The sequence below is a fragment of the Rhinoderma darwinii genome, chromosome 7, assembly GCF_050947455.1.
Source record: "Rhinoderma darwinii isolate aRhiDar2 chromosome 7, aRhiDar2.hap1, whole genome shotgun sequence".
NCBI lineage: Eukaryota > Metazoa > Chordata > Amphibia > Anura > Rhinodermatidae > Rhinoderma > Rhinoderma darwinii.
The window spans coordinates 33937204-34009292 of record NC_134693.1 but is presented as its reverse complement, the minus strand read 5'-3'; the positions used below and the strand labels follow the sequence as shown (position 1 = coordinate 34009292).

The window sequence follows — 72089 nt, the reverse complement described above, 5'->3', positions numbered from 1 at the left end:
GAAGACAGGAGGATGAAGAGTGGCAGTTTAACAGGCTTGCTGGCGGCACAATTTTACTTAAGTCTTCCACATAAAATGGCGGTTACATTCTTCCATATGATATGGAGGCACATTTCTTACTATAGACTCAATCCTTATAATCGGATGAAGCGCCAGATGCAGGAGCGGGGGACCCTCTCTTTCTCTGCTCTCCTTGTGGCTTCCTACCCTTGTCAATTCAGTGGGACGATAAGATATCTGTCCATGAATGCAGCTTTCTGCTCCTCTGTAATGGCTCTCAGCCTATCAGTAAGGGTAGTAAACATGTGATAAGGTGACACTGCTCACTGTCCACAGAATGGATTCCTGTTACTCTCAATAGATGTCAGAAGATTTCCTTCTCTTAAGGCTGTTTCTTTCTTCCTGCGAGCTTTACTATGGCCTGATGATGAAGGCAGCCTGTCTCTGGATCCAAGATGGATGTACCCAGGTACCACTCTGCTCCTCTCCAACCGACTCTAACTACTAACACTTTCTAACTCTGACTGAAACTGCCACTAACTGCCACTGGACCCCCTCTATGTCCTGAGCTCCTCCCACCTTCTGGAAACTTCCCAGTTTAAGCCACTCCTGCATAGGCTGTAACACAGTGCATTGTAGCTTCACATTTGTTATTTTAAAGTGACAGTGCCTAAAAGTGCAAAAATGTCATAAAATACATTTACAAGTAATGTCTTGGGGGACATTACAATACATCATTACATTTGTATAATGTATTGCACAATTCTTTTTCAAAGGTGGACAACCCCTTTAACCCCTTAAGGACATGGCCAATTTTGGCCTTGAGGACAGAACAATTTTTTCCTATTTCCCTCTTTGCATCCTGACGCTCATAAGTTTTTAATTTTTTGTACGACGTAGTTGTGTGAGACTTTGTTTTTTTGCGGGACAAGTTGTACTTTATGTAGGTACCATTTTTAGGTACAAATACATTATCGTTTAATTTATATAAAATTTAAATTTGGCAAAAATGTAGAAAAAAAGCAGTTCCGCTGATGTTTTAATATTTTTTTTTTATACCATACACCGATCATCATAAATAATGTTATAAATTTGTTGTACAGCTTGTTACGGTCGTGGCGATACCAAATATGTCTATATTATTTCATGTTCAGACAGCCCTGGGGTCCTTCAATGGACCCTGGGCTGTCTGGCCATACAAGTTATGGGCTTTGATCGCGTCACAGTTATTTTCTGTGATGCGTTCAAAGTGCAGTCCCCTCTCCTTGAACGCCGCGATCAGTTTTCATCGCGGCATTCAAAGGGTTAACGGCGGAGAGAGGATGTTTCTCTTCTCTCTGCTGTCAGAGCGGGGCCGTGGCTGTGTATTACAGCCGTTGCCCCGCTGTCGATCGCGCGCACAGACGGCTGTCACACAGGACGAGAATGCGCGAAGTACCTGCCGCTCAGGATGAGCATTCTCGTCTTTTGCGTCGGCAACAGGTTAAGCAAGTTGAAGCAATCACACTGATACACAATTTTATTAAGGAGAAGAAGAAAAAAACTATGTCAAAGATGTACATAGCCTTTAACCAGACCGCATGCTCACTGCCTATCTCAAGATGTAATAGGAGACCAAAATATAAATTCTTTCTTATAAATATAAATATATAAATACAGCACCAGAACATAACTCAGTACATATATACAGTGCCATAACCAAGATCAGTACATATATACAGAACCAGAACCAAGCTCATTACATACAGTACCAGAACCAAGCTCAGTACATAAATACAGTTTCAGAACCAAGCTCAGTACGTAAATAAACCAGCAGAACCAAGCACATTACATAAATATAGCACCAGAACAACGCTTAGTACATATATACAGCACCAGAACAAAGCTCAGTACATAAATACAACACCAGAACAAAGCTCTTTACATAAATAAAGTACCAGAACCAAGCTCAGTACATATATATAGCACCAGAACCAAGCCCAATACATATATACATTACCAGAACCAAGCTCAGTACATAAATACAGCACCAGAACAAAGCTCAATTCATTAATACAGTACCAGAACAAAGCTCAGCACATAAATACAGCATCAGTACCAAGCACAATACATAAATACAGCACCAGAACTAAGCTCAGTACATATATACATCACCAGAACAAAGCTCATTACATAAATACAACACCAGCACAAATACAGCTCAATTTAGTGCAACCCCTGCCGCATAGGTATACAATAACTTGTATACAGCTGACATCATGACCCGAACAATGGTAAGGATATGCTGGGAGATACGTTTTCACAAAGAAAATCATACCACCCATCATGTCATGGCAGATCATACAGTGACTACAGTGCTGATTAGAGGCAGAATAAACATTTACATTAAGTGACTCAGGTGATGTCAGAATCTAGTTGTTCTTTTTCTCTTTTCTACTCCATCCGGTCAAGACCTCTATGACTAGTTCTCCCGGCCATAGTCCATTTCTGCAGTTTGCAACTCAGATGTCTTCAGCTTCTCACTTTTCAAATATTTCTGCACCTATAAACAAAGATAAAGTTCTCATGACGCCAGACACTGTGCCCCTAACTATAATAGCACCATACACTGCACCTCTAATTATAATAGCACCATACACTATTTCCCCCCCCCCCACACACACACACACACACACACACACACACTGTGCCCCCTGTAGATAGTGCCCCCTACTTAGATCCCCCTGTAGATAGTGACCCCCATAAAGCCCCTGTAGATAGTGCCCCACATACACCCCCTGTAGATAGTGTCCCATATATAACCACCCCTGTAGATAGTGCCCACATATAGCCACCCCTGTAGATATTGCACTACATATAGCCCCCCTGTATATAGTGCCCCAAATATAGCCCCCTCTGAAAACAGTGCCCCACATGTAGCCCCCCTGTAGATAGTGCCCCACATATAGCCCCCTGTAGATAGTGCTCCACATATAGACCACCCCTATATATAGTGTCCAACATATAGCCACCCCTGTAGATAGTGCCCACATATAGCCACCCCTGTAGATATTGCCCTACATATAGCCCCCCTGTATATAGTGCCCCACATATAGCCCCCTCTGAAAATAGTGCCCCACATGTAGCCCCCTTGTAGATAGTGCCCCATATATAGCCCCCCTGTAGATAGTGCTCCACATATTGCCCACCCCTGTATATAGTTTCCAACATATAGCCCACCCCTGTAGATAGTGCCCTGCATATATCTCCCCCTATAGTGTCCGCATATAGCCCGCCCCTGTATATAGTGTTCACGTATAGCCCACCCCTGTATATAGTGCCTCACATATAGCTCCCCCTATAATGCTCCACATATAGCCCACCCCTGTATATAGCCCCCTGTAGATAGATCCCCCCTGTAGACATTGTCACTCATTTTTATTAGAATTTAAAAAAGAAATTAAAAAAAACTTTACATTCTTACCTTAATTCCGTTCCCGCGCCGTCCAGTGGCAATGCAGGATTGCTTTCTTCTGACCAGGCGTGCTGCGGTTGAATGATGTTAGTGGCGCGATGACGTCATCGCGCCGCTTGCGTCTATAAAAGGCACTGATTGGCAGGGCACTATGACTTGCCCTGTCCATCAGCGCGTTTCAACGACGCAAGCGGTGCAAAGAACTAATTGCGCTGCTTGAGTCGTTGAAAGGTGCTGAATGGCCATGCACGGAATCTACCCGGCCATTCATCGCCTATAGTGCGGAAGGGGGTAGCGGCGAATGGTTTCAACACATGCCCTGCCTGCCCCACCTAGCTACGCCCCTGCCCCTGTAGGTAATTGTACGTTCAGAACAAATTGGAAAGTCAGAATAAAATTCCATGAACATGGTGGAAATCAGAGGACAAATGGAAAGGAGTATGACTGCAGGGTTAGGCTACAGGGTTTGTTTATTCTCCGGCATGAAGACACATAGATAGCTAAAACCTAGCATCTATAGGCACAAAATAATAGGATATTGTTAACCCCTTAGCGCTCCATGATGTACATGTCTGTCAGGGGTTTAAACGAGGCACTAAATCTGTATTCACGTAATCAACAGCAGGGGTCTGACAGTGGCTGACAACCCTGTTCCCAGGTTCAGAGAAACTTCTGATGCCGGCTGCTTATCACCTTAGAAGCTGCGGTCAATAGCAAGCCACTCCACTGTTCGTGTACAAGATGATCCACTCGGCTACTGGCACTGGACACATTAGTCGAAATCCAAAGAACACCAGAATCCAAGTATGTAACAGCAATATGTAGACACAGGAGCATTTTTTATTTTCAAATGATTCCAATTAAAAACTTACGTTTTGCCTGTGTCAAGCCTGACCACTGAGTGTGATGGACACTTGACTCTGTAGCTCCTCACACATGTAGCGCTTATCCACAATGATATAATGGCATTCTGTAACCAGATGGTGAAGATCGGCTACAGTAAGTCTAGGGAGCCCCCGAGTACTTTGACAAGTCAAAAAGGACAAGCGGACCTTGATAAATTCCTGAGAAGCAAAACGACTAACAGCCCAGCGCTGCCTATTAAAATTGCGCAGCATCATGCGTCTGACTCTGGACAGGAAGACGTTTCGGAGAATGACAATGAGACCAGAGCAGTTTTAGCAACTTCAAGTTACTGAGAGTGCACCAATATCGTGTTCCTTTCTTTAAAAAACTATTTTACAGGCACTAAAGTCCAATTGGGAATCAAAAACATATGTCCGACATAAAGGATACCACGTGGGAACATCTGGAGTTGGTGGTTACCGACTCCATTAATTTTCATTAATTAATGATACACTAAGCAACAAGCTCCAACATTAGGAAACCCATTTAAATAGGGGCTTCAGACTCTTGGAAGACCAAGAGAACAGAAGCAGGAGGAAAAATATCTGATTCAAGGGCCTACCTGAATCCTATGCAGTAGACACGCAGCACTCAGTGCGCTATTAGTGGCATAGCTATATTGATCGCAGCGGTTGCAATTGCGACCGGGCCCGAGGCAAGGTGGCCCATGGCCCCCGCAACACATCTATTCACAGTTACTATAGTAACTGGGGTCTATGAAATAAACTACACGGGCCACTGATACTATAGTAACAGCATACTTGACCTACTCTTGTACGAGCGCACCGCTGGTCCGGACGTCTTTCAGCATATATGGACAGTGATGTCAAGAGCTCCCCGGGGTAAACGTTTAACACTCCCATGCCTAATTAACATCTGCGTTGGAGGCTTTGTTAGTGGCATCCATCACAGATTCCACTGAAAATACCAGACACAATAGCGCAGCATGCTGCTCTATTGTTTCCGATAAAACCACCCACACCCTGATAGAACCCATTAAAGTCAATGGGTTCCGTCAGGCTCCAGTTGACTCCGTTGTTCAACGGAGCCTGCAGTTATGTCATTTTCGATGTTCTGCTTCTCTGATGGAGCAGAATAACAGAATGCCGAACACAGACGTGAACAGGGCCTTACCTGGTTTCTAGCGATCATTCACCTACTTTTAAAAGTAGGTGAATGACCGCTAATGAGTCCTAGCACAGGGATTCCTTTGTATCTGAAGTAGTCCCCGCACTGGGTATTTTTAGTGGCGCACGCACTGGAGATGCTGCAAAATTCTGCACATCTCAGGTGATCCTGCGCCCCTTACAAGTGTTATTTAACTTAGCGGTGATGGCTCTAAGCTGTCATTGGTTAGTTTACATCACATAGTGCACAGGGGGGTTTGTGTTTTTTTTTTACAGGTTCTGGAGATTTCACCTTTTAAATTCACTTAATGTGAAGGCCAATGTTTTGTATGTTTTCTCGGATTTCGACATACCCTTTCCTAACAAGGTAAGTCTTTCAGGACCGAATGGTCCTTCTCACGTTTGTCATCATCAGGTTCACTGATATTGATGATTTTTTTCTGTGTAAACCTTGGGTGCTTGTTTCATACAGTAGCCTTTACTGACCATAGGCTAACCTCTAGCTATTTCTTTGCAGCTAGCTACTAAACCCATTTAAGTACCGTGGTGGGATATGTAAACTTAGTAGTTGTGTGACCTTGCAATTTATGTTTGTTGCATAGGGTGTAGTACTATTTACAGCTCTTGCCATTTTATTATTTGATTTGGCCTATCCCTCTTGCTCCAATGGCTTTCACAGACTAACTTCTTTGCTATGCCATTGTTAATTATGCTTTTTTTTAGCTTGGCTCTGCGCCATGTACTGGCTAAGGAGTTGTCGCAGTTTCTGCCCCTCCCATTCTTGCTGTACATTAGCCTTTCTCTGGCCCACTTGGAGGTAACTTGATGAAAGGAGTATACCTCCAAATTCTACATCTCACAAGAGGAAAAGTTTGCTTTGTATTTATGTTATGTTGTATGTGATTTTTCCTTGCCCTCCTTTCCCTTTCCCCATCTTTTCCTTCTCCTTTCATCTAGAGAGTCTGCATTGACCAGTCAGGCACCCCCAGAAGGTAAGTTTCATTGCCAATTCATTTATTATGGCCTCAGTTAAATTTGTGTCATATAATGTAAAGGGTGTAAACTCCCCTCAGAAGTGCAATCAACGTTTAACTTTGTTAAAAAAAAAAAAGGATAAATTTGCCATTATATTCCTACAAGAAACACATTTAAGTTCCAAAACTGTCGGTTCATACCTTTTCTCAATGTTTTCATTCTTGCTCTGCCTCTCGAGGAGCAAGAATAGTATTTCATAAGGACATCACATTTAACCCCTTAGCCCAACATTATTCTAGTGATGGCAGAGCTCTCTATTTCAAAGGTAAGATTGGTGCTGCAGTATATACATTGGCTAATCTTTACGCTCCCAACTCCTTTCAGCAGGGCCGGCAACAGCACCCGGCGAATCCGGGTAAGTGCCGGTGCCCACTACCATTGGGGGGCCCACTCGGCCGCCGGTTGCTTATGCTGCCATCATCACGGCATCACTGTCCATATATGGACAGTGATGTCAAGAGGAGAGAATGCGTTCCAGGCAGGGTGCTAGTAGCGCTCTACCTGGGACTTTGGCTCTGGGGTTGCCCCTTACATCACTAGCCATATCTAGACAGTGTTGTCAGCGGCTTCCCTAGAGCCGGAGTACAGGAGCAGAGCCTTTACTAGTGCTCTGCCCGGGACTTCAGCTCTGCTCCGGACATCACTATCCATATATGGACAGTGATGTCAGGAGCAGAGTAGGAGTCCCAGGCAGAGTGCTAGTAGTGCTCTGCCCGGGACAATGGCTCTGGGGTTGCCCCTGACAGCACTGTCCATATATGGACAGTGACGTCAGGGGCTTCTCCTGAAGCGGAATACCCAGCCAGGGCATTGGCAATGCTCTGGCTGGGTATTCTACTCCTAGAGGGAACCCCAAAGGCGCTACGTACAGGGAGGGGGTGGTGTGCACTACCAGGGAGGGTGGCTGTGTGGCACTACCAGGGAGGGTGGCTGTGCGGCACTACCAGGGAGGGGCACTGTGTGGCACTACCAGGGCGGAGCGGGCTGTGTGGCACTACCTGGGAGGAGAGGGCAGTGTGGCACTATCTGGGGGGGCTGTGTGGCGCTACATGGGAGGTGGGGGCTGTGCAGCACTACCTGGGAGGGGGGCTGTGTGGCACTACCTGGGAGGGGTGGTTGTGGCACTACCAGGTAGGGGCCTGTGTGGCCCTACCAGGGAGTGGTGCTGTGTGGCACCTTTGCGTTCCCCGCAAAGGTGCCCACTAAGTCTGTGTCGCCTAAGGGCCCACATAAACCTGAAGCCGGCCCTGCCTGTCAGTCTGTTTGGTTAGTCTGAATGCTAGATAAATGTAAAACATTTGCAGAGGGCCCACTTATTTTAGGGGAAGACTTTAATGCCACTCTGAACCCCCTTGTGGTTTCATATAAGAAACTCTCTTCCCTTCCAGCATTAAGTAAGATTAAAAAAAGCACCTAGAAGAATTACGTTTAGATGATTCATTGCAGGCATTCCACCCATCTCAGTAAGATTTTACGTTTTACACCGTAGATCACAGGTCGCACCAGAGACTGGACTACCTTTTTTTTCATGATAGCTTACCCACAGTAGTAAAATGGTCTTCGATAGCTCTTATCACGATCTCCGATCACTCGCCTGTTTAGTGCTGAATTGTCAACCTCTTAGATAATGCGGCCCATGTACTGTAGGTGCCTTATCGTGACAGCTGTAGATGTATTTAGTTAAAATGTCTCCTGAGAGGTGCCATCTACAACTGTTTGGGAAGCTCATAAAGTTTTCATATGGTGCTAGTTTACCACTCTAGGCTCCAAAAAGATAGGAACAAAGAAATTATTTCTTTATTGACCAAAATCTCTTCTCTAGAGAAACTTCAAAAACATTCCTCTGCACAAGCAGCGTTCAATGACTTGATAGCCCTGAGGGACAAACTGAAAAATATTTTGAACCAAAAGTTAGATAGGAACCTTTTATATTAGAAATAAAAGATTTATGCACATGGTGATAAAGGTGGGAAACTCATATCTGCAATTCTAAAAAAGAGGTGTGACAAAACCTTTATTCTACAGATTAATGGACCTCGAGGCTCCTTGCATTCTGTAACAACAGATATAGCTAAGGCATTTACTGCTTATTATTTTTCCCTTTACAATCTTACGGATCCTACATCCCACAAGCCTTCCCTGCAAAGAGACGCGAAAATCATAAAATTTCTTAACTCTATTTAAGTACCTTTACTTACTACAGATGAGTCAGAGAATCTCCTGCAAACATCTAAGAAGGTACCTTTGACATTCACGCAAGGGAAGAGCCCAGGTCCTGACGGTTTCATGATTGCTCACTACAGAATATTTCAGGACATTCTACTGCCTTATCTTACTCACACCTGCAACACTTTGATGCAGGAAACTCCTTTTCCTAAGCAGTCCTTAGAAGCACATATAACAATCTTCCCAAAAGAAGGCAAGGATGTGACTTTGTGTTCGAGATCGATTTACTTACTAAACAATTATCTACAAATTTAGGTTGAACTCCTATCCTAACACAATAGCACGTACTTACCTAAATTGATCCACCCTGATCAAGTGGGGTTTGTGGGAAGAAGGGAAGGGAGACACAATGGTATGAGATTGTTGAACGCCATCCATTTTGTTTCATCTAATACCCCACTGGTTCTTCTCGGCAAGATGCCAAGAAGGCCTTTGAGAGAGTAGTTTGGGATTATATGTGATGCTCTCTTTTCAAGTTTAACTTCCCAAAACAATTTGTAGATGCAATATTCTCTTTATATGGTAACCTTTAACCTATGATTTTAACTTTTCAATTGTTTTTTTTTTTTACTTTTTGAAATAAAGATTTTCTTTATTCTGGAAACAGAGAAGCAGTATCTCCAAAAGTATATATATTTTTTTCAAATGAAAACCAATGAAACAGTTGTTTAAGATCCTATAGTAAGTTGTTTTATTATAAAAAAAAAAATGTGTTCAAATGTTTACATAGCCTTTAAGGTTAATGGAACTTTGTCCCCCTACCTTTTCCCCTTTTCCATCACCAATGGAACACGACAGGGGTGAGCCCTTTCACCTCATCTCCATATTTTGATCTTGGACATGCTTCTACAGAAACTGAGGACTTATACTGTTATACAAGGCCTAGACGTAGAGTCCCATACCCACCTTGCAGCCACTTTTGCAGACGATCTGCTATTAATGCTCACAAAGCCACATCAGGCTGTGCCAAGGGTGTTGGACATTGTATCAGAATATAGAGAACTTCAAGATCAACTATAATATATATGAAATATTGAATATTTCCTTACCAACTAGTGAAGCATCTTAACTCGAACTGAACTCACCCTTCTCATGGCCCAAATATTCTATACGATAAGTGGGTATACAACTTCTCAGACATTTAGATGTTCTCTACAAATCATTCAACCTTTGTCACAAAAAAACACAAGTAGCGGGTAACCGGCTCCATTATCTCTCCTGGATGGAGTGAAGAATTTACTACAGACATACATGTTGCCTGTGTTTTTATATATATTATGATTATGATTCCAATCCAGTTTTGTTGGGGTAAACCAACTACTTTCCTGCTTTCTTTGTAGGCAAAGGAGACCAAGATTGTCTTATAAATTACTTTTGCAAAAGAAAGTTAGGGGAGGTTTTGGACTTCCAAGTGTCAAACTTTATTATAGAGCAATCCATCTGCAAAGATGGTTAGATTCGGCTTCCCCAGACAAGATGACCTGGTGTGTGGACTTGCAAACTTTTCATTTGGGTAAAGCCGTACTGTGAACATTGAGGCTACCTCATCTGAGAGAGATAGTGATGACAGCAAATCCCCTAGTTAAGGGCACATTATCAGCATGGTATTCCTACAAAACATCGGCACAAGCCACCCAACTATATTCCTCTCTGTTGCCTGCTTCTTTGCTACTCCATTTTGTGTCAATTTGTCCTAATCCACAAAATGATATATGGGCTTTATTAGCCTGCAAAGCCATAGCTGACCTATTACTTGACAACTCTGCCCCCACACAGTCCATGGTCCAGTCTCTGATGTTTCCTTATAATCTTAAGGCCTCATTCACACGGCAGGGTTTCCCGGCCGGGTGCCGGCCGTTCATAAATCGGCCGGCACCCGGTTGCATTAGGAATGATAGACCCCTAATGGGGCTATTCACACGACCGATTTTTTGACGGCCGGAAAATCCGGGCGTCAAAAAATAGGACATGCTCTATCTTTGCCCGGGCACCCGGCCGCCCGGCTCCCATACAAGTCTATGGGGCCGGGTATTACACGGCCATCACCGGAATGTGTTCCGAGTGATGGCCGGGTTTCCCGGCGCTTGCGCTCTATCTCCTCCTCCTCACAGCGCAGAGTGCATGTGAGGAGGAGGAGTTGATGCCATTCTGACCCCGGTTTTGTTAAAAGCACCCTGGCTCGGCGACACCTTCGATGGCGCCGCTAGTAGTAGTAGCAGCAGCTGCTGCTGCTGCTGCGGCTGCTACTACTGCAGCGACGCCACTATAGCAGAGCAGGGAGGTATCTCCCCGCTCTGCTATGTGCTAGCCGCACTTTAGCTCCTTGAAGGAGCGGAATCCCCGTGTTTTCGGGGATTCCGCTCCTGGACAGAGCGCTTGATGTCTCTGTCCATATCTGGGCAGTGACATCAGGGGAAACTCCTGAAGCGGAATCCCTGAACACATGGGGATTCCCCTTCAGGAGCTGCCGCTGATGTCACTGTCCGGATCTGCCCGGCCCGGAACGGATGCATAACTTTATGCAAACCGGCCGGGCAAAATGGCCGATTTTACCGGCCGACACTCGGGCTCGGGAACGACCCGGTCGTGTGAATCCCGCCTAATTTTCTTTAACAGTCTCATGCAAAACATTTTTGCACTGGCTTTGTAAAATATTACAAAGCTGTAAGTGTACTTGACTGGTTGTAAAACTATTTGTGACTAACTGAAGTATTAGGTACAAACTGTTGTATATCTATTCCCACTTAGTACTCAGTAGAGAAGCTTCTGTGTCCTCCTATTTTCTCTCTTGGGAGGCAGAGCAGGCCAGCGATTTACAGAACAGGAGAGATCATGGATTCTGCCATGCTCTCCTGGTTTTTCACGTTGCATTAAACTTCAGTAAAATTATTATAAACTGCTCACAAGAAGGTACAAAACCATATGGGTTGTTCATCTAAATTGTGTGTTGATAGCTTATCTCATATATGGTGGCAATGCCCACTTATTTAACCATACTGGAATAATATATAAACCTGTATTACAGGAGGGCCATGGAACAATGTAGAATCTCTAAGAAATAAGATATGTTGCACTAAGATGGTTTTGACGCTTGAGCTGATAGCACTGGCTTTACCCACTTTGGATTTCAGGCCTCTAAAATCTAATTTCGCCACACACTTAATAGCAGCAGCGAAATGTTTAATCCCACTTTTCTGGTTACAACACTCTCCACCTACTATTAGGCAATGAATAGGAAAGGTTCATAAAACCAGTAGATTAGACGAAGTGACAAGCTGGCAGGAGTAACGTCATCGCAAATTATTACACACCTGGCAACCTTGGCCGGATTATAAAGACCTAAATGTTTATCTTGTATAAACCATCCACCTAGATGAGGTTATATGGTGGTCCCTCTATACGTTATAATATTGAACTCTCAACTATGTTCTGCTCTTGTTTCTATTTCCTTTCTATCCTACCTCTTTCCCCTCTATGTATTCCCCCAATTGCACATTTACAATGCTCGCTGTTTACAGAGTCTATATCATTGATACATGCACCAAAACCATCTATTTTTGACATGTAACTTTATATGCAATTCTTAATTAATGGCTCTCTGTATACATTGATAATGCAATATTTTGGAATCTGTGTATTTTCTAATTTATTATGCAGCTACTCTATATTGTATATATAAAAAGGGCATCAATAATCATTATCAAAATCAAAATAATCATCATTTGATGTAAAAAAAAACTCGAAAAACTTTGGGACTGGCTCTTTAGATTGGAAGGTGCTTTTGAGAGGTTTCTAAAGAGGATAAACAGTAAACTGATCAAAAAAGAGAATGGAGAATGGTATTTCTTCCATGAATAAGAACACCCTCAGTGTTCGAAACGCGTAGGTTTGGGCATCTGCCCGCTCTATAACCACCTTGAGACTGCGTCTCCTTTCAATTTTAATACTATTTTGCATCAATAAAAGTGGGAACGGAGCTTCCCTTTTACCTTCATACAGCGCTGGATCATTCCTCTTTTTTCTTCTAGTAAACTGATGACTAGAGTTTGCATTTCTGTCTCTCTCTCTCTCTCTCTCTGATCCCTTTAGGTAGAGCAGAGGTACCAGGCGTGCTCTTTGTCCCCTCTTTTACCTTTTATTTTATATGGCCATTGAAGCACTGTCATTAACTATATAAAGTAAACCAAAAATTGAGGTAATTGGAATAGGGAGTCAGGAAGTTGAATTGTCCCATTTGCTGATGATTTGTTGATGTATCTAAACAATATTTAAGATAGTAGTAAAAACATAATGACCACTCTAACTCAATAGTAAAATATCTGGATATAAAAATCAACAAATCAAAGTCAGAGGTACTGGTGTTGGCTAAAGATGCTAATTTAGATAGGAATACAAACTTACACATATATATATAGCACCTAGTGAGAGCAACTATTTAGAAATAAAAATAGAGAACCATGAAAAAATATATAGTTACAACCATAACGCAATTATTAATAGATAGGCATTAAAAAAGTGTATTGAGCTACCTTCGACAATTTTTGGTAAAATTCACCTACTAAAAATGATATGTTTTGGCTGCATAATGTATCCAATGCAGTTCTCGCCCTTTCTGGTTCAGATTTTTCCAGTTTCCCACTACATTATATTGTACAATAAATGGTGCCGTAAAAATGTACTACTCATCCTGCAAAAAACAAGCCCTCATATGAGTATATCGACGGAAAAATAAAAAAGTTATGGGTTTTGGAATGTGGGGAGGAAAAAACAAAAGTGAAAATATGAAAAATGGCCGCGGTGGGAAGGGGTTCATTTAAACAAATATAAAGATCTATGCCTAACCAGTTCTGAATCTAATAAAATATATAAAAATGCAAGAAACCTGATAATAGTGGTATATGGACACCAAAAGATATGATAGACAATAGGAGAAATCTTATGCATTTTACTGATATGCAAAGTAAGTATGGACAACCATCCTCACACTTCCTACACTACACCAGAGTGAGAAGTTTTCTAAAGGCTATATATATATATATATATATATATATATATAGATAAATAGATAGATAGATAGATAGATATATCTATATATACATATATATATAGATAGATAGATATATAGATAGATATATCTATATATATATATATAGATAGATGGATATATCTATATATATATATATATATATATATATATATATATATATATATATAGAATGTCCACCATCCAGCAGCACCAGTCAGGAATACAGGTGGGTGCACGTCCCAGGAGCCCGATCACTGCTCCCAAATCCTCAATATTCGTCCAATAAGAGACAGCACTCCAATTTGTGATAGAAAAAACGGCTTTTTATTTTCCCCTGTGCGACGTTTCGGCTCTTTACATGGAGCCTTTCTCAAGCATTGAGAAAGGCTCCATGTAAAGAGCCGAAACGTCGCACAGGGGCTAATAAAAAGCCGTTTTTTCTATCACAAATTGGAGTGCTGTCTCTTATTGGACGAATATATATATATATATAATGAGAAAAAGAATAAAGCAGCACAGCGACAGCAGTGGGTGCAGGCCTCCTAGGTTGAGGCTAGGAACCCTTGTTAGTGAAATCCCCCAAAAAATTAAGAGGCAGCACAAAAAGTGGTGTGTTTATTCACCCCAGGCAGGCAACGTTTCGATCCGTCTCTATGGGATCTTTGTCAAGCCTATATATTTTTTTGTCAAGCAAATATTTTTGGCCTGATGAAGACGCAGGTTCTGCATTGAAACGCGTTGCCCTTCTTTGCAAAATAAATCCACCTATTATTACTCCTTTGTGTAGCACTTTCCTATATCCATTTTTAATATATATTTTTTTCTAAAAAAGATATACTCTTTTAAATGGCTTTTTTCGCGGCACAATACAATTGATGCCGGTTTCTGGATATTGAAAGCTGCAACCTATTTTTACTACTGCCTACATCCCTAGGTTGTACCTGCCAGTACAAACTTCTTTAGGTGAGTGCTATAACTTACCACCACTAGTAATTAACCTACCTATCAGGTTTATCTTGCACCATGTGGCGCTATATACGTTATTTTCTTCCCAGACACAACTAAAATTGCGGCAGACCTTGTGTGCCTGCGTGGTCCCCCAGACTGCTCAGGCTACTGATCGGGAGAGGCCTTTAGGTTGTACCACTATGTACGACATGGGAACTGTGTTAGGTGAGTATTTTTCGTTTTTACTTATTTTTCTGCGCAGGGTTAGGCCCTGTTCTTGGGGCACTTTGCGAAAACACATGTGGGCACTATTAATGTTGAGGGCACTATGGAAGCACTATAGTTGGCTACTTGGCACAGTTATTTTGGCGGACAATATTGGCAATCTCACTGCTGAGGCACTCTGTTTGGAACTATGGGGGCACTCTCGTTGGCACAATTAGTTTGTTGGACACTATGTGGGTATTTACTGCTGGGGAAAAACATCTAGGCACTACGGGGCCTTCTGATTTGTGCAATATCTGCTGAGCACAATAATTTTTGGTTGGCACTGTGTGGCAATATTACTGTTGGGGCACTATCAACTTAGCAGGATTATTGTTGGGAGCACTAATACTGTCGTACACTATCTGTACACAATTATTTTCTGAGGTGCCATTTGTTGTAGTAACTACTGTCAGGGGCCCTATCTGTTCACAGATATTTTGGGGACCACTATGTATGTGGCAGTATTATTTTTGGGGACTATCTGTATGGCAGTATTATTTTTGAGGGGACTAGAGTTATGTCACTTTTCTCTGCGGTACTGCATTTGGGGGGCTCTGGGCAGCATACCAGGCACAGTTTTACAGGTAACAGTAGGATGACACTGTTAGAGCACCAAGATGAGGAGTTTGCTTTGAGAAGGTGTGAAAGATGATGGAAGAGGGCAAAACCTAAGAAGTCTGGACAGCAAACTTGGCATAGACAAGTCTGGCAGGGAGAAGCGGTCATGGCGGTCTTGGCCAAATGTAGAAGATGAGGGAAGAGAACATCTACAATCAGTAAAAGACATCTGTGAGTCACTGAATGTAATCGTTGCTTATTTTGCCTGTGACTGTCTGATCATCCAGGGACAGTGACTTTTAAGACTCTAACAACGTCCCTGATTACTTTCACACCATGCCTCTTATGGTCCGGTCATAACTCAGTACTAAGTAAATCTCAAGACCATCCCAAATTTCAACAATATATCCCCACCTCGCTAAGGTTGCCTACCCCTGATTTCTAAGTAACTTATTTAACCTTACGTAGGATTTATTCTGTATGTGCAATGAAAACAAGAACGATTATAATGCAAATACAAGAGGCTATAGACATATTCTGCATAGATGGAGGGTGGATTATCAGAATCATTCCTCTCGTGGCACCAAGGAACCTCAGTCCGACACTGTCAGTACAGATTTATAAAACAACACATGTATTACTAGATTTCAAAATGATTTATTGATTTTATAAAACATAACAGTTATTAGAAACAGTTTTGTTGATCATCAAGAAAATCAAAAAGTTATTGTATTTTTTTATTTTTTTATTTTTTTATTTCATGCTTTCTTCTATTCTACTACTTGTGTTGAATGCCCCTAGAAAAAATAGATAAGTAAAGTATAAATTAAATATGTAGATTTGACATAATACACACATGCTTGAAGTACCGTATAAACTATTAAGAAAGAGAAGTTCCATTATTTTATTTTCTTTACTCCTTATAATAACATTGCCTGGTATGTCTTGAAAATTAAAATAAGGAGTAAGTGGGGGAAAAACCTATAATATTTCTATGTATATGACAGGAGCGACCTTCAATGAACACAACAAATACACATGAACAGTCAACTGAGTGTGCGTGTGTTTTCAATGGGGAGAAGAGAATAAGCCATGGCCAGTCAACTCTGGTTGTGGCTTATTTCCTGTGGGAACAAAGGATCGGGCATGTTGAAATACAACATTTATGGTCTTTCTCTCCCTCGAAATCTGCAATTGAGGGAAAGTCTGATGACCTCTGTACACATTGGATAAGCGGCCGATCTTGCCGAAATCGGCAGTTTTGGCTCACATTTACCTAATGCGTATAGGCAATTTAACATCTGTGTTATCTGCAAGATTTAACCGACTAAAGTTTTTTTTCGTTTAGAAGCTGTGAAAAATTCTGCAGACTGACAAACACTGCAAGCATGTTTCCCTTTTTTTTTTTTCTTTCATTATTCATAGTTGAACATATTGGAAGAGATACAACAATTGTGCTGTTCATTGTGAATAACATAATTACTACTTTCATTTTGCTAATGCAGGTTGGAAAATGGGACAGCCCGATAAATTTCTGCAACAAATCTGTGAATATGCTCTAAGTAAGTACAAATCAGAATAGTTTGAGCTTTATATTAAAAGTATTATGTATTATGTATATAAAGTATTATGGAAGACACTGCCAAAAGATTTACTACTACTGTACTGTATAATAATGCTACCTTCTAATAAATGTGAGTTATGGTGTAGGAAACTACAATCAATGAGGTAAAACGTTTCTTCTGACAGATTGTGGATTATTTTAATGTTAAATCACATGTTTTATCACAATTTACCATGTTTCTTTGATAGCTAGGATTAGTTCTTGAGTTAGCCCAGGGCACCACCAAGATTAATGACAGGAACTTTTCCTTTAAGAATACTGATCTGAATTAAAATAAGACAAATTGTTGACATGAAAAACTGCCTGGACTAAATGTTTGTTTAAAACAAATCAAAGATAATAAAATAGTTAATACTAGTCATTTCACACAGCGGAACTTTTTACATTATGCATTTAAATTATTGGCTTTTTTGGTAAATATTTGTATTCCCCATGAAAAAACAGTTCCAGAGAATCTTTTCTTAGAACTCTGCATTGTATTCTTCATCTGTTATTCCTTCTAAAGATTTATGAATACATTTACAATTAGGTGTTACCATTGAACTTGTGAAAGCGATGTATTCCTACACAGTCCCACACTGTCAGCGCTGACTGGATGGTGCCAGTCTGTGTAGGGACACATCCCCTAACTCGTATTACTCAGTTGTCAATTTATTCATAAGGAAGTTGCACAAGATTGTGATACATTCACTCACTCCATTTACTGATAATGCTGCTACTGCTCCATTTAAAGATGAATTACATATAGGATACAATAAAAATGCTTCATCGCACCATTTGTTACACTACATCTTTAAGTATTTTTCATATTTAGCATACTCTACTTCCCCCTGGTGTGTATACTATATGCAATATCATGTAAGGGCCTGTTCACATCTTCGTTGGAGGCTCCGTTAGGGGCCCTCATCACAGATCCAGCAGAGAGTACTAGAAACAATAGCGTAGCATGCTGCGCTATTGTTTCCGGTAAAACCCCTTCCACCACGGCGAAAAGTCAATGGAACCCATTAAAGCCAATTCGTCACATCGGCCGCCGGTTGTGACCAGGGTGCAACGGAACTGCAACGGTATTCCCTTGTTTTGCTCCTCTGATGGAGTAGAACAATGGAATGGCCCGACGCAGATGTGAACAGGGCCTTATCTTCAATGGGTCAGTTAAAGTGATGGTAAGGGATAACAAATAAATAAATCTAGCAGAAAATAGCTTTGAAATGGTGGCAAACTCTATATCTTAACACTTACCAAATCACATCCAAGTTTAGTCAAAAGTGATGAATTTGCAATAAGATTCTGTAATTAAATCATATGGTTACATGGTATCTTGTTTAGTACAGTTTATTATTCAATAAAGAATATGTAGAGAAATAATTCTTTTTATTGTTTTAATGTATGCACAGTTAACAATAATGTTAAATCTAATTACTCTACCAAATAATTCTGAACAAGTTATTGAACACAGAAGTATCCCAGCTGCATGAGTGAGGAGAAACCTCTTGATGTTGGCTGAAAATGAATATGTTCCTCCGGTAAGTAGTTAAATGGAAAGGTTAAATAAAGACTTGATAAGACACATTGGTTGAGATCTGACTGCCAGGACCCTCTCAGTTCTGATCATCTGTGGAGAACTGGTCATTCATGAGAGTGGCGGAAACCTCTAAGCGCTTTCTCTTTTACTACTACTCCATTCGTGGTCAGTATCTGTATCTGTCTGTTCTAGGAATCAATGGTGGACAAGAAAAAGGGCCAATATGTGAACTAGGAAGCCCAACTCCTGTCAGTCGCTTCCCGCCCCTCACTTACCACCAGGTAATCTTCCTACCTCCCAATGCTGCTTAACACTATAGAAGCCCCATCCACTACACTGCCACACACAGACATTTGTAGATCCACTGCAGGGTGAAATACGAACAGCGGATATGTCCCCGTGCATTATTGGCCTACTTCTAAGGACCTGTGTAAACACCCCTGCTCAGATGTCTTTATAAGCGACTGATAATGTAATATTTTTCCATTATCACTTTAGAATATAATGTAAAGTTTGACGGTACTAAACCACTTTCCTCTTTACATCATTAAAGAACGCGCTCATTTCTCTCAGTGACATCAATTTAGATGCAATACACTTCAGAATTGCTAATGGTAAATTAAATATTTTTGTTTTATACCTTATTAAAAGTTATGTTTTAGTAAATGTATTTCTTTTTTCCTATGCTGCAAATTTTCCCTTACCCCACTCCAAAAACCAAATGACCTGCACCCTCCTTCACGCCTCTAAATGCTACACAAGGAAAACAGCGGAAAATAGGACATACCGCCTCTTCCCACCAAATTATACAAATCATTTTACCCATAAGAAGAAAAATAGGTAATTAACAAACAGAAAAACAAATACAAGTTTATTCTGAAGATCTTTGCACGTAGAAAAATGTGAGAAATATTTACCTGCAGCGCGTCAAGGACATGATCCAGTAAATCCCTAAGATCTGTGGCAGTATCTTCAAGTAGATTTTCCTGTAACACGTGTCATGTTAGTTGAATGGCTTCTATCTTTCCCCTATGTCTTTCTAACATACATCGCATTTGGTAGATTAACAGGAAGCAGAGGGCAAATAGAAGGGAGTATGACGGCAGGATTAGGGTACGGGGTTTATTTATTGTCTGTCATGGACACACCGATAGCTAAATCATAGCAGCTATAGACACAAATAGTAGGATATTTTTAACCTCTAAGCGCTCAATGACATACATGTATATCAGGGGATCACACAGGCACAGAAGCTGTACTCACGCAACCAATAGCAGGAGCCTGACAGCTATGCTCTCGTTATAATGGCTGGTATCTGAGAAACTTCTTATGTCGGCTGTTTGACCCCTTAGAAACTGCAGTCAAAAGCAACCATGGCATCTAAAAAGCTTTACAGATGAAGCGGGCTAACAAAAGCCCCCAGATCTGCCAGAGGCATGGCCTAATAGGCTGCCTGTCAGCGATACACTAACAGAGAATAATGCTATGGAATACTAAGAGTTCTATGTACAAAATACTAAGTGATGAACTGATCGCAATTTCAAGTCCCCTAGAGGGATTAAGAATTAAATTAAGGTTAATTAAAAAATAATAATTAAAAAAAATTAAATAAAATATATATATATATACAAAAAAAAGAATATCAAGAGCAGCACCATGTAAAAAGAATAAATGTGGGTGCCAGCCTTCGGATAAAGGCTATATCCTTCGTAATAGAATATAAATAAATAGGCAACACTCCAGGATCTCAAGGGGAAAAAAATCAAGTGGTGAACTTTATTCCATAAGCTATATATATATTTAACCCCCAAAACATAAACCCTTATTTTATAAAAATATATATATTTTTAGAAAAGTGAAAAAACAAAACAAACCTATTGTACTACCAGCCTTGTGACGACTTATATAATAAAGTTAACATATTATTTATACTGCACAGTACATGGAATAATTAAAAAAAAACAGTGGTGGATTTGTTTTTTTATATCCTAAACCCCACAAAAATGTCTAAAAATTAATCTAACTGTACTAACCCTAAAATGGCAGTATATCATCATGACAGCTGATATAAACCATGCACATGCCTTTTTTCCCCCTTTATTTTATTATATTTTCATTGGTTTCTAAGGGAGTGGATGTCATACAGTATATCTTCACTACTCTACATCCCATGTTACCAATCTGCAGGGAAAGTAAGAAGAGGTTATATTGTCACCTGCCAGAGGGGGAAAGAGACTGATTCTGCTCAGGGCCCCAACCCCAGCAGCACAGATTAACGGCAACACCAAGGGTGACACAAGGAAGCAAAAATCAAAAAGATGAGAAATGTGTAGATTTTTTTAGGCTAAAAACAATGCAAATTACTTAAGAACAGCTATTAATAGTATTCCTGGACTTATGAAATGATTCAAATTATAGCTTAAATTGACAGAAATAAAGAGAATGTATTCTCAGAAAAAGACTTATTTTTTAAATCAAAATTTTATGTTAAAGGCTATGTAAAACTTTAAAGGCACTTTTTTTAAAATAAATTAATATTTTGTTTTTAACAACTTTTAAATTGGTTTTATTAAAAAAAATAAAAAATTACTTTTTGATAAACAGCTTCTATGTATCCTGGATACACAGAAACTGTATCTTGCAGGATCCAGCTATTATCGATCACATCTAAATTCATGAACAGGCCTCATGCAAATGACCATGCATTTGCCACCATTTTCCATCCGCAATTGCGGAGTAGCAATTATGGATAGTAAAGAACACATTCTATCCTATGAGCCAATGCACACGACTGTGGTTTTCATAGTCCATGTATTGCTCGGAGCCTGAACCGCAAAAAAAAATAGGAAATGCCATTTTACGGAACGCAATTGCGCTCCAAGCTCATTGAAGTCAATGCACCTCTTGCGTGTCCATGGTCAGTGACAAGCGTTGTACTGTACTTTTCTGCAGTTTCTTGGCGTGGAATCCACACTAAAAATTAGCAATCTAATTGTCTGAACACGGCCAAAAGCATAAAAAAAAAGTCTAAATGAATTGTATTTAGTTATCCTAAAATCTTGATATAGTGTATAAAACATTACTTGGAGACATTTTAAGATTAAAGTGAAGGCATGTTTTCTTACCAAGGCATCATCAGTGTGAAGAAGATCATCTCCGAAACAACCAGCTGCTTTCTAATATGAAATAAAATATATATATATGTATAACACTTTTGTATATATTTCGCACTATTCATGCATTAGTAATAGTAGCTATTTTATTGTAAAAAAAAAAAAAACAACAACATGATGCACTGCTGAATATTTCAAACGATGGAAACCATTGGTGGTTGGTGAATAGCCAGTAATATTTACCCTTGTATTTTATTTAGGATATGTGCCGCTTACATTTGTTATGATTCATAACTTTTTTTTATATGCAGTAACTTTTCCAGAAGATAGTGATAAAGTAAGTACATTTTATCTGTTTCTAGTCCATTTTGTATTGACTGATCAATCCATCTGCAGCTGTAACAATCTGTTATGTGATCTGTTTCAGTGTAGTACTCACTATAGAGGCAAATTATGCCACAACTATGGGGCCCATCTGAACGTCTTCCCGACATAGAGCCATAGCATTTTCCTGCAGCCACCACTAGGGGGAGCTCAGTACAAAGAAATGCTTTCATTGAGTTCAATAGTAACTGTATAAAGGCACTGAGCTCCCCCTAGTGGTGGTTGCAGGCAGCGCCTCTTATTTAAGCCAGCCGCGTCTACGCAAGCGCTATTTCGCAGGAACCAGCATACTACAGTGCCTGAGGAAGGTCAAGGATATGACCAAAACGTTGCACTGATACTGGCAAAATAATAATAAATATCTACCTTGAAAATAACTCCCATTGGTGTGCATTGTACCTTCTTCATAAAAAAGGCAGCCAGTTATATTACATTATGTGTCAGATGGAGTATACGGAAGATTTATATAATTATGTAGACTGAGCGCCATATTTTTGTAGCACCTGTTGAACTTTTTCCGATGTATGAGTTGGATATAGTTGGTGAGTCATTAGGAGCTTGTCTTGTTTTTTGTCTTTTTTTAAATCCTCAACTTTTCTAATTAGAAAAGTGTTAAAAAATATCTGACCTAGTGTTTTTGGCCTAAGCCAGTTTCCACAATAAGTCATGTACCCTGTTCATAAATCAGTTACACGCGGCACAGGGGACAGATACTGGCACACCGCTCTCATGGTGCATCAGCATTAACAGAGCTCCCCCTATAAAGATATGGTCGAAAGTTACGGTGGTTATAAACGTACAAATAAATTTGTCGGAGCTCTTAATGGGAGATTGGGCCCATACTACGTTCTGCTAAGGGGCCCTATGATTTCTGTTTATACCATTGATCTTTTTTTTTTCCATATCGCTCACAATCAGAAACAGCAAGTGGACAAGTGGGAAACCGTGTCGGAAACCACGCAAAAAAATGCCCGAAAATGGCTCCCATTGATTTCAATGATAGGCAGAGGCGTTTTTTACCGCGAGCGGAAAAACTATCTCGCGGTAAAGAGAAGCGTCATGCCCTAAATTCGGGCGTTCAATGGGACGCAGAGGAAGCATATTTCGCTGAGTTTTTTTGCACGTACCACTCCATTGGCGCGAGCGAAAAACGCAGCAAAAATCACGGCAAACGGCGTGCATGTAGGTCAAAATCTGCCTCAAAATCCCAAACGGAATTTTGAGGCAGAATTTTCCTCCTGCAAAAAACTCAGTGTGAACTCAGCTTAAAGGTATATTCTCCTGTAGTAATACACTGGATAAGGGTTGTGATGATCTACAGGGTTTAGTCTTGTAATAATACAACACCTATCTTCTCAGCTTAAGTAACTGCTCGTTCACATGTTACCTTATCACTGAATAATCAGTTATGAAATAATCACATTTTGTAACTCTGAAAGAAGAAGGCTACTTATTAAACATGAATTATCTTTAAACTTACCAGGAGCACAATGAGGTCATGGGAAGATAACGCATCTCTATTTTTCTAGAAATGATAAACAAAAAGTTACAAGGAAATTTACAGTGAGTTCTGTTAGCTAATAACACCTCAAAGTATGAAAGGTAATGTCACCGGGTTTATGCTGCTCTTTCTAAAGGCCGAGTAAAGCAGTGACAGAGACCCTGATTCCGGCGCTGGGTCACTTACTTGACAATAATCTGTATTTTTATAATGTCACTATTTATCTCCTGCAGTCCTTATCCATGAACTGTGGCTAGCCCCGCCCACCTGCAGCAGATTTACATCTCGCTCCCATACTGTTCATATGGAGAAAAGCTGCCAATCAACATGTTGTGGGCGGGGCTAGCCACAGTTCATGGATAAGGACTGGAAGAGATAAGAAGTGATTTTATAAAAACTACAGATTATTGTCAAGTAAGTGACCCAGCGCTGGAATCAGGGTCTCTGTCACTACTTTATGCTGCCCTCAGATAGAGCAGAAGAAAACTGGTGTCAGACTCAATTTAATTCCCTTCTAGTTTTACTATAGAGGCATGTATTGTTACTGGGACATGTTTCACCGAAATGCAGAAAAGTGTACAGTCCACTGAGGAATCTTTCCTCTTTGGTTTCAGCGCCAGCAGATCAGTAACGTTACTCCCTTATTTCTACCATTTATCATTATAACTTATAATTGGGTATTCAACTGTTTGATTTGTCTTAGTGCATTCAATGTTAGAGCAGCGCAACTGAGCTCAGATCCTCCATTTACTATGAAATAAGAGAAATTATAGATTTTTACATGTACCATATTGATCCCACCTGATTCTAAGAGGATATATATATATATATATATATATATATATATATATATATATATATATATATATATATACAGTCCAGCAATGGATAAACACAGCACTCCAAAATAACAGGAAATCAGGCCATGTGCTCGTCACCAGGGGATGAATCAATTCCCCTATTTTATGGATAGAAGACAGCGTAGGAAGCAGTGACGGCACCAGGACTTCAAGGCAGATGCAAGCAAAGTGGATTTATTCACCTCCGAAAAACACAGCAACGTTTCGGTTCAACAGGAACCTTTCTCAAGCCATCTTGATGGCTTGAGAAAGGTTCCTGTTGAACCGAAACGTTGCTGTGTTTTTCGGAGGTGAATAAATCCACTTTGCTTGCATCTGCCTTGAAGTCCTGGTGCCGTCACTGCTTCCTACGCTGTCTTCTATATATATATATATATATAAATTACGCCATTAAAGCTGTTTCTTTTAATCATTTTTTATTCACCATTTACATATTTACCTCACAGACTAGGGCATTAACCTTCTCAATCAAATCTGGGGTTAGATTCTTAAATAAAGAAAGCAAAAATTAAAATAATAATAATGAAATTAATCATTTGCATTTTCAGTTTGAAATATAATTAGAGGACATGCAGAATATTAAACTTCAGTTTTAAACAGTATTTTTGTGTAAAAGGGTAATTCATTATTGCAAACACATGCATTCAGTTTACAAACATTTAAGAATTTCATTGATTTATTCTAATTTGATATGTAGGAGAAATGTAGCCCTATTATGAAGGAATTGGCATCTGCCTCAGGGGGGAATGTTTTATGTCTCTGGATCAGCACAGATTGACTTTGCTGCACTTGTAACTCTTTGCAACTTACATTATTGTGGGAAATTGAATTATGATTTTGCCACAAAAAATTGAAAAGAGTCTTAGCTTAAGCCAGAAATGTTAATTTATATTAAACACGATATAGATACAAATTTTGTAGTGTCCATTTAGAATTATCCTTTAATTTAGATATAATGCAAAATGCAAGTAACATTTCTGTATCTACTAATATATAGGTGTACAATGCTGATACCTGGAGTATATGTTTCAAACATTCTGATGCCAAAGCATCTCCTGCCTGTAAAAGAACAAAATATAAATGTATAATATTTTTAACAGTAATCATGCGTTCTACATATGTATTCTTATTTAGATCTTCCACTATTATTAATAATACATGATCACACAGTATATTATCAGAGAGAGATAAGAAAATGTTATTCAATAGCAGTCCCTCACTGTCTTGTGTTATATCATTTATTCTTTTAGATTGTTGAAAAAATAATAAAGTAAATAGAAAAACACAACTACACATTCTTGATAATATTTTTCATGGTCACAAACTCCTTCCTTGATAGGATGCAGAATTGTACAACAGAAATCTTTTTGTATTTTGTATTTTCTTTTTTGTATAAGGGCGGGTTCACACATGGCGGAATTTCACTTAAATTCCGCTGCGGACACTCCGCAGCGTTAATCCGCAGCGGAGCCGTTTCTCCATTGACTTTCACTTTAATTTAGCAGTGTTCGTTTACACGATGCGTACAATTCCGCTGCGGAGCATAGGCTGCGGAGCGGAATTTGGTGTCCGCAGCATGCTCTGTCTGTTGCGGAGCAGTGGCGGACTGGTTGCGGACTCATGGCGGAATTTCTCCATTGACTTCAATGGAGAGTCAAAATTCCGCAATGAAGTCCGCAGATCTTATGTGTGCTGCGGAGCGTATTGTTTTTACTACCATGACATTTCTTCATTCTGGCTGGACCTATGTATTTCTAGGTCTACAGCCAGACTGAGGAAGTCAATGGGGCTCCCGTAATGACGGGAGCGTTGCTAGGAGACGTCTGTAAATAGTCACTGTCCAGGGTGCTGAAAGAGTTACGCGATCGGCAGTAACTGTTTCTGCACCCGGGACAGTGACTACCGATCTCAATATACATGTATCTGTAAAAAACATATAAGTTCATACTTACCGAGAACTCCCTGCTTCTGTCTCCAGTCCGGCCTCCCAGGATGACGTTTCAGTGTAAGTGACGGCTGCAGCCAATCACAGGCCAAGCACAGGCTGCAGCGGTCACATGGACTGGAGCGTCATCCAGGGAGGTCGGGCCGGATGCCGAAAGAGGGACGCGTCACCAAGACAACGGCTGGTAAGTATGAATTTCTTTGACTTTCACTAGGGAAAGTGCTGTCCCTTCTCTCTATCCTGCACTGAATAGGGAGAAGAGAAGCACTTTTCCTGCAGTCCGCAGCGGCCAGTCCGCATCAATTTTCTGCACATTTTGTGCAGATCCGCTGCAGAATCTGCAACGCAGATTCTGTGCGGCATTGATGCGGACAGTTGCGGAGGAATTCCGCCATGTGTGGTCATGCCCTTACAGTTTATCCTTTCAGTAGATCTGATGGAGGCCTCTATGGCTAAACAAGAAGTCTTTACAAAAGCAATATAAACTCAACCTATTTCTCCACAGTAAAAGAACACCTAGATATCAGAAAAACACAAAGCCCAATGTATAATTGTGTCCTTACCACATCGCATAATATCTGTGTCAAACCTTCACTTATTCCTAGTACATTCTGGAGAAAAGAAAAGACAAGATGGTTGGTTGTCGTTTTTTTTAAGTTTAGAAAATTTGATAGCACAAATAACGTTGTCATTAGTCTAAGGCTGGCCTAAAAGGGGACAATTTGCCTTGATAGGAGCAGCGTTTAGTTTTATTATTTTTTTAACATTTAGATGTCAATTGTTAATGCAACATACATTTCAAGAACTCCACAACCATCGGAGTAATTTTCCATGAGCGACATAATGCCTATTTTTACAAAGATTGTACATATTTTTGTATGATAGCCAATGGACCGCTATAATTGTAGTTAGTAACAAGCAAGAAAAATGTAATGCAATCCCCATATTATGACCGATGGGGAAAATTTACATAGACATAATGTTAACAATCAGTAACAATATTATTTTTCTGGTAGTATTGTTAAGAACTATAGGTAGATGTACGGGAACCTTAAGGAAAGTTGGTAAATTAAAGCAGGTGACCTGATTGGACGCTGTATTTTTTATTTGTCATGGAAAATCGCTCTGATATCAGTGAAATCTACCAACAATCTAATATGTTTTGTGGCAGACTGGCTGTTCCATGATGTCGTCTGTTCATGTAAACAAAGATCGCACATGTGGGGTTTCAGCATACTTATCCTTTGTTACTTAAGTTGTGTCAGTGGCGGATTATCCAAGATGTTGATGGGGCTTTAGGATCTGGGACCCCATCCTCCGCTGAAATACGCCAAAAATGGTGGCGCAGGGAGCCATTTGTTCTTTGCCCCGCCATTAGCTTTCATAAGCCACAGTCTTGATTAGGCCTGTGGCCTACGAGAAACCAGGAGCACACCTTGACGTCTGCGGCCTGGCACTCTTCACTCCGCCCTCGCCGCTGAACTCAAAGCAAGAAGTTAGAATTACCCACCATGGTTCTCTACTATTAGGTAAGCAGAATGTTTGGGTTTTTTTAGAGGCGCAAATGGGGCACTATAAATGTTTTACTGTGGGTGCATAAAAATGGGGGCATTCTTACTGTGGGGCAGAAAGGGGGCAGCCTTACTATGGGCGCATTAAATATGGGGCATTCTTACTACAATGGCATAAAAGCAGGTGCAATTACTGTGGGAACATAAAGGGGCATTTTTTCTGAGTGGGTGCATAAAAGGGTGCAATTACTTAAGGGACTTAAAGGAGGCATTATAACTGTGGGGGCATTATTACTGAGTGGGCATAAAAGGGGTAAATATTAATGTGGGTGCATTATTAGTGATAGGGGCCTAAGAGCGGCACTTACTGTGTGGGAACAATAGGGGGCATAGAAGGGGGTACTTTTACTGTGTGGGGCACCCAGGGTAGCTTTATTACCGTCTGTGGCACTATGGATGGGAAGTTTGTATAGAGGTGGAGAATAGATGGGTAGAATGCTGGAAAATCAAGAAGCCAAAGATGTCTGTGTATTAAATTCTGCATAGGAAAGTCGTGGATGGAAGAAGTCATCATGGCGGTCTGAGCCAGATGAAGAAAAGGGACCGTGAACGACTACAACCATAGAAGATGTCACCTGTGAGACACTGGATGGAACTGTGCTGTAATAACTTATATGGTCTGCAGAACGCCTGTGTATAACTGGTATTAACCTCTAAATGATCACTGTATACTGGTAATATTGATCTTTGTATAGTATGTTTTATTCAGTAACAGTATAATGATATTTGTTACTTTTACAGTGGTATTTTTTGATAACTCTATGACTATTTTTTCGAGATATATTATCATACATAGATTAATGCTTTTGAAGAAGCAAATTATGTGTAGGCCCCACAGTGCTTATATTCATTATAAAGTATATCCAGGGACATTGTGCTGTATCTAACCTGTCATGTTTTACAAATGTTATTTTTTTAATATATATTTATTGGAGGGGCAAAACATATCTTCTCTGAGAACAAAAGGATTGTGAATGTTTAAATCAAACATGCCCGAACCTTTATTCTGTCACCATCTGCCAGAGTACACGTTAGATGGTCGGTCGGTATTGACGAAATCAGAGGTTCGGCCGACATTGATCTAATGTGGGGTATGGGGAGGAGGCCCACAGCTTATGTACAGCTTAGGGTCAAAGGTCATATTAATCCATCAAGGGGTTGTGTTAGAGATAACTTTTTCTGGCAGCCTTTCTCGATCTTGGACTATGACAGGATACTGTAAATGTGTGTTTGGCTGATCCTGTTATCCAAGAATAACTGTTTGGCAGCTATCTTATGTACATCTAGGTTTACATAACAAGTCTTAGTTTTATTTCTTCGCTGTCAAAATGTCTCAATGAATATTATTTTACTTGTCAGACGTTTCAGATGTTATTGTTTGCTGTAATAATTAAAAAACGTTAAATGTAACCAGTTTCACGATTTTCTTTTCATACATATGCTATTTCAATATATGAATTTTTCAATAATGACCCACTAATAGAATGAGATTAAAAAAAACAACTAGAAAACTTACTAAAATCTTATCCACACCGTATACTAAGTGTGCTGAAAGCTCTCCAATATCTATTGAAAGTTCTTCCTGTAGTAAAATGCAAATGTAAAAGATGTTACACAGGGCAATTTGCGACAAACAAATGTTCTGATCTGTAGATTTACACATTTACATAGTTTACTCTTGAATGGACACTAGATTTTCAAACAAATTATGCTAATCTAATAGTATACCTGATATATCAACTTTGTAATTTACTAACAGTACCGTCCAAATATTTAGTTGTTTTATCCATGCAAATTCTGAATGAAGTTACTGCCACTAGGTGTTTCCCTTCCTGTAATCTGCTGTCCACCCCTAAAAACAAGCAAAATCTGTCCCTATTACAGTGCAGAGGAGACAGACTACAGGAAGTGGGGAGGAGTGTTTCTTCACAGCCTGCCTACAGAAGTGTTTGGAGAGGGGGAGTAGGAGGAGGGAGCAAAGAAAGAAAGAGACACAGACACGCTGCCTCTGAAAGTCCATGGAGAGGTCAGTGGAAGTAGGAGCAGAGTGAAAAAGACACAGGTAGACGCTGCAGCTTCCTGGTAAGTGTTATATGTCGTCCAAGTGCTGGATTTTCAGCTCCATTGCTCATTACTGCTGTATAATCTCCATGCTGTTGCTACTGCTTTGTGCATAGTAGAAACCACAAAACAGTAAAATATGAGTTAAACTAAATATTGAAACAAACTAATGTATTTTAACCTACTCAAAAAAGCCTTATTGGAACACAGAGATACATACTAACATAAAGTATGGGCTGTTGATTCTGTATAACGTCTGTAATGATTTTTTTTTTAAGCTTGGTGTTGTTAAAGTGGTTGCATCAAAATCAAAAGTGATCACCTATGCACAGGATTGGTGATAATTTTCTGATCGCTGGGGGAACCCGCTGCTGCTCCATTTAAAGTCTGCTGGAATGACGGAAACAGAGCTAAGCTGTTTCCGTCATTTTCAAAGACATTGAATAGTGCGGCGGGCGCATGTCCAACTGTCGCTCCATTGAAGCTCCTCCTCATTGCGGAGGGTGCAGTGAGGTGGATCTGGGGGTTCCGGAGCCCTGTTCTCACAAATGATGGTGGTCCCTGCGGTCGTGCCTTAAGCGATCAAAAATGATCCTCTATTCTGTAGTTAGGTGATGATTTTGATTCAGGGAATACCCCTTTAATGATTTTTCAGCAGTATTTTTGGCAATTGTTTAAACACAAAATCAGATCAAATATCTTAATATTAGCATTTATTAGTATTTAACTAACATTGAGGGCCAAATGGACCACAGCCCCTTCGTTCTAGTGAATAATAAGATGCTCAGAGCCCAGACTTTCACCAATACTGTCTTATGAGATGTCTCTATTGAATGTACTTTAATATAAGAATGGGTGCATTCCTTACAACTATTATTATCCAGAGTTTTAATAACAGAATATAAAAAAAACTAAAACTTAAATAATTGATCTAATGTGCTTTAGGATATTAGTAACATGTAAGAACACGGCCAATGTTGGCATTGGCATAGGTGACTGATGGCTTGTTTTTTGCAGGACAAGTTAATAGTACCAAAATGGGGTCTATATACCTATAATTCACGTGGGGGAAAATATGTTTAAAAAAAAGGAAAGGCATTTTTTTTGTTATGCTGTTCACTATAAGTTCAAAATAACAAACTAATTGCATTCTATTGATTGTTACAGTTATGATGAAATTATTTGTATGTTTTTATTTTCTGTTTAATTACTTTTATTTAAAAAAAACTGTTTTTATGAAAAAAGTGGGATTTATACATAATTTTTTGCTTGTGTTTTTTCCTTTAAAAGTTATCAAATGTTTTTTTTTGTTTTTTTTTTTTTAACCTTTTCCCACTAAGGAACTCTAACTCATCATTTATATTTTCATTGCATAATGCATTGGAATTCCTCTGTAATAGTATAGCAGTTTCCAGGAACAACCCAATATCTAGAATATACTATTATTAGTGTGGTAGGAAAGTGTTAATCCCTTCCTAATGATTCTATTGATTCTTAATTGGCCAATGCTGTCCAGCCAGTTTTTTCTTTCTAGGGTGTATTCACATAGGCAGGTACTGTGCCATGCGGTCAATCACCGCACATCAAAACCGCACATGTTTTACCACAAAATACCCTGGATGTGTGATGCAGTTTTTGTCTATGCAGTTTGTAAAGTGGAAACACATTTGTTCAATGTGTTTAACCTATACAAGCCGTCTGGCCAAAGATCGGATCACAAAACCGCGGCCACTCGTGGTAAAACGCGTCCTTGTGTTTTGGTCCACACATAAAACTGCCTGCCTGTCTTTTTTCCGGACAAAAACAAGGACTGGACTTGATTCTTCATTTGAATCTACGGTACTTAACTACAGTATATGACATAATATGGAAAGCACATCATCTGCTTAATTGTTCATATTTAGGCTTACACTGTTATTAGGTTTAACTTACAAATGTTTTGCTTGTGCAAAGAAGTTGATCAACGCCACAACCAGCCAATGCCTGTTAATGGATTAGAAGAAAAAATGGGGTTAGAAGGGAAACAAAACCTTAATTACAATTACATTGCATATAAATAATACAATATATAATATATCATTATATAGAAAGTAAGCTGTGAAATACAAGGTGATGTCATTAGCATGAGGCATGGTAAATTGTGTTCTTTTACAAGGGAGAACAGTTTTCATCATCAGCTGTATAATAGGGAATTGTTCTATACTGTTCACTAATACTCAAGTGCAAGTTCATACTTTAATATGTTAAGGAAAGACGAGACACGGCCCCTTAATGGAAAAGCTGAGCAACAGGATAAATGTCCGATAGACTCCATTGCAGCCTCTTTTATGTGATTACATTATATGACGAGTATTTCAGTGTAAGCATGGGGGATAGAAAGGAAAGCTTACCCACTAAATGTACATATTGTAACACTTAGAAACATTGCTAAAATATAGAAGAGTTTTGCTAGCAATTAGAATGATTGCTCCATAGAGGAGGCGAAAAGCAGCACAGGAAAAGCCAAAGAATTGTTGGCGGGAGGAGATTCAAACATTAGGTAAAATATAAAGCATAATCTTTAACAAATATCGTATTACTGGGTGGTCAGGTTTGGTATATTACTGACCAAAATGACAGATAATTCTGGCTAGAGATCACCCGGCATCATATTGTTAGTGGTAAGAAAGGATCCTTACATTTTTTTTCCGAAACCTGGATATGAACCTAGCAGGGACCCAGGTAGTATTTTATTTCTGAATAATGGGCTACACCTTAAAAGGAAGCATTGACTTAGAAGGGTTCACCACTTTGGACAATTCTTACTTGTTAGCCTGGTCCCTTGACAATAAGCTGATTACTGTTTCCCCCTACTGGACCCCAGCGATCTGCTGTGATCTGTGGGGAAACCTGGCAGTAAGCGCTTTATTTCCCTGCATCACCATAGGAGAAATTCAGCATCACACAGTGTCCATTCAAATCAATAGGTTATCTGTGTAATGCAGGACAGTACCGGCCTTCTAGCGAGAGATAATCTATGTAACTGCTCTAAACAATAGATGAGTATCCTGAACACAGGACTCTCCTATATTAATTCTCCAAGGCTACTTTTACACGGCAGTATTTTAGTCGGAATTTTGCATTAGCATTTGGAAGCCAAAGCTAGGAGAGGGTCTAAAACATACAAAATACTTGTTTGTGTGAAAGGAGCCTAATAGAGTAGATGAAAATGGGTTTTCTAAACAGGGCAACTCCTTTAAGGAGGCAAACAAGTGACAGATCTATTCAAATAAGCATAGAAGTGTCATACCCTAATAGAGTTATACTAGTGCATCTTTTTGTACTCACTAAACAGCCTCCCATAGTGCTAAACAGGGGGGCCAGAAATAACAACTGTGATTATATCATGACATACAGCATTATCCAAAGGAGATGCGGGCAGCACTGTAGAATGGAAAACCTCCAGGGTATTCGGGTGCAAGCCTCCAGGGATCCGACTCGTAAATCCCCAAATGTAGGCAAAATGGAAAGAGAGGCAGCACTCCACAGGTAAAAGTAGCAAAATTGTACTCACCCATCAGTGAAAAAGGTGCAACGTTTCAGCTTCTCAATGCTTGACAAAGGCTGCATTGAGCAGCTGAAACGTTTCACCTTTTTCACTGATGGATGAATAAAATTTAGCTACTTTGACCTTTGATGACATACAGCATGGCATTGATTTAGGTGATATAGCAGCTGGGCCGGCCTTAGGGGTGTGCGACCTGTTTGAGTGCACAGGGCGCAGCACCCTCCTAGCATGTAGGGGGCACCGCTGGATCGTCCGTTTGACGAGCACTATATCTTCTACTCCTGGTTACACACACAGAGGAGACAGGAGCAGAGACAAAAAGAAAAGAGCAGAAAGATCTGCCCACAACAGCAAGAAGCCTGTCAGCAAGGGAGGAGGCAGGTGCCTATTGGAAAATCTTTCTGTGGGTCATGCCTGTAAATGTGCTTATGAGTGTCTATATGTGTCTCTGTGCTTTTATGTATGTTTCTCTGTTTATTTCTCTCTGTGTTTGTAAGTGTATATGTTCCAGTACGTGTGTGTATATATCTGTCTCTGTACAAGTATATGTGTGCCTGTGTCTATATATGTGTGTCTGTATGTGTATATATGTCTCTGTGTATATGTTTGTTTGTGTGTACATGTGTGTGTATATATATATATATTTATTTACATATATATTTATATATGTGCCTTTGTGTGTGTGTGTGTGTGTGTGTGTGTGTGTGTTTATGTGTGGCTGTGTGCATATGTGTGCCTGTATGAGTATATATGGGTGCATATATGTCTTTATGTTTGTATGTGTATGTTTGTCTCTGTGCATGTATGTATATGCCTTTGTGGAAATATGTGCATGTGGGTGTATACATTTGTCTGTAGTAGGTCTATATATGTGCCTCCATGTATTTGTTTATGTTCCAGTATATGGGTGTGTGTGCGCATGTATGTATGTCCCAGCATTGCTATCTATGTACCTATGTATATATGCGTACGTGTTCCCGTTTGTGTGTATATATATATATATATATATATAGACAGACAAACGAATGAATCCAGCAGCATCGGCAAACAGTGGGTGCAATTCCTCAGAAACAGACCACGTTCCAAATTACGTAGCATTCAAAAAATAGGCAGGGGGCAATAAAAGTACACTTTTTTTCACATTTACTGCGGAGTGCTGCCTATTTTTTTAATACTATATATATATATATATATATATAATGTATACATATATATAAATATATATATATATATATATATATATATACATATATATACACTACCGTTCAAAAGTTTAGGGTCACTTAGAAATGTCCTTATTTTTGAAAGAAAAGCACAGTTTTTTTCAATGAAGATAACATTAAATTAATCAGAAATACACTCTATACATTGTTAATGTGGTAAATGACTATTCTATCTGCAAACGTCTGGTTTTAAATGCAATATCTACATAGGTGTATATAGGCCCATTTCCAGCAACCATCACTCCAGTGTTCTAATGGTACATTGTGTTTGCTAACTGTGTTAGAAGGGTAATGGATGATTAGAAAACACTTGCTTGAAAACCCTTGTGCAATTATGTTAGCACCGCTGTAAACAGTTTTGCTGTTTAGAGGAGCTATAAAACGGACCTTTGAGAATCTGGTGCATTACATTTGTGGGTTCGATTAAACTCTCCAAATGGCTACAAAAAGAGAGCTTTCATGTGAAACTCGACAGTCTATTCTTGTTCTTAGAAATTAAGGCTATTCCATGCGAGAAATTGCCAAGAAACTGAAGATTTCCTACAACGGTGTGTACTACGCCCTTCAGAAGACAGCACAAACAGGCTCTAACCAGAGTAGAAAGAGAAGTGGGAGGCCCCGCTGCACAATTGAGCAACAAGACAAGTACATTAGAGTCTCTAGTTTGAGAAATAGACACCTCACAGGTCCTCAACTGGCAGCTACATTAAATAGTACCCACAAAACGCCAGTGTCAACGTCTACAGTGAAGAGGCGACTCCAGGATGCTGGCCTTCAGGGCAGAGTGGCAAAGAAAAAGCCATATCTGAGACTGGCTAATAAAAGGAAAAGATTAATATGGGCAAAAGCACACAGACATTGGACAGAGGAAGATTGTAAAAAAGTGCTATGGACAGACAAATCGAAGTTTGACGTGTTTGGATCACACATTTGTGAGACGCAGAACAACTGAAAAGATGCTGGAAGAGTGCCTGACGCCATCTGTCAAGCATGGCGGAGGTAATGTGATGGTCTGGGGTTGCTTTGGTGCTGCTAAATTGGGAGATTTGTACAAGGTAAAAGGGATTTTGAATAAGGAAGGCTATCACTCCATTTTTCAACGCCATGCCATACCCTGTGGACAGCGCTTGATTGGAGCCAATTTCATCCTAGAACAGAACAATGACCCAAAGCACACCTCCAAATTATGCAAGAACTATTTAGGGAAGAAGCAGGCAGCTGGTATTCTATCTGTAATGGAGTGGCCAGCGCAGTCACCAGATCTCAACCCCATAGAGCTGTTGTGGGAGCAGCTTGACCGTATGGTACGCAAGAAGTGCTCATCAAGCCAATCCAACTTGTGGGAGGGGCTTCTGGAAGCATGGGGTGAAATTTCTCCCGATTACCTCAGCAGACTAACAGCTAGAATGCCAAAGGTCTGCAATGCTGTAATTGCTGCAAATGGAGCATTCTTTGACGAAAGCAAAGTTTGAAGGAGAAAATTATTATTTCAAATAAAAAATCATTATTTCTAACCTTGTCAATGTCTTGGCTATATTTTCTAGTCATTTTGCAACTCATTTGATAAATATAAGTGTGAGTTTTCATGGAAAACACAAAATTGTCTGGGTCACCCCAAACTTTTGAACGGTAGTGTATATATTTGCATGTATGTCTAAATATGTACCTCTATGTCTGTACAGTAAATATGTTCCAGTATGTGCGTGCCTAGATATTTGTAGTTAATTTTTGGGTTTGTGGAGGACAGCAATAAAGAGTACCGCACAGGGCGCCATCCAACCTAAAGACGGCCCTGTACAGCAGAACTGCCACAGGGCATTTAAATGTTTCGCAGCTGCCCTACCAGCGCTTGCAGCAGAACTGGACCATTCGTTACTCACACCATGCATGGAATATTGCGTGCAGTTGCAGATATCAGATTTTTAAGAAATATATAACACAAATGGAAAAGACTTAAAAACAATTAAAAGAATAGGTGAATTACTAAGAACAATTACAGACAATAGGGTTATTCCGTTTTAGAAAAGTTTAGGGTAGACCCTATTACTATGTATAAATATATTATGGGACCAAACGAGATCTATCATGTTTTGTTATATTTTTAAACCCTTAAAGGGTAAATATTGGGGTCGATGTACTGACACTGACTCAAATACTGACAGCATAGAGTTAGCACTAGATGTGAACAATTTATTACAGTGGCTTATGCTGTATGATAAATTTGGTGCATCTTTACACACTTCAGTGTAAGGCCCCATACACATATCCGTAATTGCAGATAAAATACTGACACCTTCGCATATATTTACGGGTGTGTTTCTGGGCCGTAGGAATGAGCCACAAAAAAAATAGGACATTTTTCGCATTTATGGATCGTGCTCCTATACTTATTACTGTGAGCAAGTTCCACAAATGCGTCGACACTCCACGTCAGTGTCCGTGCAGTATTTACTGACTGTAAAAACTGCACGGACATTTGCATGTGGCCTTACGTTATACCCCCTCTTGGCTGGCTTACTTTGCACAAAAATGTTGGTGCAAATTGGCACATCTTAAATGGACACTAACTTTTCAAACAACCTATGCTGATCTACAAGTACATCTGATAAAAAAACATCTTTGCAATTTACTTACGGTTAAGTTTTGTTGTTTTATCCATGCAAATTCTGTGTGAAGTTACTGCTACTAGGTGTAATGTAAGTCTACGGAGGGGGGGGGGGGGTGAGCAGGGGGAGGAAGCAGGAGCAGATAGAAAACACACAGTGATGCTGCTGATAAGATGTAAATCTCACCCCAGTGCAGTATTCTCAGCTACACTACTCATTACTCCTGCATAATCTCCTCCATGCTGCTGTAGCTTGTGTGAGTGCGTGCGTCCGTGCGTGCGTGTGCGCGTGTTAGATACAGATGGGGGAGCAGGATTCTCCTCTTCTATGTGTGCAGTGTATAGAATACATAATAGCAGTTAGACTCCGTCCACTAGCTTTGAGACAACTGAGAATTAGAGATAGAGACTGAGGAGAAAAAAACTGCTAAATAATGCCACATGCAAGTCATATAATGGCCAGAAATAATGTTATTCCTCATGTACACATATATCAGCTTATTCTGAGAACTCACTGGAAAAGTTAGCTAATTTCCTGCCCCGTTGTCAGATGATTCACAAACATTGGTTCTTTTCTGCGTCTTTCATTGATTAACTTGTCTAAAATAATTTGCGCTAAAAGGAAGGTGCAACTTAGGTCAGAATTCTGGCGCAACACCAATAGTAAATCTGTCCCATTGTCATTGATGTGAGAACACCATACCTGGACACTGGACAACAGACAGATATATTTCTTACCAGTGTCTTTATAAATTCACCGGCAAATTTCTTATAATTTTCTTCATTGTTTTCAATCTGTGGAATAACAATTGACAAAGTAATTATAATGAAGTGAATGGAAAATCAAATTATCAACTGATTAAGGTTGATGCTGAATATGGCTGGATTCAGACATAGCGTATTTGTTGCAGATTTTCTTACCGATTTTAATGCAGATTTTCTAACCAAAGCCAGAAGTGGATCAAGAAGTATATTTTTTCTTTGTTTCCCATTCGTTTTGAAACCACTTCTGACTTTGGCTCAAATATCTGCATCAAAATCTGCAACAAATACGCGATGTGTGAATCCAGACTTAGTGATTGGGTTTATTACTTTAAGCATAGAGAATTGTTAAACTTTGTAATGGGCTCTCTGTATCAGTTTGGTCCTAGAGATGAGATCTTGAGGACTGCGCTGTATGAACGTCCGTGTCTTTGTATACATACATATAACTATACAGTGCTTCTGTGAGCAATCTGCCTATGTAATCCTTATTACTGCTCATCCTGAGATATTCACTTGTACTGGTGTGAGCAGCACCTGATAGGGCTAAGTTTTTAGTCTCTGAATATGAGCAATAAATGCAAATAAGCAAAGAAATTAAAATATAAAATATATTAGAATAATACACAATTACAATTATTTACATAAAACCAGAAACCCCCTTTAAGCTGACTTAAAATCTAGGTAAAGTCATGTATTTCTATGTTTTAAAGTAAAATATAAGGGGGCCTATAAAAAAAATTAGGGGTTTACGTTTCACACTTACTAATTTAGGATTTACAATGTGATTATAAGTTGTCATTCATTCTCGTAGTAACAGGATTCAGATTTGTAGAGCTGGAGAATTTGAGGTTGAGTTTTATTTCTCCTTCTTCCTTCCCTTCTACAATTGTATAAGAGTTTCATCTAGACTAAACATTAGTATTTTACAGCATTGACTATAGGAGAAATACATAGAGGATTGTCAGCAGGAATACAGGACGTTTATCCTCCATACTTTCTTCTCTGATTAATCTACCGATTAGGAGAAGAGGAGACAACGAGTCCTACGTGTGTTCTTGAGAAATAGTACAATACACGGTAGGAAGAGGCTGCTTATTTTTCTTTTATTAGGCTCTGTTCACACTTGAGTCATGACTTCTATTTATAATAGAGCCATAACAGCTATGCTAAATCCGTTATTAAAAAGATACAGGCGATTTTTAAGTGTCTGTTGGTGTTCAGGTATTTTTGCAGTAAGAATAGCGCTACAGACTTCCCCATACTTGCCATCAAAAATAGCAGAGAGGATGACCATAGCCCTACAGAGGCTCTGAATGCGAATGAGAACACTGCAAACCTTGTCATTATGCTTTTTTATTGTCATTAGAGAGTGACACAATATAATATACTTACATTATCCTTATATTCACACAAAAATTCCTGAAGTTTTTTCAGTAAATCTGGAACATTCTAGTTAAGAAAAGACAATTCGAATTATCAGTCAATATCGGCAAAATGTTGTTCATAAGTATATGATCAGATCTTATGAACATATTTATGTGGAACATATAAAATTAGATGAGCATTTACAATAATATGAGAACTAAACTATTGTGGCCACCTAGATACAATAATACTCATCACCATCTACATAGTAAACAGTACATAGTTGTTATTTTCCAGAAATTATTTATGCTTGAATAAAAGAAAACACATTAGTAATAATTATTGTAGATGTTTGTGTAAAAGTTTCAATGTGAAATTAATTACGGACACTTTTCACTGCACGAATCTTACCTGTACCGCTTGTATCACGCACTGACGATCTGAAACCAGATCTGGCTCACATCCAAAGTCTTTCCACACAAAGCAAAAAACAGAAGCAACAAGTCAGCTCTATCTGCTTATATGTAAAATATACAAAATATTCAACAGTATGTTATAATATAATATATCGTATCTACATACCTGTAGCGAGGCTGAGACCAGCCAGGACAAAGAATATGATGATCTTCATTGTGCAGATTGTTGAGCTCAAGGCATGAATGGCACCAGTCAATGTCCTTCCTTTATAGTGAGAAAATGGGTGACATCATTAATCACGCAATATGGCACTGCGCACATTGGCAAGTGTCCCATATACTGGCAACTTTGATGTAAGAACAATTTTAATCAACTTTATTGGTATAGTTAAGAAAACATTCAACATTTGCCAACATTTCACATCCTACATTAAATGTAAACATTAATAAAACACAATAATGTTTCTACCCCATAACTTTCTATCTGTCATATTTTGGTCCAAGGGAAAACCTGGATAAATGCATTTAAGAATTGTTCTAAGTCATTTTAAGTGAAAAACGGACAAAAAAAAATAAAGGAAGTGGGCAGGGAGGGGAGACAGATATAATATAATGTTTTTTTTTTAAATATATATATATAAATATTAGGAATATAGGGACAAAACATGTTAAGTTAAGTAATTTTGCAATATAAACGAGTTAAAAATCGTTTGTTTTTTAGTGTGCAGTCAACTTTCATCGGTGCCAGTGGTAGCTCTCCCTAGTTATTTTCTTGTGTCCTAATAGCTGCATACACAAACTGCAGCAAGCATCGGAGGAACCACATACACTGTTGTTCTTTTTCTGTTCCCTGCTCCTGCTCGGCACCATGGAGTAATACCTTCTTGTGATGAGGCCCATCTAAACTACATATACTTCTTTAGTTGTACAAACCTCAATGCACTCCTCTAAGAACTTCTATACAGGTACTCAAGTTCTATAGACTTTCATTGACTGTCGTTTGGCCAGCTGCTACTCTGCTATGACGGGGCAGCACAGTGGGTCCACATACCCCACAGCTGTTACATAGCCTAACTTATATGTTTTTAAATCAGTCATTCTGCTTCCCCATATTTCTATTACTGCACAGGACTCTTAGTAGAACTCTTGCTTTTATAATTTCTCCATAGAGAAATATGAATTTTAAAAGATTGTCATTCATGTGCATTAATAGTAACATTTGAAGTGGGCATAACTGGTGTGAAAACTCATCAAAATCATTTAAATCCTACCAAATAGAGGCATCAGACGTTATGTTCTATGTTACCTTATAATAGTGAAGACAAAATGTGACCCTGTTGCATGCCTACAGGGAGGCTTTATCTATGGGGGGGCTTTATCTACAGGGGGGGCTTTATCTACAGGGGGGGCTTTATCCAAGGGGGGGGGGGCTTTATCTATGGGGGGGGGGGCTTTATCTACGGGGGAATTTATCTACGGGGAGGCTTTATCTACAGGGGGGCTTTATCTACAGAGGGGCTTTATCTACAGGGGGGCTTTATCTATGGGGGCTTTATCTACGTGGGGGACTTTATCTACGGGGGGCTTTATCTACAAGGGGGCTTTATCTACAGGGGGTCTTTATCTACAGGGGGGCTTTATCTACAGGGGGGCTATATACTGGGTTGGGCTATCTATATAGCACCATATACAGGGGTGGACTATATCTACAGGGGAGCTATATACAGGGGTTGGCTATATCTACAGGGGGGCTATATACAGGGGTGGGCTATCTATGGAGTACTATATACAGGGGTGGGCTATATCTACAGGGGGGGCTATATACAGGGGTGGGCTATATATGGAGCACTATATACAGTGGTGGGCTATATCTACAGGGGGCTATATACAGGGGTGGGCTATCTGTGGAGCACTATATACAGGGGTGGGCTATCTATGGAGCACAATATACAGGGGTGGGCTATCTATGGAGCACTATGTACAGGGGTGGGCTATATCTACAGGGGGTTATATACAAGGGTGGGCTATCTATGGAGCACTATATACAGGGGTGGGCTATATCTACAGGGGGGCTATATACAGGGGTGGGCAATCTGTGGAGCACTATATACAGGGTTGGGCTATCTATGGAGCACTATATACAGTGGTGGGCTATATCTACAGGGGGGCTATATACAGGGGTGGGCTATCTATGGAGCACTATATACAGGGGTGGGCTATATCTACAGGGGGGCTATATACAGAGGTAGGCTATGTATGGAGCACTATATACAGTGGTGGGCTATATCTACAGGGGGCTATATACAGGGGTGGGCTATCTGTGGAGCACTATATACAGGGGTGGGCAATCTATGGAGCACTATATACAGGGGTGGGCTATAGCTACAGGGGGGTTATATACAGGGGTGGGCTATCTATGGAGCACTATATACAGGGGTGGGCTATATCTACAGGGGGGCTATATACAGGAGTGGGCAATCGGTGGAGCACTATATACAGGGGTGGGCTATCTGTGGAGCACTATATACAGGGGTGGACTATATGTTGAGCACTATATACAGGGGTGGACTATATGTGGAGCACTATATACAGGGGTGGACTATATGTGGAGCACTATCTACAGGGTGGGCTATATCTACAGGGGTGGGCTATATCTACAGGGGGCTATATACAGGGATGGGCTATCTGTGGAGCACCATAGGGGGAGCGATTTATGGGACACTATATACAGGGATGGGCTATATGGGGGCACTATCTAGAGGGGGCTCTATCTACAGGTGGCATGGTGTGTGTGTGGGACATGGTGTATGGTGCTATTATAATTAGAGGTGCAGTGTATGGCGCTATTATATTTAGGGGCGTAGTGTGTGGTATAATGGGAACTTTATCTTTATTTATAGGTGTAGAAATTTTGGAAAAGTGAGAAGCTGAAGACATCTGAGCGGCAAACTGCAGAAATGGGCTGTGACCGGGAGAAGTCATCATAGAGGTCTGGACCGGATGGAGAAAAAGAACTAGAATCTGAGACGTCACCGGTGAGTCACTTAATGTAAATGTTTATTCTGCCTCTAATCAGCACTGTAGTCACTGTATGATCTGCAGCGAGATGATGGGTGGTATGATTATGATATGATTTATTTTTTGTGAAACAGCATCTCCCAGCATATCCTTACCATTGTTCGGGCCATGCTGGGAGCTGTAGTTTTACGCCGTACATACCTATACGGCAGGGGTTACACTAAATTGAGCTGTATTTGTGCTGGTGTTGTATTTATGTAATGAGCTTGGTTCTGGGGCTGTATTTATGTACTGAGCTTGGTTCTGGTGTTGTGTAGAGAACTATATTGCTTGTAAAATGTACAAATGTTTTTATGCTCGAGTTACATAAAAAGAAATGTGGAAAATAAATGACACGTCATTGATTGGTAGAGAAAACAAACACGGCGAGGGGGAAGGAGATGTCGGGAAAGAGGTTGGGGGGGGGGGGGGCGCCAAACTGAATCTTTGCCCCGGGTGCTGGAGAACTTAGCTACTGAGCTACGCCTCTGAGCAGAGCAAACAACTCATCATTTCATAATCTGGCAGTCTAACAGTCATTATCCAAAATGAAAGAAGCCTATAATAAAAAGTAAATAACATGGGGAACATTAAACAGTCATCCATCTTCCACCACTTGATATGTTCTGTGTGAAGATATAGATCTTATAGATGATGAGAGTGACTCTTCTAGAGGGAACGTTTTTTCTGCTCTTCACATTAGTTTTCATTAAAGTAACTAGTGCTCAATCTGTTCAGTATATATTGCATAGGCTTTTAAGGCTATATAGACCTTTTTTTTTCTTTCTTATAAAATTGAGCAGCTGTATCGTTTTCTAAGTTCTGAATCCATCAGGTTCGTGGGACTGACGGATACAGTGACAGCAGGTCCTGCGTATCTCCTACACGCAAGATCCACTTGTAACCAATGATATCTAAGTTATGCACTTAGATGTGATTGTTAACAGCTCGATCATGAGTGTCAGAGACACTGAACCCGTCAGTCCCGTGGACCTAATGAACACAGGATTCAGCACAAAATACAGTGCTCCATATACAGAACACAAAGCAGCTGTATCTCAAAAAGTAAAAAAATGTTTTAATAAAATGTATTAAAGGGGTTGTCCACCTTTAAAAAACAATTGTGCAATACATTATACATATGTAATGAAGTATCTTTGTAATAGACTTACCTTTTCAAAGGTGTAGAGGTCTTCTACTACGGAGTTGTGTCACGTGACTCTGACAGCATCGTAAATCTTCTCTTCCGCTGTCTGTTCTTTTTCATTCTGTACTTCCGGACGAGCTCCTCTTCCGGTCTTCTGCTCGAATGGTGCGTAATCCATGACGTCCCTGTTGTGGACTCTTCCTATCAACGTCTTCATGAACTTGCGCTTACGCGTTTCAAATTTCTTTTATGAATCACGCATGCGCAGTAAAAATAAAATGTATTGCGCCTGCACATTAAAAGTTCATTTATTGTGCCTGCGCAGTAAAATCTAATTTATTTCGCCTTCAAAGTTGATTTATTGCTTTGTATGCGCAGGCACAATAAATCACATTTTAATGCGCAAGCGCAATACATTTTATTTTTACTGCGCATGCGTGATTCATAAAAAAAAATTGAAAGGTGCAAGTTCATGAAGACATCGATCGGAAGAGCCCATGACAGGGAAATCACGGATGATGCACTGTTTGATCAGAAGACCGGAAGAGGAGCTCATCCGGAAGTACAAAATCAAGAACAGACAGCGGAAGAGAAGATTTATGATGTTGGCAGGGTCACGTGACACAACTCCGTAGAGGAAGACCTCTACACATTTCCCCCGGGACACTCCCTGTGTCTGCTCCTGTCCTGATGGTGTTTTGGGGGTGTCCTTGGTGTTATGGGTGCAAAAGAAGACAGGAGGATGAAGAGTGGCAGTTTAACAGGCTTGCTGGCGGCACAATTTTACTTAAGTCTTCCACATAAAATGGCGGTTACATTCTTCCATATGATATGGAGGCACATTTCTTACTATAGACTCAATCCTTATAATCGGATGAAGCGCCAGATGCAGGAGCGGGGGACCCTCTCTTTCTCTGCTCTCCTTGTGGCTTCCTACCCTTGTCAATTCAGTGGGACGATAAGATATCTGTCCATGAATGCAGCTTTCTGCTCCTCTGTAATGGCTCTCAGCCTATCAGTAAGGGTAGTAAACATGTGATAAGGTGACACTGCTCACTGTCCACAGAATGGATTCCTGTTACTCTCAATAGATGTCAGAAGATTTCCTTCTCTTAAGGCTGTTTCTTTCTTCCTGCGAGCTTTACTATGGCCTGATGATGAAGGCAGCCTGTCTATGGATCCAAGATGGATGTACCCAGGTACCACTCTGCTCCTCTCCAACCGACTCTAACTACTAACACTTTCTAACTCTGACTGAAACTGCCACTAACTGCCACTGGACCCCCTCTATGTCCTGAGCTCCTCCCACCTTCTGGAAACTTCCCAGTTTAAGCCACTCCTGGCATAGGCTGTAACACAGTGCATTGTAGCTTCACATTTGTTATTTTAAAGCGACAGTGCCTAAAAGTGCAAAAATGTCATAAAATACATTTACAAGTAATGTCTTGGGGGACATTACAATACATCATTACATATGTATAATGTATTGCACAATTCTTTTTCAAAGGTGGACAACCCCTTTAACCCCTTAAGGACATGGCCAATTTTGGCCTTGAGGACAGAACAATTTTTTCCTATTTCCCTCTTTGCATCCTGACGCTCATAAGTTTTTAATTTTTTGTACGACGTAGTTGTGTGAGACTTTGTTTTTTTGCGGGACAAGTTGTACTTTATGTAGGTACCATTTTTAGGTACAAATACATTATCGTTTAATTTATATAAAATTTAAATTTGGCAAAAATGTAGAAAAAAAGCAGTTCCGCTGACGTTTTAATATTTTTTTTTTATACCATACACCGATCATCATAAATAATGTTATAAATTTGTTGTACAGCTTGTTACGGTCGTGGCGATACCAAATATGTCTATATTATTTCATGTTCAGACAGCCCTGGGGTCCTTCAATGGACCCTGGGCTGTCTGGCCATACAAGTTATGGGCTTTGATCGCGTCACAGTTATTTTCTGTGATGCGTTCAAAGTGCAGTCCCCTCTCCTTGAACGCCGCGATCAGTTTTCATCGCGGCATTCAAAGGGTTAACGGCGGAGAGAGGATGTTTCTCTTCTCTCTGCTGTCAGAGCGGGGCCGTGGCTGTGTATTACAGCCGTTGCCCCGCTGTCGATCGCGCGCACAGACGGCTGTCACACAGGACGAGAATGCGCGAAGTACCTGCCGCTCAGGATGAGCATTCTCGTCTTTTGCGTCGGCAACAGGTTAAGCAAGTTGAAGCAATCACACTGATACACAATTTTATTAAGGAGAAGAAGAAAAAAACTATGTCAAAGATGTACATAGCCTTTAACCAGACCGCATGCTCACTGCCTATCTCAAGATGTAATAGGAGACCAAAATATAAATTCTTTCTTATAAATATAAATATATAAATACAGCACCAGAACATAACTCAGTACATATATACAGTGCCATAACCAAGATCAGTACATATATACAGAACCAGAACCAAGCTCATTACATAAATACAGTTTCAGAACCAAGCTCAGTACGTAAATAAACCAGCAGAACCAAGCACATTACATAAATATAGCACCAGAACAACGCTTAGTACATATATACAGCACCAGAACAAAGCTCAGTACATAAATACAACACCAGAACAAAGCTCTTTACATAAATAAAGTATCAGAACCAAGCTCAGTACATATATATAGCACCAGAACTAAGCCCAATACATATATACATTACCAGAACCAAGCTCAGTACATAAATACAGCACCAGAACAAAGCTCAATTCATTAATACAGTACCAGAACAAAGCTCAGCACATAAATACAGCATCAGTACCAAGCACAATACATAAATACAGCACCAGAACTAAGCTCAGTACATATATACATCACCAGAACAAAGCTCATTACATAAATACAACACCAGCACAAATACAGCTCAATTTAGTGCAACCCCTGCCGCATAGGTATACAATAACTTGTATACAGCTGACATCATGACCCGAACAATGGTAAGGATATGCTGGGAGATACGTTTTCACAAAGAAAATCATACCACCCATCATGTCATGGCAGATCATACAGTGACTACAGTGCTGATTAGAGGCAGAATAAACATTTACATTAAGTGACTCAGGTGATGTCAGAATCTAGTTGTTCTTTTTCTCTTTTCTACTCCATCCGGTCAAGACCTCTATGACTAGTTCTCCCGGCCATAGTCCATTTCTGCAGTTTGCAACTCAGATGTCTTCAGCTTCTCACTTTTCAAATATTTCTGCACCTATAAACAAAGATAAAGTTCTCATGACGCCAGACACTGTGCCCCTAACTATAATAGCGCCATACACTGCACCTCTAATTATAATAGCACCATACACTATGTCAGACACACACACACACACACACACACACACACACACACACTGTGCCCCCTGTAGATAGTGCCCCCTACTTAGATCCCCCTGTAGATAGTGACCCCCATAAAGCCCCTGTAGATAGTGCCCACATATAGCCACCCCTGTAGATATTGCCCTACATATAGCCCCCCTGTATATAGTGCCCCAAATATAGCCCCCTCTGAAAATAGTGCCCCACATGTAGCCCCCCCTGTAGATAGTGCCCCACATATAGCCCCCTGTAGATAGTGCTCCACATATAGACCACCCCTATATATAGTGTCCAACATATAGCCACCCCTGTAGATAGTGCCCACATATAGCCACCCCTGTAGATATTGCCCTACATATAGCCCCCCTGTATATAGTGCCCCACATATAGCCCCCTCTGAAAAAAAGTGCCCCACATGTAGCCCCCCTGTAGATAGTGCCCCATATATAGCCCCCCTGTAGATAGTGCTCCACATATTGCCCACCCCTGTATATAGTTTCCAACATATAGCCCACCCTTGTAGATAGTGCCCTGCATATATCTCCCCCTATAGTGTCCGCATATAGCCCGCCCCTGTATATAGTGTTCACGTATAGCCCACCCCTGTATATAGTGCCTCACATATAGCTCCCCCTATAATGCTCCACATATAGCCCACCCCTGTATATAGCCCCCTGTAGATAGATCCCCCCTGTAGACATTGTCACTCATTTTTATTAGAATTTAAAAAAGAAAATAAAAAAAACTTTACATTCTTACCTTAACCCCTTAAGGACGCAGCCTAGTTTGGGCCTTAAGGCTCAGAGCCCATTTTTCAAATCTGACATATTTCACTTTATGTGGTAATAACGTCGGAATGCTTAAACCTATCCAAGCGATTCCGAGATTGTTTTCTCGTGACACTTTGGGCTTCATGTTCGTGGTAAAATTTGGTCGATATATTCAGTCTTTATTTGAGAAAAATTGCAAAATTTAGAGAAAATTTAGAAAAAATAGCATTTTTCAGAATTTAAATGCATCTGCTTGAAAAACAGACGGTTATACCACCCAAAATAGTTACTAGTTCACATTTCCCATATGTCTACTTTAGATTGGCATCGTTTTTTGAACATTATTTTATTTTTCTTGGACGTTACAAGGCTTAGAACATAAACAGCAATTTCTCATATTTTTAAGAAAATTTCAAAAGCCATTTTTTTAAGGTACCTGTTCAGTTCTGAAGTGGCTTTGAGGGGCCTATGTATTAGAAACCCCCATAAAGCACCCCATTTTAAAAACTAGACCCCTCAAAGTATTCAAAACAGCATTTAGAAAGTTTTTTAACCCTTCAGGCATTTCACAGGAATTAAAGCACAGTGAAGGTGAAATTTGCAAATTTCGTTTTTCTTTCTGAATTTCAATTTTATTCTATTTTTTTTCTGTAACAAAGAAGGTTTTACCAGAGAAACACAACTAAATATGTATTGTCCAGATTCTTCAGTTTTTAGAAATGTCCCACATGTGGCTCTAGTGCGCTCGTGGACTAAAACACAAGCCCCAGAAGCAAAGAAGCACCTAGTGCATTTTGGTGGTGCTTTTTTATTAGCATATATTTTAGGCAGCATGCCAGGTTTGGAGAGGTGTTGAGGTGCCAAAACAGTAGGAATCCCCCAAAACCCCATTTTGGAAACTGCACCCCTCAAGGAATTAATTTATGGTTATTGTTACAATTTTGACCCCGTAGTTTTTTCACAGCGCGTATTTGAATTGGGCTGTGAAATTAAAAGAATGACAATTTTTCCAATAAGATGTCATTTTTGATCAGAATTTCTTATTTTCACAGGGAACAAAATGCCCCATTTTGTTGCCCAATTTGTCCTGAGTGCGGCAATACCCCATTTGTGGTGATAAACTGCTGTTTGGGCCCATGGGAGGCCTCAGAAGGAAAGGAGCGCTATGTGTTCTTAGGAGTCCAGATTTTGCTGGATTGGTTTTCGGGTGCCATGTCGCATTTGCAGAGCCTCAGAGGTATCAAAGCAATGGAAACCCACCAAAAGTGACCCCATTTTGGAAACAAAACCCCTCAAGGAATTTATTTATGGGTGTTGTGACCATTTAGACCCCACAGTTTTTTCACAGAACTTATTTGAATTGGGCTGTGAATTTAAAAAAAAAAACTTTTTTCCAATAAGATGTAGTTTTGGCTCAAAATGTCTTATTTTCACAACGAATAAAATACCCCATTTTGTTGCCAAATTTGTCCTGAGTGCGGCAATACCCTATTTGTGGCCATAAACTGCCGTTTGGGCCCATGGGAGGTATTAGAAGGAAAGGAGCGCTATGTGTTCTTTGGAGCCCAGATTTTGCTGGATTGGTTTTCGGGTGCCATGTCGCATTTGCAGAGCCCCAAAGGTATCAAAGCAATGGAAACCCACCAGAAGTGACCCCATTTTGGAAACTACACCCCTCAAGGAATTCATTTATGGGTGTTGTGACCATTTAGACTCCACAGTTTTTTCACAGAATTTATTTGAATTGGGCTGTGAATTCAAAAAAAAAATATTTTTTCCAATAAGAGGTAGTTTTGGCTCAAAATTTCTTATTTTCACAAGGAATAAAATACCGCATTTTGTTGCCCAATTTGTCCTGAGTGTGGCAATACCCTATTTGTGGTGATAAACTGCCGTTTTGGCCCATGGGAGGGCTCAGAAGGAAAGGACCACCATGTGGCCTACTGGAAATTTTCTGGTGCTAAGTCGAGTGTGCAGAAGCCCCTGAGGTATCAGTACAGTTGAAACCCCCGAGAAGTGACCCCATTTTAAAAACGACACCCCTTAAGGAATTCATCTAGAGGTGTAGTGAGCATTTTGACTCCACAGGTATTGTGTAAAAGATAATGCGCAGCAGATGGTGCAGAGTGAGATTTGCAATTTTCTATATATATGCCATGTCAGTGTCCGATATATTGTGCCCAGCATGTGCCACCGGAGACATACACCCCATAAACTGTAATGTGGGCTCTCCCGGGTACGGCAATACCCTACATGTGGCTGTTATTAGCTGCCTGGGCACACGGCAGGGCTCAGAAGGAAAGGACCACCATTTGGCCTACTGGAGCTTTTCTGGTGCTAAGTCTTGTACGCAGAAGCCCCTAAGGTACCAGTACAGTTGAAACCCCCAAGAAGTGACCCTGTTTTAAAATCTACACCCCTTAAGGCATTCATCTAGAGGTGTAGTGAGCATTTTGACCCCACAGGTATTGTGTAAAAGATAATGTGCAGCAGTTGGTGCAGAGTGAAATTTGCAATTTTCTATACATATATGCCAATTCAGTGTCCGATATATTGTGCCCAGCATGCGCCACCGGAGATATACACCTCATAAACTGTAATGTTGGCTCTCCCGGGTACGGCAATACCCTACATGTGGCTGTTATCAGCTGCCTGGGCACACAGCAGGGCTCAGAGGGGAAAGATGAGGAGGGGTAAGCTGTGCGAAGTGGATCAGAGCGAGTAAAACTGGGGTAAATTAAAAATAAAGGGATGTATGATAAATTTTAAAACACTCTTTCATACAGAGCTCTGGTTTTTCGGGACACGTGTCACATTGGTATATGGTGTCCTTCCTTATCGCCCTCTTATAGCAGACTCTGCACCTCTTTTGACTTTTTCCCTTCTTGCCAGTTTGGGGAACTTCTCCTAAAAAGTGTTGCCCTGGTACGATGCCTGTGGCCCCGCTTCCAGAAGTACTGTAAGGCTTCAGGACTTGATCTGACAAGTCCACCCCTCCCATGTACCTATTGTAGTCCAGGATGCAGTCTGGTTTGGGGGTCTCTGTACTGGTACCTCGTACAGGTACATGGGTACTGGTGTGGCATCTCTCTTGTCCTTGTACTTGACACACAATATGTTGCTGCTAGAATGTGCCCTGCTCTCACCCCTTCTGAGTGTTTGCCCAAGCAGAGTCTTAGGGAGGCCTCTCAGGTTTCTTCTAGCAGTGCCGCATGCCACAGGACTTCTGGAAGCGAGGCAGTTGAAGAGTGGGACGCTGGTATAAAAATTATCCAGGTAGAGGTGGTAACCCTGGTCCAGCAGTGGGTGCACCAAATCCCACACAATTTTTGTATTAACTCCCAGTAAGGGGGGGCATTCTGGGGGCTGAGTACTGGTGTCCTTCCCTTCATATATCCTAAATTTGTAGGTATACCCTGATGCACTCTCGCACAGCTCATACATCTTCACGCCATACCTTGCCCTCTTACCCGGCAGGTACTCGCGGAATTGAAGCCTCCCTTTCAAATGTACCAGGGATTCATCTATAGAAATACACTTCTCGGGGGTGAATGCTGGGAAAACCGGGCACTGAAATGGTCTAATAGGGGTCTCCGTTTATACAAATGGTCAAAACTGGGGTCATCTCGGGGTGGGCACAGCTCATTATCAATATAATGTAAGAAGCGAAGTATTGCCTCATTTTTATTTTATTTTTTAGTTTCCAGCTCAGTTCTGAAGTTGCTTTGAGGGGCCCATATATTAGACACCCTTATCAAACACCCCATTTCAGAAACTAGACCCCTCAAAGTATTCACAACAGCATTTAAAAAGTTTATTAACCCTTTAGGTGTTTCACAGGAATTTAGAGCAAAGTAGAGGTGACATTTAATTAATTTAATTTAATTTATTAGGCACCATGTCCGGTTTGAAGAGGTCTTGTGGTGCTAAAACAGTGGAAACCCCCCAAAAGTGACCCCTTTTTGAAAACTAGAGACCTTGAGGAATCCATTGTAGTTTTCTTGGGCTGCATGCGACTTTTTGATCAGTTTTTATTCTAATTTTAGGTGGCGTGGGGACTAAAAAAACAGCAATTTTACTATTGTTTTTTATTCAATTTTTTTTACAGCGTTCACCGTGCGCTATAAATGACATATTCACTTTATTCTGCGGGGCGCTACGATTACGGCGATACCAGATGTTTATAGTTTTTTTTTATGTCTTATGGCGTTTGCACAATAAAATACATTTTGTAAAATATCATTTACTTTTTGTGTTACCTTATTCTAAGAGCCATAACGTTTTTATTTTTCCATCAGGAAAGTCGTGCGAGGACTTATTTTTTGCGTAACGAACTGTAGTTTCCATCAGTACCATGCGACTTTTTGATCTCTTTTTATTCCATTTTTTGGGAGGTGAAGTGACCAAACAATTGTGATTGTGGTACGGTTTATTATTATTTTCTCTTACGGCGTTCACCGCGCGGGATAAATAACGACATCGTTTTGTAGTTCAGGTCGTTACGGACGCGGCGATACCAATTATGTATAGTTTATTTGTTTATTTATATATTTTTATTAATAATAAAGAACTGATAAGGGAAAAAGGGGGACTTTTACTTTTATTACTTTTAAATCTTTTATTTTCTTATTTTTACACAACTTTTTTTTACTTTTTTACACTTTTTTTACTTTGTCCCACTAGGGGACATGAGGGCAGGAGGCTCTGATCGCTATTCTAATACACTGCACTACATACGTAGTGCAGTGTATTAGAGCTGTCAGCTGTTCGCTGACAACAAGCATAGTGGGTCCTGACTTTGTCGGGACCCACTAGGCTTCCGTCGATGGCGTAGCCAGAGTCCATTGTTAGGATTCTGGTTGCCATAGTAGCCATCACGGCCCGCTATCGTGTAGCAGGCCGGCGATGGCAGCTTAACCCCTAAGAAGCCGCGATCGCTATTGAACGCGGCTTCTAAGGGGTTAATCGGCGGGGACCACCGCGATCGGTCCCTGCACACTAAGCTGTGATAGCCTGCTGTCGGAAACAGCAGGTATCACAGCTCAAGCACGCGCCGGGATTAAATGGCGCCGTGTTTACTCAGGTCAGTAATAGTACTGACCTGAGCGCGAACGTTCTACTTAGCAGGACGTACTATTACTGACCTGAGCGCGAAGGGGTTAATTCCGTTCCCGCGCCGTCCAGTGGCAATGCAGGATTGCTTTCTTCTGACCAGGCGTGCTGCGGTTGAATGATGTTAGCGGCGCGATGATGTCATCGCACCGCTTGCGTCTATAAAAGGCACTGATTGGCAGGGCACTATGACTTGCCCTGTCCATCAGCGCGTTTCAACGACGCAAGCGGTGCAAAGAACTAATTGCGCTGCTTGAGTCGTTGAAAGGCGCTGAATGGCCATGCACGGAATCTACCCGGCCATTCATCGCCTATAGTTCGGAAGGGGGTAGCGGCGAATGGTTTCAACACATGCCCTGCCTGCCCCACCTAGCTACGCCCCTGCCCCTGTAGGTAATTGTACGTTCAGAACAAATTGGAAAGTCAGAATAAAATTCCATGAACATGGTGGAAATCAGAGGACAAATGGAAAGGAGTATGACTGCAGGGTTAGGCTACAGGGTTTGTTTATTCTCCGGCATGAAGACACATAGATAGCTAAAACCTAGCATCTATAGACACAAAATAATAGGATATTGTTAACCCCTTAGCGCTCCATGATGTACATGTCTGTCAGGGGTTTAAACGAGTCACTAAATCTGTATTCGCGTAATCAACAGCAGGGGTCTGACAGTGGCTGACAACCCTGTTCCCAGGTTCAGAGAAACTTCTGATGCCGGCTGCTTATCACCTTAGAAGCTGCGGTCAATAGCAAGCCACTCCACTGTTCGTGTACAAGATGATCCACTCGGCTACTGGCACTGGACACATTAGTCGAAATCCAAAGAACACCAGAATCCAAGTATGTAACAGCAATATGTAGACACAGGAGCATTTTTTATTTTCAAATGATTCCAATTAAAAACTTACGTTTTGCCTGTGTCAAGCCTGACCACTGAGTGTGATGGACACTTGACTCTGTAGCTCCTCACACATGTAGCGCTTATCCACAATGATATAATGGCATTCTGTAACCAGATGGTGAAGATCGGCTACAGTAAGTCTAGGGAGCCCCCGGGTACTTTGACAAGTCAAAAAGGACAAGCGGACCTTGATAAATTCCTGAGAAGCAAAACGACTAACAGCCCAGCGCTGCCTATTAAAATTGCGCAGCATCATGCGTCTGACTCTGGACAGGAAGACGTTTCGGAGCATGACAATGAGACCAGAGCAGTTTTAGCATCTTCAAGTTACTGAGAGTGCACCAATATCGCGTTCCTTTCTTTAAAAAACTATTTTACAGGCACTAAAGTCCAATTGGGAATCAAAAACATATGTCCGACATAAAGGACACCACAGTGGAACATCTGGAGTTGGTGGTTACCGACTCCATTAATTTTCATTAATTAATGATACACTAAGCAACAAGCTCCAACATTAGGAAACCCATTTAAATAGGGGCTTCAGACTCTTGGAAGACCAAGAGAACAGAAGCAGGAGGAAAAATATCTGATTCAAGGGCCTACCTGAATCCTATGCAGTAGACACGCAGCACTCAGTGCGCTATTAGTGGCATAGCTATATTGATCGCAGCGGTTGCAATTGCGACCGGGCCCGAGGCAAGGTGGCCCATGGCCCCCGCAACACATCTATTCACAGTTACTATAGTAACTGGGGTCTATGAAATAAACTACACGGGCCACTGATACTATAGTAACAGCATACTTGACCTACTCTTGTACGAGCGCACCGCTGGTCCGGACGTCTTTCAGCATATATGGACAGTGATGTCAAGAGCTCCCCGGGGTAAACGTTTAACACTCCCATGCCTAATTAACATCTGCGTTGGAGGCTTTGTTAGTGGCATCCATCACAGATTCCACTGAAAATACCAGACACAATAGCGCAGCATGCTGCTCTATTGTTTCCGATAAAACCACCCACACCCTGATAGAACCCATTAAAGTCAATGGGTTCCATCAGGCTCCAGTTGACTCCGTTGTTCAACGGAGCCTGCAGTTATGTCATTTTCGATGTTCTGCTTCTCTGATGGAGCAGAATAACAGAATGCCGAACACAGACGTGAACAGGGCCTTACCTGGTTTCTAGCGATCATTCACCTACTTCTAAAAGTAGGTGAATGACCGCTAATGAGTCCTAGCACAGGGATTCCTTTGTATCTGAAGTAGTCCCCGCACTGGGTATTTTTAGTGGCGCACGCACTGGAGATGCTGCAAAATTCTGCACATCTCAGGTGATCCTGCGCCCCTTACAAGTGTTATTTAACTTAGCGGTGATGGCTCTAAGCTGTCATTGGTTAGTTTACATCACATACTGCACAGGGGGGTTTGTGTTTTTTTTTTTACAGGTTCTGGAGATTTCACCTTTTAAATTCACTTAATGTGAAGGCCAATGTTTTGTATGTTTTCTCGGATTTCGACATACCCTTTCCTAACAAGGTAAGTCTTTCAGGACCGAATGGTCCTTCTCACGTTTGTCATCATCAGGTTCACTGATATTGATGATTTTTTTCTGTGTAAACCTTGGGTGCTTGTTTCATACAGTAGCCTTTACTGACCATAGGCTAACCTCTAGCTATTTCTTTGCAGCTAGCTACTAAACCCATTTAAGTACCGTGGTGGGATATGTAAACTTAGTAGTTGTGTGACCTTGCAATTTATGTTTGTTGCATAGGGTGTAGTACTATTTACAGCTCTTGGCATTTTATTATTTGATTTGGCCTATCCCTCTTGCTCCAATGGCTTTCACAGACTAACTTCTTTGCTATGCCATTGTTAATTATGCTTTTTTTTAGCTTGGCTCTGCGCCATGTACTGGCTAAGGAGTTGTCGCAGTTTCTGCCCCTCCCATTCTTGCTGTACATTAGCCTTTCTCTGGCCCACTTGGAGGTAACTTGATGAAAGGAGTATACCTCCAAATTCTACATCTCACAAGAGGAAAAGTTTGCTTTGTATTTATGTTATGTTGTATGTGATTTTTCCTTGCCCTCCTTTCCCTTTCCCCATCTTTTCCTTCTCCTTTCATCTAGAGAGTCTGCATTGACCAGTCAGGCACCCCCAGAAGGTAAGTTTCATTGCCAATTCATTTATTATGGCCTCAGTTAAATTTGTGTCATATAATGTAAAGGGTGTAAACTCCCCTCAGAAGTGCAATCAACGTTTAACTTTGTTAAAAAAAAAAAAGGATAAATTTGCCATTATATTCCTACAAGAAACACATTTAAGTTCCAAAACTGTCGGTTCATACCTTTTCTCAATGTTTTCATTCTTGCTCTGCCTCTCGAGGAGCAAGAATAGTATTTCATAAGGACATCACATTTAACCCCTTAGCCCAACATTATTCTAGTGATGGCAGAGCTCTCTATTTCAAAGGTAAGATTGGTGCTGCAGTATATACATTGGCTAATCTTTACGCTCCCAACTCCTTTCAGCAGGGCCGGCAACAGCACCCGGCGAATCCGGGTAAGTGCCGGTGCCCACTACCATTGGGGGGCCCACTCGGCCGCCGGTTGCTTATGCTGCCATCATCACGGCATCACTGTCCATATATGGACAGTGATGTCAAGAGCAGAGAATGCGTTCCAGGCAGGGTGCTAGTAGCGCTCTACCTGGGACTTTGGCTCTGGGGTTGCCCCTTACATCACTAGCCATATATAGACAGTGTTGTCAGCGGCTTCCCTAGAGCCGGAGTACAGGAGCAGAGCCTTTACTAGTGCTCTGCCCAGGACTTCAGCTCTGCTCCGGACATCACTATCCATATATGGACAGTGATGTCAGGAGCAGAGTAGGAGTCCCAGGCAGAGTGCTAGTAGTGCTCTGCCCGGGACAATGGCTCTGGGGTTGCCCCTGACAGCACTGTCCATATATGGACAGTGACGTCAGGGGCTTCTCCTGAAGCGGAATACCCAGCCAGGGCATTGGCAATGCTCTGGCTGGGTATTCTACTCCTAGAGGGAACCCCAAAGGCGCTACCTACAGGGAGGGGGTGGTGTGCACTACCAGGGAGGGTGGCTGTGTGGCACTACCAGGGAGGGTGGCTGTACGGCACTACCAGGGAGGGGCACTGTGTGGCACTACCAGGGCGGAGCGGGCTGTGTGGCACTACCTGGGAGGAGAGGGCAGTGTGGCACTATCTGGGGGGGCTGTGTGGCGCTACATGGGAGGTGGGGGCTGTGCAGCACTACCTGGGAGGGGGGCTGTGTGGCACTACCTGGGAGGGGTGGTTGTGGCACTACCAGGTAGGGGCCTGTGTGGCCCTACCAGGGAGTGGTGCTGTGTGGCACCTTTGCGTTCCCCGCAAAGGTGCCCACTAAGTCTGTGTCGCCTAAGGGCCCACATAAACCTGAAGTCGGCCCTGCCTGTCAGTCTGTTTGGTTAGTCTGAATGCTAGATAAATGTAAAACATTTGCAGAGGGCCCACTTATTTTAGGGGAAGACTTTAATGCCACTCTGAACCCCCTTGTGGTTTCATATAAGAAACTCTCTTCCCTTCCAGCATTAAGTAAGATTAAAAAAAGCACCTAGAAGAATTACGTTTAGATGATTCATTGCAGGCATTCCACCCATCTCAGTAAGATTTTACGTTTTACACCGTAGATCACAGGTCGCACCAGAGACTGGACTACCTTTTTTTTCATGATAGCTTACCCACAGTAGTAAAATGGTCTTCGATAGCTCTTATCACGATCTCCGATCACTCGCCTGTTTAGTGCTGAATTGTCAACCTCTTAGATAATGCGGCCCATGTACTGTAGGTGCCTTATCGTGACAGCTGTAGATGTATTTAGTTAAAATGTCTCCTGAGAGGTGCCATCTACAACTGTTTGGGAAGCTCATAAAGTTTTCATATGGTGCTAGTTTACCACTCTAGGCTCCAAAAAGATAGGAACAAAGAAATTATTTCTTTATTGACCAAAATCTCTTCTCTAGAGAAACTTCAAAAACATTCCTCTGCACAAGCAGCGTTCAATGACTTGATAGCCCTGAGGGACAAACTGAAAAATATTTTGAACCAAAAGTTAGATAGGAACCTTTTATATTAGAAATAAAAGATTTATGCACATGGTGATAAAGGTGGGAAACTCATATCTGCAATTCTAAAAAAGAGGTGTGACAAAACCTTTATTCTACAGATTAATGGACCTCGAGGCTCCTTGCATTCTGTAACAACAGATATAGCTAAGGCATTTACTGCTTATTATTTTTCCCTTTACAATCTTACGGATCCTACATCCCACAAGCCTTCCCTGCAAAGAGACGCGAAAATCATAAAATTTCTTAACTCTATTTAAGTACCTTTACTTACTACAGATGAGTCAGAGAATCTCCTGCAAACATCTAAGAAGGTACCTTTGACATTCACGCAAGGGAAGAGCCCAGGTCCTGACGGTTTCATGATTGCTCACTACAGAATATTTCAGGACATTCTACTGCCTTATCTTACTCACACCTGCAACACTTTGATGCAGGAAACTCCTTTTCCTAAGCAGTCCTTAGAAGCACATATAACAATCTTCCCAAAAGAAGGCAAGGATGTGACTTTGTGTTCGAGATCGATTTACTTACTAAACAATTATCTACAAATTTAGGTTGAACTCCTATCCTAACACAATAGCACGTACTTACCTAAATTGATCCACCCTGATCAAGTGGGGTTTGTGGGAAGAAGGGAAGGGAGACACAATGGTATGAGATTGTTGAACGCCATCCATTTTGTTTCATCTAATACCCCACTGGTTCTTCTCGGCAAGATGCCAAGAAGGCCTTTGAGAGAGTAGTTTGGGATTATATGTGATGCTCTCTTTTCAAGTTTAACTTCCCAAAACAATTTGTAGATGCAATATTCTCTTTATATGGTAACCTTTAACCTATGATTTTAACTTTTCAATTGTTTTTTTTTTTTACTTTTTGAAATAAAGATTTTCTTTATTCTGGAAACAGAGAAGCAGTATCTCCAAAAGTATATATATTTTTTTCAAATGAAAACCAATGAAACAGTTGTTTAAGATCCTATAGTAAGTTGTTTTATTATAAAAAAAAAAATGTGTTCAAATGTTTACATAGCCTTTAAGGTTAATGGAACTTTGTCCCCCTACCTTTTCCCCTTTTCCATCACCAATGGAACACGACAGGGGTGAGCCCTTTCACCTCATCTCCATATTTTGATCTTGGACATGCTTCTACAGAAACTGAGGACTTATACTGTTATACAAGGCCTAGACGTAGAGTCCCATACCCACCTTGCAGCCACTTTTGCAGACGATCTGCTATTAATGCTCACAAAGCCACATCAGGCTGTGCCAAGGGTGTTGGACATTGTATCAGAATATAGAGAACTTCAAGATCAACTATAATATATATGAAATATTGAATATTTCCTTACCAACTAGTGAAGCATCTTAACTCGAACTGAACTCACCCTTCTCATGGCCCAAATATTCTATACGATAAGTGGGTATACAACTTCTCAGACATTTAGATGTTCTCTACAAATCATTCAACCTTTGTCACAAAAAAACACAAGTAGCGGGTAACCGGCTCCATTATCTCTCCTGGATGGAGTGAAGAATTTACTACAGACATACATGTTGCCTGTGTTTTTATATATATTATGATTATGATTCCAATCCAGTTTTGTTGGGGTAAACCAACTACTTTCCTGCTTTCTTTGTAGGCAAAGGAGACCAAGATTGTCTTATAAATTACTTTTGCAAAAGAAAGTTAGGGGAGGTTTTGGACTTCCAAGTGTCAAACTTTATTATAGAGCAATCCATCTGCAAAGATGGTTAGATTCGGCTTCCCCAGACAAGATGACCTGGTGTGTGGACTTGCAAACTTTTCATTTGGGTAAAGCCGTACTGTGAACATTGAGGCTACCTCATCTGAGAGAGATAGTGATGACAGCAAATCCCCTAGTTAAGGGCACATTATCAGCATGGTATTCCTACAAAACATCGGCACAAGCCACCCAACTATATTCCTCTCTGTTGCCTGCTTCTTTGCTACTCCATTTTGTGTCAATTTGTCCTAATCCACAAAATGATATATGGGCTTTATTAGCCTGCAAAGCCATAGCTGACCTATTACTTGACAACTCTGCCCCCACACAGTCCATGGTCCAGTCTCTGATGTTTCCTTATAATCTTAAGGCCTCATTCACACGGCAGGGTTTCCCGGCCGGGTGCCGGCCGTTCATAAATCGGCCGGCACCCGGTTGCATTAGGAATGATAGACCCCTAATGGGGCTATTCACACGACCGATTTTTTGACGGCCGGAAAATCCGGGCGTCAAAAAATAGGACATGCTCTATCTTTGCCCGGGCACCCGGCCGCCCGGCTCCCATACAAGTCTATGGGGCCGGGTATTACACGGCCATCACCGGAATGTGTTCCGAGTGATGGCCGGGTTTCCCGGCGCTTGCGCTCTATCTCCTCCTCCTCACAGCGCAGAGTGCATGTGAGGAGGAGGAGTTGATGCCATTCTGACCCCGGTTTTGTTAAAAGCACCCTGGCTCGGCGACACCTTCGATGGCGCCGCTAGTAGTAGTAGCAGCAGCTGCTGCTGCTGCTGCGGCTGCTACTACTGCAGCGACGCCACTATAGCAGAGCAGGGAGGTATCTCCCCGCTCTGCTATGTGCTAGCCGCACTTTAGCTCCTTGAAGGAGCGGAATCCCCGTGTTTTCGGGGATTCCGCTCCTGGACAGAGCGCTTGATGTCTCTGTCCATATCTGGGCAGTGACATCAGGGGAAACTCCTGAAGCGGAATCCCTGAACACATGGGGATTCCCCTTCAGGAGCTGCCGCTGATGTCACTGTCCGGATCTGCCCGGCCCGGAACGGATGCATAACTTTATGCAAACCGGCCGGGCAAAATGGCCGATTTTACCGGCCGACACTCGGGCTCGGGAACGACCCGGTCGTGTGAATCCCGCCTAATTTTCTTTAACAGTCTCATGCAAAACATTTTTGCACTGGCTTTGTAAAATATTACAAAGCTGTAAGTGTACTTGACTGGTTGTAAAACTATTTGTGACTAACTGAAGTATTAGGTACAAACTGTTGTATATCTATTCCCACTTAGTACTCAGTAGAGAAGCTTCTGTGTCCTCCTATTTTCTCTCTTGGGAGGCAGAGCAGGCCAGCGATTTACAGAACAGGAGAGATCATGGATTCTGCCATGCTCTCCTGGTTTTTCACGTTGCATTAAACTTCAGTAAAATTATTATAAACTGCTCACAAGAAGGTACAAAACCATATGGGTTGTTCATCTAAATTGTGTGTTGATAGCTTATCTCATATATGGTGGCAATGCCCACTTATTTAACCATACTGGAATAATATATAAACCTGTATTACAGGAGGGCCATGGAACAATGTAGAATCTCTAAGAAATAAGATATGTTGCACTAAGATGGTTTTGACGCTTGAGCTGATAGCACTGGCTTTACCCACTTTGGATTTCAGGCCTCTAAAATCTAATTTCGCCACACACTTAATAGCAGCAGCGAAATGTTTAATCCCACTTTTCTGGTTACAACACTCTCCACCTACTATTAGGCAATGAATAGGAAAGGTTCATAAAACCAGTAGATTAGACGAAGTGACAAGCTGGCAGGAGTAACGTCATCGCAAATTATTACACACCTGGCAACCTTGGCCGGATTATAAAGACCTAAATGTTTATCTTGTATAAACCATCCACCTAGATGAGGTTATATGGTGGTCCCTCTATACGTTATAATATTGAACTCTCAACTATGTTCTGCTCTTGTTTCTATTTCCTTTCTATCCTACCTCTTTCCCCTCTATGTATTCCCCCAATTGCACATTTACAATGCTCGCTGTTTACAGAGTCTATATCATTGATACATGCACCAAAACCATCTATTTTTGACATGTAACTTTATATGCAATTCTTAATTAATGGCTCTCTGTATACATTGATAATGCAATATTTTGGAATCTGTGTATTTTCTAATTTATTATGCAGCTACTCTATATTGTATATATAAAAAGGGCATCAATAATCATTATCAAAATCAAAATAATCATCATTTGAAGTAAAAAAAAACTCGAAAAACTTTGGGACTGGCTCTTTAGATTGGAAGGTGCTTTTGAGAGGTTTCTAAAGAGGATAAACAGTAAACTGATCAAAAAAGAGAATGGAGAATGGTATTTCTTCCATGAATAAGAACACCCTCAGTGTTCGAAACGCGTAGGTTTGGGCATCTGCCAGCTCTATAACCACCTTGAGACTGCGTCTCCTTTCAATTTTAATACTATTTTGCATCAATAAAAGTGGGAACGGAGCTTCCCTTTTACCTTCATACAGCGCTGGATCATTCCTCTTTTTTCTTCTAGTAAACTGATGACTAGAGTTTGCATTTCTGTCTCTCTCTCTCTCTCTCTCTCTGATCCCTTTAGGTAGAGCAGAGGTACCAGGCGTGCTCTTTGTCCCCTCTTTTACCTTTTATTTTATATGGCCATTGAAGCACTGTCATTAACTATATAAAGTAAACCAAAAATTGAGGTAATTGGAATAGGGAGTCAGGAAGTTGAATTGTCCCATTTGCTGATGATTTGTTGATGTATCTAAACAATATTTAAGATAGTAGTAAAAACATAATGACCACTCTAACTCAATAGTAAAATATCTGGATATAAAAATCAACAAATCAAAGTCAGAGGTACTGGTGTTGGCTAAAGATGCTAATTTAGATAGGAATACAAACTTACACATATATATATAGCACCTAGTGAGAGCAACTATTTAGAAATAAAAATAGAGAACCATGAAAAAATATATAGTTACAACCATAACGCAATTATTAATAGATAGGCATTAAAAAAGTGTATTGAGCTACCTTCGACAATTTTTGGTAAAATTCACCTACTAAAAATGATATGTTTTGGCTGCATAATGTATCCAATGCAGTTCTCGCCCTTTCTGGTTCAGATTTTTCCAGTTTCCCACTACATTATATTGTACAATAAATGGTGCCGTAAAAATGTACTACTCATCCTGCAAAAAACAAGCCCTCATATGAGTATATCGACGGAAAAATAAAAAAGTTATGGGTTTTGGAATGTGGGGAGGAAAAAACAAAAGTGAAAATATGAAAAATGGCCGCGGTGGGAAGGGGTTCATTTAAACAAATATAAAGATCTATGCCTAACCAGTTCTGAATCTAATAAAATATATAAAAATGCAAGAAACCTGATAATAGTGGTATATGGACACCAAAAGATATGATAGACAATAGGAGAAATCTTATGCATTTTACTGATATGCAAAGTAAGTATGGACAACCATCCTCACACTTCCTACACTACACCAGAGTGAGAAGTTTTCTAAAGGCTATATATATATATATATATATATATATATATATATATATATAGATAAATAGATAGATAGATAGATAGATAGATAGATAGATAGATAGATAGATAGATAGATAGATAGATAGATAGATAGATAGATAGATAGATAGATAGATAGATAGATAGATAGATATATCTATATATACATATATATATAGATAGATATATAGATAGATATATCTATATATATATATATAGATAGATGGATATATCTATATATATATATATATATATATATATATATATATATATATATATAGAATGTCCACCATCCAGCAGCACCAGTCAGGAATACAGGTGGGTGCACGTCCCAGGAGCCCGATCACTGCTCCCAAATCCTCAATATTCGTCCAATAAGAGACAGCACTCCAATTTGTGATAGAAAAAACGGCTTTTTATTTTCCCCTGTGCGACGTTTCGGCTCTTTACATGGAGCCTTTCTCAAGCATTGAGAAAGGCTCCATGTAAAGAGCCGAAACGTCGCACAGGGGCTAATAAAAAGCCGTTTTTTCTATCACAAATTGGAGTGCTGTCTCTTATTGGACGAATATATATATATATATAATGAGAAAAAGAATAAAGCAGCACAGCGACAGCAGTGGGTGCAGGCCTCCTAGGTTGAGGCTAGGAACCCTTGTTAGTGAAATCCCCCAAAAAATTAAGAGGCAGCACAAAAAGTGGTGTGTTTATTCACCCCAGGCAGGCAACGTTTCGATCCGTCTCTATGGGATCTTTGTCAAGCCTATATATTTTTTTGTCAAGCAAATATTTTTGGCCTGATGAAGACGCAGGTTCTGCATTGAAACGCGTTGCCCTTCTTTGCAAAATAAATCCACCTATTATTACTCCTTTGTGTAGCACTTTCCTATATCCATTTTTAATATATATTTTTTTCTAAAAAAGATATACTCTTTTAAATGGCTTTTTTCGCGGCACAATACAATTGATGCCGGTTTCTGGATATTGAAAGCTGCAACCTATTTTTACTACTGCCTACATCCCTAGGTTGTACCTGCCAGTACAAACTTCTTTAGGTGAGTGCTATAACTTACCACCACTAGTAATTAACCTACCTATCAGGTTTATCTTGCACCATGTGGCGCTATATACGTTATTTTCTTCCCAGACACAACTAAAATTGCGGCAGACCTTGTGTGCCTGCGTGGTCCCCCAGACTGCTCAGGCTACTGATCGGGAGAGGCCTTTAGGTTGTACCACTATGTACGACATGGGAACTGTGTTAGGTGAGTATTTTTCGTTTTTACTTATTTTTCTGCGCAGGGTTAGGCCCTGTTCTTGGGGCACTTTGCGAAAACACATGTGGGCACTATTAATGTTGAGGGCACTATGGAAGCACTATAGTTGGCTACTTGGCACAGTTATTTTGGCGGACAATATTGGCAATCTCACTGCTGAGGCACTCTGTTTGGAACTATGGGGGCACTCTCGTTGGCACAATTAGTTTGTTGGACACTATGTGGGTATTTACTGCTGGGGAAAAACATCTAGGCACTACGGGGCCTTCTGATTTGTGCAATATCTGCTGAGCACAATAATTTTTGGTTGGCACTGTGTGGCAATATTACTGTTGGGGCACTATCAACTTAGCAGGATTATTGTTGGGAGCACTAATACTGTCGTACACTATCTGTACACAATTATTTTCTGAGGTGCCATTTGTTGTAGTAACTACTGTCAGGGGCCCTATCTGTTCACAGATATTTTGGGGACCACTATGTATGTGGCAGTATTATTTTTGGGGACTATCTGTATGGCAGTATTATTTTTGAGGGGACTAGAGTTATGTCACTTTTCTCTGCGGTACTGCATTTGGGGGCTCTGGGCAGCATACCAGGCACAGTTTTACAGGTAACAGTAGGATGACACTGTTAGAGCACCAAGATGAGGAGTTTGCTTTGAGAAGGTGTGAAAGATGATGGAAGAGGGCAAAACCTAAGAAGTCTGGACAGCAAACTTGGCATAGACAAGTCTGGCAGGGAGAAGCGGTCATGGCGGTCTTGGCCAAATGTAGAAGATGAGGGAAGAGAACATCTACAATCAGTAAAAGACATCTGTGAGTCACTGAATGTAATCGTTGCTTATTTTGCCTGTGACTGTCTGATCATCCAGGGACAGTGACTTTTAAGACTCTAACAACGTCCCTGATTACTTTCACACCAAGCGTCTTATGGTCCGGTCATAACTCAGTACTAAGTAAATCTCAAGACCATCCCAAATTTCAACAATATATCCCCACCTCGCTAAGGTTGCCTACCCCTGATTTCTAAGTAACTTATTTAACCTTACGTAGGATTTATTCTGTATGTGCAATGAAAACAAGAACGATTATAATGCAAATACAAGAGGCTATAGACATATTCTGCATAGATGGAGGGTGGATTATCAGAATCATTCCTCTCGTGGCACCAAGGAACCTCAGTCCGACACTGTCAGTACAGATTTATAAAACAACACATGTATTACTAGATTTCAAAATGATTTATTGATTTTATAAAACATAACAGTTATTAGAAACAGTTTTGTTGATCATCAAGAAAATCAAAAAGTTATTGTATTTTTTTATTTTTTTATTTTTTTATTTCATGCTTTCTTCTATTCTACTACTTGTGTTGAATGCCCCTAGAAAAAATAGATAAGTAAAGTATAAATTAAATATGTAGATTTGACATAATACACACATGCTTGAAGTACCGTATAAACTATTAAGAAAGAGAAGTTCCATTATTTTCTTTTCTTTACTCCTTATAATAACATTGCCTGGTATGTCTTGAAAATTAAAATAAGGAGTAAGTGGGGGAAAAACCTATAATATTTCTATGTATATGACAGGAGCGACCTTCAATGAACACAACAAATACACATGAACAGTCAACTGAGTGTGCGTGTGTTTTCAATGGGGAGAAGAGAATAAGCCATGGCCAGTCAACTCTGGTTGTGGCTTATTTCCTGTGGGAACAAAGGATCGGGCATGTTGAAATACAACATTTATGGTCTTTCTCTCCCTCGAAATCTGCAATTGAGGGAAAGTCTGATGACCTCTGTACACATTGGATAAGCGGCCGATCTTGCCGAAATCGGCAGTTTTGGCTCACATTTACCTAATGCGTATAGGCAATTTAACATCTGTGTTATCTGCAAGATTTAACCGACTAAAGTTTTTTTTCGTTTAGAAGCTGTGAAAAATTCTGCAGATTGACAAACACTGCAAGCATGTTTCCCTTTTTTTTTTCCTTTCATTATTCATAGTTGAACATATTGGAAGAGATACAACAATTGTGCTGTTCATTGTGAATAACATAATTACTACTTTCATTTTGCTAATGCAGGTTGGAAAATGGGACAGCCCGATACATTTCTGCAACAAATCTGTGAATATGCTCTAAGTAAGTACAAATCAGAATAGTTTGAGCTTTATATTAAAAGTATTATGTATTATGTATATAAAGTATTATGGAAGACACTGCCAAAAGATTTACTACTACTGTACTGTATAATAATGCTACCTTCTAATAAATGTGAGTTATGGTGTAGGAAACTACAATCAATGAGGTAAAAAGTTTCTTCTGACAGATTGGGGATTATTTTAATGTTAAATCACATGTTTTATCACAATTTACCATGTTTCTTTGATAGCTAGGATTAGTTCTTGAGTTAGCCCAGGGCACCACCAAGATTAATGACAGGAACTTTTCCTTTAAGAATACTGATCTGAATTAAAATAAGACAAATTGTTGACATGAAAAACTGCCTGGACTAAATGTTTGTTTAAAACAAATCAAAGATAATAAAATAGTTAATACTAGTCATTTCACACAGCGGAACTTTTTACATTATGCATTTAAATTATTGGCTTTTTTGGTAAATATTTGTATTCCCCATGAAAAAACAGTTCCAGAGAATCTTTTCTTAGAACTCTGCATTGTATTCTTCATCTGTTATTCCTTCTAAAGATTTATGAATACATTTACAATTAGGTGTTACCATTGAACTTGTGAAAGGGATGTATTCCTACACAGTCCCACACTGTCAGCGCTGACTGGATGGTGCCAGTCTGTGTAGGGACACATCCCCTAACTCGTATTACTCAGTTGTCAATTTATTCATAAGGAAGTTGCACAAGATTGTGATACATTCACTCACTCCATTTACTGATAATGCTGCTACTGCTCCATTTAAAGATGAATTACATATAGGATACAATAACAATGCTTCATCACACCATTTGTTACACTACATCTTTAAGTATTTTTCATATTTAACATACTCTACTTCCCCCTGTTGTGTATACTATACGCAATATCATGTAAGGGCCTGTTCACATCTGCGTTGGAGGCTCCGTTAGGGGCCTTCATCACAGATCCAGCAGAGAGTGCTAGAAACAATAGCGTAGCATGCTGCGCTATTGTTTCCGGTAAAACCCCTTCCACCCCGGCGAAAAGTCAATGGAACCCATTAAAGCCAATTGGTTACGTCGGCACCGGTTGTGACCAGGGTGCAATGGAACTGCAACGGTATTCCCTTGTTTTGCTCCTCTGATGGAGTAGAACAATGGAATGGCCCGACGCAGATGTGAACAGGGCCTTATCTTCAATGGGTCAGTTAAAGTGATGGTAAGGGATAACAAATAAATAAATCTAGCAGAAAATAGCTTTGAAATGGTGGCAAACTCTATATCTTAACACTTACCAAATCACATCCAAGTTTAGTCAAAAGTGATGAATTTGCAATAAGATTCTGTAATTAAATCATATGGTTACATGGTATCTTGTTTAGTACAGTTTATTATTCAATAAAGAATATGTAGAGAAACAATTATTTTTATTGTTTTAATGTATGCACAGTTAACAATAATGTTAAATCTAATTACTCTACCAAATAATTCTGAACAAGTTATTGAACACAGAAGTATCCCAGCTGCATGAGTGAGGAGAAACCTCTTGATGTTGGCTGAAAATGAATATGTTCCTCTGGTAAGTAGTTAAATGGAAAGGTTAAATAAAGACTTGATGAGACACATTGGTGGAGATCTGACTGCCAGGACCCTCTCAGTTCTGATCATCTGTGGAGAAGTGGTCATTCATGAGAGTGGCGGAAACCTCTAAGCGCTTTCTCTTTTACTACTACTCCATTCGTGGTCAGTTTCTGTATCTGTCTGTTCTAGGAATCAATGGTGGACAAGAAAAAGGGCCAATATGTGAACTAGGAAGCCCAACTCCTGTCAGTCGCTTCCCGCCCCTCACTTACCACCAGGTAATCTTCCTACCTCCCAATGCTGCTTAACACTATAGAAGCCCCATCCACTACACTGCCACACACAGACATTTGTAGATCCACTGCAGGGTGAAATACGAACAGCGGATATGTCCCCGTGCATTATTGGCCTACTTCTAAGGACCTGTGTAAACACCCCTGCTCAGGTGTCTCTATAAGCGACTGATAAAGTAATATTTTTCCATTATCACTTTAGAATATAATGTAAAGTTTGACGGTACTAAACCACTTTCCTCTTTACATCATTAATGATTGCGCTCATTTCTCTCAGTGACATCAATTTAGATGCAATACACTTCAGAATTGCTAATGGTTTAGTAAATATTTTTGTTTTATACCTTATTAAAAGTTATGTTTTAGTAAATGTATTTCTTTTTTCCTATGCTGCAAATTTTCCCTTCCCCCACTCCAAAAACCAAATGACCAGCACCCTCCTTCCCGCCTCTAAATGCTACACAAGGAAAATAGCGGAAAATAGGACATACCGCCTCTTCCCACCAAATTATACAAATCATTTTACCCATAAGAAGAAAAATAGGTAATTAACAAACAGAAAAACAAATACAAGTTTATTCTGAAGATCTTTGCACGTAGAAAAATGTGAGAAATATTTACCTGCAGCGCGTCAAGGACATGATCCAGTAAATCCCTAAGATCTGTGGCAGTATCTTCAAGTAGATTTTCCTGTAACACATGTCATGTTAGTTGAATGGCTTCTATCTTTCCTCTATGTCTTTCTAACATACATCGCATTTGGTAGATTAACAGGAAGCAGAGGGCAAATAGAAGGGAGTATGACGGCAGGATTAGGGTACGGGGTTTATTTATTGTCTGTCATGGACACACCGATAGCTAAATCATAGCAGCTATAGACACAAATAGTAGGATATTGTTAACCTCTAAGCGCTCAATGACATACATGTATATCAGGGGATCACACAGGCACAGAAGCTGTACTCACGCAACCAATAGCAGGAGCCTGACAGCTATGCTCCTGTTATAATGGCCGGTATCTGAGAAACGTATTATGTCGGCTGTTTGACCCCTTAGAAACAGCAGTCAAAAGCAACCATGGCATCTAAAAAGCTTTACAGATGAAGGGGGCTAACAAAAGCCCCCAGATCTGCCAGAGGCATGGCCTAATAGGCTGCCTGTCAGCGATACACTAACAGAGAATAATGCTATGGAATACTAAGAGTTCTATGTACAAAATACTAAGGGATGAACTGATCGCAATTTCAAGTCCCCTAGAGGGATTAAGAATTAAACTAAAGTTAATTAAAAAATAATAATAAAAAAATAAATATATATATATATATATATATATATATATATATATATATATACAAAAAAAAGAATATCAAGAGCAGCACCATGTAAAAAGAATAAATGTGGGTGCCAGCCTTAGGATAAAGGCTATATCCTTCGTAATAGAATATAAATAAATAGGCAACACTCCAGGATCTCAAGGGGAAAAAAATCAAGTGGTGAACTTTATTCCATAAGCTATATATATATTTAACTCCCAAAACATAAACCCTTATTTTATAAAAATATATATATATATTTTTAGAAAAGTGAAAAAACAAAAAAACCTATTGTACTACCAGCCTTGTGACGACTTATATAATAAAGTTAACATATTATTTATACTGCACAGTACATGGAATAATTTAAAAAAACAGTGGTGGATTTGCTTTTTTATATCCTAAACCCCACAAAAATGTCTAAAAATTAATCTAACTGTACTAACCCTAAAATGGCAGTATATCATCATGACAGCTGATATAAACCATGCACATGCCTTTTTTTCCCCTTTATTTTATTATATTTTCATTGGTTTCTAAGGGAGTGGATGTCATACAGTATATCTTCACTACTCTACATCCCATGTTACCAATCTGCAGGGAAAGTAAGAAGAGGTTATATTGTCACCTGCCAGAGGGGGAAAGAGACTCATTCTGCTCAGGGCCCCAACCCCAGCAGGACAGATTAACAGTAACACCAAGGGGGACACAAGGAAGCAAAAATCAAAAAGATGAGAAATGTGTAGTTTTTTTTAGGCTAAAAACAATGCAAATTACTTAAGAACAGCTATTAATAGTATTCCTGGACTTATGAAATGATTCAAATTATAGCTTAAATTGACAGAAATATTCTGTGTGTGAACGAGGAGGCACAAAGAGAATGTATTCTCAGAAAAAGACTTATTCTTTAAATCGAAATTTTATGTTAAAGGCTATGTAAAACTTAAAAGGCACTTTTTTAAAATAAATTAATGTTTTGTTTTTAACAACTTTTAAATTGGGTTTTATTAAAAAAAATTACTTTTTGAGATACAGCTTCTATGTATCCTGGATACACAGAAACTGTATCTTGCAGGATCCAGCTATTATGGATCACATCTAAATTCATGAACAGGCCTCATGCAAATGACCATGCATTTGTCACCGTTTTCCATCCGCAATTGCGGAGTAGCAATTATGGATAGTAAAGAACACATTCTATCCTATGAGCCAATGCACACGACTGTGGTTTTCATAGTCCATGTATTGCTCGGAGCCTGAACCGCAAAAAAAATAGGAAATGCCATTTTACGGAACGCAATTGCGGTCCAAGCTCATTTAAGTCAATGAACCTCTTGCGTGTCCATGGTCAGTGACAAGCGTTGTACTGTACTTTTCTGCAGTTTCTTGGCGTGGAATCCACACTAAAAATTAGCAATCTAATTGTCTGAACACGGCCAAAAGCATAAAAAAAAAGTCTAAATGAATTGTATTCAGTTATCCTAAAATCTTGATATAGTGTATAAAACATTACTTGGAGACATTTTAAGATTAAAGTGAAGGCATGTTTTCTTACCAAGGCATCATCAGTGTGAAGAAGATCATCTCCGAAACAACCAGCTGCTTTCTAATATGAA

The 72089-nt window shown here is 40.3% G+C and overlaps 2 protein-coding genes across 7 annotated transcripts in view; both read right to left on the bottom strand.

Annotated features, from left to right (window-relative positions):
• The window catches only part of LOC142657124 (ranaspumin-like), a 27971-nt gene extending 27427 nt beyond the window's left edge, over positions 1 to 544 (bottom strand). For 2 of the 3 annotated variants that reach the window (XM_075832173.1, XM_075832171.1), the window contains exon 1: positions 328 to 544. The gene's annotated coding sequence lies outside the window, so the exon portion shown is untranslated. Of the gene's footprint in view, positions 1 to 120 lie in introns of all 3 variants that reach the window. The other variant, XM_075832170.1, reaches the window with a different exon arrangement.
• Positions 545 to 16252: 15708 nt separating this feature from the next.
• LOC142657123 (ranaspumin-like) lies at positions 16253 to 45531 on the bottom strand. Of its 4 annotated transcripts, XM_075832169.1 has the most exons (17): positions 45314 to 45531; positions 41359 to 41397; positions 40219 to 40317; positions 40048 to 40106; positions 39664 to 39720; positions 38245 to 38301; positions 32064 to 32114; positions 29587 to 29652; positions 27063 to 27110; positions 25569 to 25613; positions 24994 to 25041; positions 23674 to 23718; positions 21822 to 21872; positions 19614 to 19682; positions 18414 to 18461; positions 17344 to 17434; positions 16253 to 16344 (listed from the first exon to the last, which is right to left on the bottom strand). In XM_075832169.1, exons 3-16 carry the CDS (start codon positions 40265 to 40267, stop codon positions 17378 to 17380), a joined length of 750 nt encoding a protein of 249 aa, XP_075688284.1. In that variant the 5' UTR covers positions 40268 to 40317; positions 41359 to 41397; positions 45314 to 45531; the 3' UTR covers positions 16253 to 16344; positions 17344 to 17377. The 4 variants fall into 4 exon arrangements, with proteins under 4 accessions (XP_075688284.1, XP_075688281.1, XP_075688282.1 ...); XM_075832166.1 differs by lacking the exon at positions 41359 to 41397 and having other exon boundaries at positions 45107 to 45531; XM_075832167.1 differs by lacking the exon at positions 41359 to 41397.
• Between the last annotated feature and the right edge of the window lie 26558 nt (positions 45532 to 72089).

Coding starts and splice junctions, on each gene's coding strand:
- LOC142657123 (XM_075832166.1), bottom strand. CDS start 40,267: ATGAAGATCATCATATTCTTTGTCCTGGCTGGTCTCAGCCTCGCTACA. Junction 27,111..29,586: donor ACGGTGTGGATAAGATTTTA/GTAAGTTTTCTA, acceptor TCTTTTCTCCAG/AATGTACTAGGAATAAGTGA. Junction 18,462..19,613: donor ATGTCCTTGACGCGCTGCAG/GTAAATATTTCT, acceptor ATTTAATTACAG/AATCTTATTGCAAATTCATC.